Source organism: Hesperophylax consimilis, chromosome 6 (assembly GCF_061612785.1).
Source record: "Hesperophylax consimilis isolate HC1 chromosome 6, BYU_Hcon_1.0, whole genome shotgun sequence".
NCBI classification, from domain to species: domain Eukaryota; kingdom Metazoa; phylum Arthropoda; class Insecta; order Trichoptera; family Limnephilidae; genus Hesperophylax; species Hesperophylax consimilis.
This window is the reverse complement of record NC_142841.1, coordinates 39,500,202-39,572,290: the sequence shown is the minus strand read 5'-3', so window position 1 is coordinate 39,572,290 and position 72,089 is coordinate 39,500,202. Positions and strand designations below refer to the sequence as shown.

At 32.6% G+C, this 72,089-nt stretch overlaps 4 protein-coding genes across 4 annotated transcripts; 3 read left to right on the top strand and 1 right to left on the bottom strand.

Annotated features, from left to right (window-relative positions):
• Positions 1-12,591: 12,591 nt before the first annotated feature.
• On the bottom strand, positions 12,592-20,742 carry LOC149423343 (vitellin-degrading protease-like). The gene is made up of 4 exons (XM_089632728.1): positions 20,697-20,742; positions 20,180-20,348; positions 19,275-19,539; positions 12,592-13,425 (listed from the first exon to the last, which is right to left on the bottom strand). Exons 1-4 carry the CDS (start codon positions 20,740-20,742, stop codon positions 13,117-13,119), a joined length of 789 nt encoding a protein of 262 aa, XP_089488854.1. The 3' UTR covers positions 12,592-13,116.
• Positions 20,743-54,075: 33,333 nt separating this feature from the next.
• LOC149423342 (trypsin-1-like) lies at positions 54,076-55,319 on the top strand. Its single transcript, XM_089632960.1, has 4 exons — positions 54,076-54,134; positions 54,237-54,411; positions 54,485-54,740; positions 54,907-55,319. Exons 1-4 carry the CDS (start codon positions 54,089-54,091, stop codon positions 55,198-55,200), a joined length of 771 nt encoding a protein of 256 aa, XP_089489086.1. The 5' UTR covers positions 54,076-54,088; the 3' UTR covers positions 55,201-55,319.
• A 3,594-nt stretch (positions 55,320-58,913) lies between these two features.
• On the top strand, positions 58,914-60,201 carry LOC149423341 (trypsin-1-like). Its single transcript, XM_089632959.1, has 4 exons — positions 58,914-58,988; positions 59,116-59,290; positions 59,364-59,619; positions 59,786-60,201. Exons 1-4 carry the CDS (start codon positions 58,922-58,924, stop codon positions 60,077-60,079), a joined length of 792 nt encoding a protein of 263 aa, XP_089489085.1. The 5' UTR covers positions 58,914-58,921; the 3' UTR covers positions 60,080-60,201.
• Positions 60,202-67,488: 7,287 nt separating this feature from the next.
• Positions 67,489-68,872, top strand: LOC149423340 (trypsin-1-like). Its single transcript, XM_089632958.1, has 4 exons — positions 67,489-67,547; positions 67,680-67,854; positions 68,035-68,290; positions 68,455-68,872. The coding sequence occupies exons 1-4, from the start codon at positions 67,502-67,504 to the stop codon at positions 68,746-68,748; spliced, it is 771 nt and encodes a 256-aa protein (XP_089489084.1). The 5' UTR covers positions 67,489-67,501; the 3' UTR covers positions 68,749-68,872.
• The last annotated feature ends 3,217 nt before the right edge of the window (positions 68,873-72,089 follow it).

Below are 72,089 nucleotides of genomic sequence, written 5' to 3'. Positions count from 1 at the left end.
TGAGGGTCGGGCCCCTGTACTATCGAGCGGCCCGGACAGCGGTAACCGGTTGTAAAGGGTCTCCTTCAACCAGCATCTCCCAACCGGCCCGCCTCGCAGAAGGTGGGCCGACGCACCCGCCACCAAGACCTGGACAAACCTTAACCCATGAACCCGGGCACCCCTGCTAAGTCACCAAACGTAGCGAACCATTTGGAGTGACCTGTGGCCGAGGTGTTGGTCATCCAATAAATGGATCTCAGGGCGACGGTACCCATTCCCGCCTACCAAATTAAAAATTATTGAAAGGAAGGAGAGAATTTTCTGCAAAGGAAAGGTGTACTATGGATAAGTAGGACTCTGGGGGGTCAAGGTGTCCAGGAGTAACGGACGTGTGAATCCATCTCTCTCACTGCGGTGCAACGAGAGGGGTAGAGAGAGTCTCAAATGGTCTTCTTCGACTAACCTCTCCCGATCCGACCACAACGCAGTAGGTGGGAAAACGCATCCGCCGCTAAGATCTAGACAAACCTCACCCCACGAACACGAGCACCCCTGCTATGTCGCCAAACATAGTAAACCAGTTGGGGTGACCTATGGCAAGGGTATTGGTTATCTGATAAAGTTTTTAGATATTTCAGTTGTTAGTAATACACAACATCCTTTATGAATGAAACTCTCAATACAAATGATTATTTTTAAATAAGTCAAACGTACATTCAGATTACTCCAGCCTAGGGAATGCAATCCCGCAAGAAAATGTCAATCCAGGTATTTGCGGGACTGAACAATCTTAGTCCCGCTGGATCCAGGTATTTGCGGGATCCAGCAGAGTGGACTTAGTCTAATCAATCGTATAATAAAGACCTAATACCTCGATCTACCAACCTTGTTTTTAGAGTTTTAAATTTATACCTATAATAAAACAAGTTTTTTGGGACATTTTAAATGATTTATTAATAAGTATACCTTTAGTTAGACATAGGTAAAGTTTAAGTCATAAATTGGCAAAGAATAAGATAAGACATAAATTTACATAACATACCCGCCTCGGAACAGACTTTGTCTAGTGAGGTGGGTAAAAGAAATCTATGTACACAAATGAAAATAAAATAAACGCCCGGATTGGCGGCACTGAAACTGAAATTGAACTGAAACTTAAATTTAAATAATAACGTTCACACGATACACAATATTCTTGTACAGTGAGTATCATAAGTTAAATTAAACATTATTTTGGAAATAGCTTCGTAAAAAAGTTAAAGTATTAATTGTGTCATCTGATAAACGGTTTCTGATATTGGACACAAGTTATCCAGCGGCTGAAAAAGCTCGTTCAGCTTCCACGCTGGTTGGCACAATAGTCATTAGCGCATTGTAAGTGAATTGAAGATATGTGCCTTTTAATCCACCGGACTCGAAGTAATTCAGAGTAAGTGAGGGTGAATCTGTAGTTGCTCTCTTTCAGCTTTAAAAGATCTTGAATAACCATCATTTTTAGTGTCTTGTCGTAATTCATAACCATTAATTTTATTGAATTAGACGATGTTGGTAAGCTAAAACGCCCGGCTTTAAAAAGATCTCGTAAATCCGACAAGGTACAAAAAACTCGGAATGGTAAACCATCTTTAGACACCATTTGTGATACCCTCTTTTCGACGGTATTGTTTTCGCTTGAAAAATGGTCAGTGATTTTATTTGTTGATGGTTGAGGTTCACAATGAGCCGATGTGGAAGAACTGGACGTCGATGCAGTTGTAGAAGCTTCTCTGTAATCCCGCCAGTCCAGCGGGATCCCGCAAAATTTTCGACCGAGATTAGTCCCGCAAAATTTCTGCGGGATCTCGGTATTTCGGGATCCCGGTATACCGGGATTGCATTCCCTACTCCAGCCTGATGTGACAGCAAGGGTTTCATTTAGGACGAACTGGTTCTGAATGGAAAGGCCAACCGAATGAATTTTTACTCCATCTAACGCCAAAGGAGTAACCAATATGAACATCGTATAATATAATTATACGATGTATACATATGTATATAATACATCGTAGTCTACATCCCAAGGGTCATAGCATTCATGGTCAACTTTTTTGCTTACTGCAACCAGCTGGCCATCAACGTTACCCAAATCGGAGTTCTTGTTTGTTCCAACGCAAATTCTCCAATCTTCCGCAACTCTGAGAAGTTGAAAGTTCAATTATTTTGGCGATTTGATTATCAGTTCAGTAAAGATGTCGTCATTTAGGACACTCCCTACCTATTGAGTTTTTTTTTTTATTTAGAAAAAGTATTTTCTCACTTTATTTATTTAAAATACATAACATCATACATTTTAATATATGGCATGTTATTTAGGATTTCTACACCAATGAGGAAAACTAAGTCTTGAGTTTGGTGTAGGAATAAAAAGTAATATCATATAGTGTTTGGCAATACAGAATGTGGTAACATTATCAAATATTAATATGGTTCGAAATAAAGTTACTGCATTTTGTTAATGATGTCACGTGAGTATTTTCTTGAAGAATACAAATTTTGTTATTTTTTTAATTCTTCGAGAAGACTTTTAAAATATTTTATCCCTTCGTGTGTATAAATAATGTGCATTTATTGTGTAGAAAATAGAGAAATTTGAATGTTATATTTTGATGAATTTAGTTTTAATTGTTTCATTTTATTATATTTGAATTCTTGTAATATTGGGTCTTTTTTTATACTCGTATGTCTTCAATTTTTTGCATTTGGAAATTTTTTAACAATGTTGTCGAAGCGAATGTAGGTTGTATTTAAAAATTAGTCTTCGTACCACTTTTACATGGTTTAAAATTTATTCATATGCACCTCCCCATCCAATAATTCCATATTGAATACTGACTGGACTAGCGCGAATTATACATTTTTTTATGTACTTACTTAATAATATTTCCTAATCCAATAAACATATAAATACATTTTCTAATGCGCTTAACAAGTTCACATATGTGTTTGTTCCATTTCAAATGTTGGTCCATAATTACACCGAGGTACTTAATTTCAGTAGTTTGGTTTAAAATGGTATATGAGCTATTACAGATAGTTTTGTTACATTTCTTACTGTGTAGGTATAATTAATTATTAGTAAGTTTTGAGTTTATTTATTGAGAAGGGAATATAAAGACTTTTTTAATATTAATTGAGAGAAGGGTTGTATCAAACCAGTATTTTAGGATTTGCAAGTCATTATTTGCATTTTTTTCTATACAATATTTAACTTCTGACCCTTAACTATGATGAGAGTATCCTTCGTGTAAGAAATAATACTTCCACTGAGGTTTTTTTTTTAAATATCGTTAAAATATAAGATGAAAAGTAATGGACCCAATGCAAAATCACTTGTAAGGGGTAGACTAAAAGTTTTGTTTATTGTTTGATATTGTTTTCTTTTGTGAAGATAACTTTTAGTAAATTTAATGCTCTATCACTAATTGTTGTGTTAGTTTGACATGAGATATGCTGTCAAAAGATTTTGGAAATAAGCGAATATTCCAATACACTTCAAAGACTTGTCTAAAGCATTTGGTATTGTATTAGATATTTTATCAATGGCGTCATTTATGCTTCTATTCTCAATGAATCCAAATTGGTTTTCGTGAATTAGGTGATTAGACTTTGTGAACTAATATGAGCTATCCTTTTTTTTTAATTTAGTATATTTTTTGCAATATTCGGTAAAAAAAAATTGTTTTTTTCTAATTTCTTCCGGATTGCCGGTTTTAAATGTCGGTATAATTACAGATTGTTTGTACATGGATAGAAACATCCCGCTTTGAAAACTTCTAGTGATTATATGAGTTAAATGTTTTGATGCTAGCGATTTACATACAATTATGTTATACCTATACATTTCAGTGTTAGTAACGTAAATCCGGGGAAATCAGGGGCAGAAATTCCTTTCATACATGCGATAATTTTTTTGATTTTTTCTGGTGCTGTTGTTTGAAATAGTTCTTTTTTGTGCTTATTATTTATAATATTTTATATCATCAGCACATTTTGGAGTACCGCAGGTCGTCTTTTAAGTCCTTTTCAAAAGTTAATTATCGGTTTTGGAAAGGCTCTTTGATAAAATGAGTTAATACACAAAAAAACAGTAGAAACGCCAGAATTAAATTTTAATATTTTTTGCATCGATTATTTGCACCTTTGACTACTTCCTTCGCAAGTGTGCTCACGCGCAGTATTATAATTATTTATTAATTTGGATGCATATTAAAAATATAGCTTATTCAAGTTGATACCAATTAATAAGCTTTTAAAAATTATTATTATTTGATACGAAGATTATACGGTTGATTAATTATATGTTTTGAAAACATTCGATTACTTGGACGATAATTTTATTTTTATATGAAGTGATAAGCAGTTTTTATATTACATAGTATTCATATGTGGATTACATAATGTTACATAATATTTATATACGATATGGATTTAACGAACGCGTGAGACAAGGTTGACTGTTTTCTATAATGTTCCACAGTCTGCCAATAATTATTTCGATATTTCGTCAATTCGAGTGGAGACCAAATAGTCAAATTATACTATACATGACTTCTTACTAAAGAAGTGTACAGAGTTATAAAGCATTCTAATAACTTAAAGTCACTTGCACGTCTGCATATGAAACCAAGGGTTTTTATAAGTTTATTTGTTATTTCATTTGCGTGTAGAATAACACCCTGACCCAGTCCGTGGTTTTGATTTTACATTATATAAAGAGTATTCATAAATTAAACTACTTTAATTTTACAAAAACGAATGACATGACACTTTTGAATATTGAGAAATAAAGAGTTGATGATGCACCAATGTTACAGTCTATCTAAATTCAATTGTTATATTATGTTATTTCTTATATCATTGATGTCGCTATTCCTAATTCCTGTAATATTCAAAAATCTGTTAATGAAAAAATAAGAAAATACACAGATTTAGGAAATGAGATAATAAGAATTTGGCATTTTCAGACTATAAAAATATTACCATTCGTTATTTCGGCTACTGGCATTATACCTAGCTCTCTTATTAAAAATTAAGGCGTATTAGATCTATCAAAAAAATTTATATTAAAAAATGCAAAAATCAGTCATTTTAAATACATGTAGGATGGCGAAAGATTTTTCAATTATTTTTGCTGAGGGATCAGTAGGATTTATAGGCCCTGTTAGGAGTTCTACCGAGGCAAACCATCTGATATGAAAATATCTGGAGTCGGTGAATTATTTTCCCATTTGATCTCTGGTGATTTGCCGTGTTGTTTTTTGTATTATTTTGTATTTATTATGCTTATATAATGCACTTGCATAATGTTGATTGACTATATGATCATTTGTGGAAGGGTTTAGTTTTTCCTATGGGGAAGATTTAACCCGGCCATAAAATCGGAAAAAATTACAACCAATTTGTCAAAAGCTCTGGAAAAATCAGTGAATATCAAAGTCAAGTCAAGGGAATATAATTTTCATGAATAAGTAAGTTCGTTAAAGTAGATCTACCTGTGATAAAGCCGAATAATTTTGTAATATACACTCGTTATTGTACTCCTGAACAGCTTACCTTTAGCATTGCATACATGTTTCGTTAGTTGTATATTAAATATTTGGATTGATTTGTATATCGTCATTTTTTAACAAAATTGGCGGGATAAGGGTGGCTTTCGTCCGGAAAAATGCGCTTAGTTGCATTCCGCATGCTATTGTCTACACAATTGAATTAATTTTATCATAGAGTAAGTAATTCAATAATATGTTACTTACTCGATGACGCAGTGTCCAGCGCTGACCACAGCTTTGGCACTTACGATGGATCCACCACAGATAACCCAACCGTCAAGAATAGGAGTGGCCTGGACCTAGATTCTCGACGAAGTCATTCCACTCTAACAACGAGTGGTTCGACCCACTCTATGTACCTTCGACGAGACTTAGGAATAAGAATATCGAGCAATGTATGTTCTTTTGACGATGATTTTGAGAATCGATACCCTGGTAGGACACCTCCTCGATGGTGGCGTTCTCACCGCCCACGTGGGGGAAAAAGATAGCCAGGCAAACCACCTAGATTTAAAAATTGTGAAAAAAACTTTGTTGAATTATTGTTGAAGGCTAAAGAATGAGTATATATATATTATATATATATGTTTTCGATTCATATTTGTATTCAAATATACAAAAATATATTTATGAAAATGTATTTTAAAAGTGTTTGAGTGTAGAAGTTTCTATATTAGTATTTTTACAGGTCTGAAACATTATGTATTTTCTATCAATCAGCATTTATAAATATTCCATATTACTATAACTCCGCCCACTCTTACCCCTCCCCACTTCTTCCACTGTTCAATTGTAATTTATATTTAATTTTTGACTTTAGTATATACTTGCTCGTGATGAGGTGAACATTGTTCATGAAACATTTAGAGATTATATACATATATTAAATTGACGTAAAAAAAGGTATTTGTGTTTTAATATAATAAACAACGACATCACAAAGCGATAGATAAGCTTTCAAAAAAAATTTTCTTCGAAAAATTTATAAATATTCAATTAATTAATTAAATAATACCTTGTGTAGGTTCAAATAACACTCAATGTTATTATCTGCATGATTTTATGTAACTAGTAGGAAATTTATTCGAACTCACATTATATATTTACTTTTTCAAGTAGTTGACGTACTTTCAAGTTAGACTTTTTATATTATAAGAAGCACCTACTAAGTACTTCACACAATTATTATAATCGGTCATACAGATTAGAAAATGTCATTTGATTTTGAAATGCACTCATAACCTTAATTTATATACGAGGGCTTTTTAGAAAGTACCCGCCGTTTGACTTTAAACAAAAAAAACCGCCAAATACAAATATTGTATTGCGTGCCTCTTAAAACTACAGTTTTTCACTATTTGTTGCCATTTAAATTCAAGTGCTTCTCATAAATTACTTATCGTTAATGAATATTTTAAATATTATAACTTTAGAAAACGGACTATTTATTTATTTATTTATTTGGAAAAGTTGACAGCAAATCTGTAATTATATAATGATACAATAATAATATTATTAATTATGCCAATTATGAACTTTCCACTGATGAATAGTTAATGGTGTTACAATGGTGTACAATGGCATAGAGATGTTCTCTTAAATTAATTTCTTGTTTAGTTAGGAAATATTAAAAATATTAAAATAAAGGAGGGTGGGGGGGAGGAGGGGGAAATATAGGATAAGGATTAAGAGGCAAAGGACGGGAATATATAGGAATTGAACTAGTTTGAGTTTTGTTGATTATTGAGTTTTTGTTTTATGTCGCGTAAAGTCGAGTTAAATATGTCAATATGGTTATAATTTAAGTTAAAAAAGTGTGTGGATCTGTAGATAAATGAGTTTTGTTTGGAATTTGTCTTACAATGAGGGAGATTAAAAGTAAGCGACTGTCTGCTGTTGCGATTGGGAACATGGAATAATAGGCGTTGAAGAAGATCAGGACTATCGATTAAATTGTGTGTAATTTTGAATAACATTACCAAATCTGCTACATTTCTTCGGAAAGTTAACGTCTGTATATTGAAGAACTTTGCAGAGTCTTCATTACTGATATGAGATCGAAAAGAGCGGAAATTAAGGTACCTTAAAAATCTATTTTGAACACTTTCAATTCTATTTTTATGTATTGCATAGCCTGGGTTCCACACTTGTGATGCGTATTCAAGGATACTACGAGCGTATGAGAAATACAGTGTTTTGAAAGTAGCAATGTCTTTGAATTGTTTACAGGAACGGATTATGAAACCCAGCATAGAAGATGCGTTAGTGACTACGTGGTCAATATGTTTATTGAAATTCAGTTTACTATCAAGTATAACCCCAAGGTCCTTAATTTCTGATTTGGTAGATAAAGGTTGATGATTAATTGAGTATTCGTGTATAAATATGTTTTTGTTTCTAGTAAAGCGTACGATGAAGCATTTGGATATATTTAATTCCAGACAATGGGCATTAACATACGCGTTTAAACGTTGTAAATCCTTTTGCAGCTTGTGACAGTCTTCGATTGATTTTATAGGTGAGAAGATTTTCATGTCATCTGCATATAGGATGGTCTGCGAGTGTAAAAAGCAGTGACCAATATCATTGATATAGATATTAAATAGTAACGGTCCTAACAGGCTGCCTTGAGGAACTCCCGATGTTACAGCAACAGAGTCGGATTTAAATCCAGCAACCACTACTATTTGACTACGGTTGGAGATATAAGAAGAGAGCCAACGATAAAGATTGCCGTGAATACCAATCTTTAAAAGCTTGTTCAACAAGGTTGAATGATCGACCTTGTCAAACGCCTTACTATAGTCGGTATAGACAGTGTCCACTTGTATTCTGTTATCCAAATTATCCTGCAGGTACTCTGTGAAGGTTAAAAGATTTGTGGTTGTAGATTTACCACTAATGAAACCGTGTTGGGTCGTATTCAGGCTGGGCTTAAGAGCAGAATATAGTTGGTCATAGACTATTTTTTCAAAAATTTTGTTAAATATACAAAGTTTGGAGATTGGCCTGTAGTTTTTAACGTCTGTTTTTTTGCCATTTTTGAAAATAGGAGACACATAAGCAGATTTCCATATAACAGGGACAGTGCAATCGGTTAGGGAACGATTGAAAATTAAAGAAAGGGGTAAGGCTAGATTGTGTGCACATTGTTTGATAAAGATTGAAGGTATTTCGTCAGGACCGGCACCTTTGCGAATATCAATTTCCTTAAGGTATTTTAAGACGATTTCTCGTGTCACCTCAATATTGCTTATATTGGATGTATGGTTCCCGACGTCAGTTGGATCAAGGGTAAGTGGATCGGAGGGTTTACTGAAAACTGAACTGAAATATTTTGAAAATAAATTTGCAATTTCCGTTCCATTATTGGCTTTCAGCTCTCCAAAATACATACATTTTGGGACACCTTGGGATGCGTTAGAAGATTTGACGTGGCTCCAGAAGTTTTTAGGGTTTGAGGAAATATTGTTTTCAATATTACTCAAGAAACGGGCTTTGCTTTCCCGACATAAGTCTTTGTGCCGTTTACGAAGCAGGGAAAATGCGTCATAGTCAGCCTGGTTCTTGAGTTTTTTATATTTGCTAAAGTATTTTGATTTTTCCTTAGTTACCTTAATAAGGGCAGCACTGTACCAAGGAGGATATTTCGAGTTCCACGAAAGTTTATGAGGAATATGAAGATTTATGAGGTATTTCAAAAACGTATAGAAACCGTCAAGCGCTGGTTCTATTTGAGAGGTAGAAAAAATGGAAGCCCAGTCAGCTTGTTCAAGGGCGAAATTAATTGAATCGTAGTCTCCACGATTATATAGAAAAACTTTTCTTTTCGCATTTGTCAATGAAGGAGTTTCCTGAAATGGCACACTAATGGATAGAGCTTTATGATGTTCATCTTCGGGAACTAGCGGGTCGTCATTAGATTCGACGGAGATTAGTAGATTTGACAGAATCAGATCTAGGATATGGCCGCTTGAGTTTAGTTCCCCGTTATATTGAGAGAGGTTCAGAAAATGCATACAGTCTACGAAGTAATTACTAACGTGAGTAGAGTAATTACTAGCTGCATAGTGAGCAGATGGCGTAGTTTGGATCCATGAAATTTCAGGAAGATTAAAGTCACCTAAGATAATAAAAGAATCATTGGGGTTATTTGATACTACGTCTGATAACATGTTCAGGAAATTTTCGATTAAATATTGATGTTGAGTCCCTCCGGGGATGTACACGCAACATATATGGACCAAACTGTGAGGTGTAGTATTGGTGCGAATGGTGACCCAAATGTCTTCAGCATAAGAAGTCCATTCTGGTCTGGCGACGCTGATCAGCTCCTGTTTAATAGCTATCACTACACCACCGCCAAGACGCTGACCGGTGGAAGCGTAATCGCGGTCTCTACGATATACATAGTATCGAGGATCGAAAAGTTCTTCGTCTTTGATACCTTTGGTGAGCCATGATTCTGTGAGGGCAATTAAATCGTAATCGTTTGAAAAGGTATTTTGAAGGATCGTCGTAGTCTTGGTACGAAGACCTCTACAGTTCTGGTGATATATTGCTAAAGACATGGGGAGTATTCGAATAAATATTAGTGAGTAGGCGGTAAGTTATACATATAAATGATAACTTCAATAAGTGAGTTTGGTTATAGTGGTCATGCAGTTTTACAAAGTAAGTACATCTAACACAATAATTTCTTGGTATGGGTGCATAAAGTAGTTTAAAATAATAATGGTATAAAAATCTTGTAATATGAATCTCTGACTCGGCTAGTGATAATATTATTCTGATGTTGATATAATTAGATGGAGGTAGATATCCATATTTGAGGTTAAGAGCGGTTAATAATACTATTCAGTTTATATTTGAGTGAAATATTTGTTGACAAATGAGTATACGGTAATTTGCTTACCACGGTGGAGAATATAATTAGTGTGTGTGAGACCGCGATTGTCCGTCGAGTAGGTCTGATTGTCGGGAGTGCAGGGGGTCGCCAACATGCGGTAAAATGTATTCCAGGTTGGTTCTTGAGAAGTGTTGACTGATTTAGAAAAGAATTAGAAAGTTTGTGGGAGAGGGTGAAATGGTAGAGGGAGGGTGAGTGTAATAGGAGTGGATAAAAGGAGGGGGGAAATGTATGGGGAGACACATGAGTATATGAAAAATCCATTTTACGACGCGAAGAAAATGCAGATCTACTCAGGCTATTTTCTTTAGGTCCTCTTCCTTGAAAATTGGTATGGGAGGCGAAGTGGGATTTTTTCTCACAAATATCCTGGTGTTTTTTATCCACGTGAACTGGAATCCCTTCTCCTTGGCAATACCCTTGGCCCGAAAAAGGAGGTTTTTGTTAGAACTAGTCAGATGGTCGTTGACATAGATTTTTCTATCGTAACCAGGGTAATTCAGGTCCTTCGTGCTTATTCCTTTCCTTCGTCGAATTTCGGTGATGAATTCATTTTTACGCGAGCGGGTGGTAAATTTAACAATTATTGGTTTGATTAATTTGGAATGAAGTGGGTCTTTCGCCGAAACTCTGGTGGCGAACTCAATTTCGTTAGTTTTAAAGTTGTGTAAGCCAAGTTTGTTTGCCATCTCTGATAGAATGTTTGGAATGTTTTCATTGTTATCTTGAGGTATTCCTTTTATTTCGACATTCTGTAGTCTCATCCATTGCTCCCTTTTGTTGGAATCTTCTTGTATTTGTTTGATGGTCGATTTAAGGGAGGAAACTTCTTGTTCCAAAAAGTCTACTTTGCTCATTGACTGTTCGAAAGCTTGGAATCTATTGGAAAAGTCATCCAATTTTGAGTTGTTGAAGTCCACAGATTTTTTCAGTTCTGACATGTCTTCCTTGACTTGCTTATTAAGTGTTTTGAGAGAGGCAAGTTCAGAAGATATTTTTTTTATTTCTACCATTACATCTTCTATTGGGTTGGTTGACGTAGCGGATGATTGGAGTGAAGTTTTGCATGCAGTGCAGCGCCAGCTTCTTCTTTTCTCGTTATTAGCCTTTCTGAATGTAGTTTCAGATGTTCCTCCGCATTCGTAATGAAACTGCTTACTGCAGGAGTAACACGTGATGCCGTCGGTAATAGTTAGTTGGCACTTAGAACAGTTCATGTTGAAAAGGTTGGGCACCTCTGGATTGTCGGGCACCGGCGATGAAGTGGATATATAGCTGAGTATGTATGTCTGTCAGAGCACGCACGGCACTGCACTGCCTCTAGTAGGTAGTATTAAATATGGCTACGCGGAACTGCACCTTACTGGACTTTATAATATTGGTTTCACAGCAAATTAACATCAACACTGTAGAGATTATATAAGAGTCAATTTTATGTGAGTTCACTGAAAAATTTTGCGAGGTTCAATGATACAATTTGATGTTTTAACTGTAGGAAAGCAATTATTTTAAGAGAGCGAAAAATGACGTGTGTGTGACACTGTAATCTGTTATATAAAATGACCTACCCTTTTTATTAAAATTAAACTGCAAGATTTGTTCAAACGAGGGTGGATGAACACTAAGAGGTGCCTAAATAGTGTTAAGTTTTTCAGAATTCACACCTAACACACACCTAATTGATAAATATCACTATTTTAATAAATCCTCGGGTATAGATGTGCTGCACAGAAACGGGATAGGTTGACGTTTGAACAATCTAGAAGCTTTGGAAATAAAAAAGAATAAATAACCACCTACTTTCACCCCTACCTCCCCCCCGCGACACACCAAAGTTCTATCTTAACCATAAATACACAGTAACTCTATTATTGATTGAATATTGTTGTTGTTGTTGTTGCTGTCGATGTTATGTTTTTATATAACCCTGATGAAGGTTCAGAGTGAACCGAAACCGGTTGGATTTATATATTGAAAATATATACAATAAAGAGGTAAAAAACAAAGTTATTTAATTATAATTACGCCAACAAAGTGTTTGATACAAGTGAAAATTAAAATTAATTAGGTAGGTAGATACAAAATAAACATCTATGGATATGTCCGTTTTTTTATTATTTTCATAGCTGTATTTTTTGTTGTTCTTCTAATGTATCTAGTTTCAGTTTTATAAATTTAATTAACTATCTATTATTATTTATCACATGATTCATATTAAATTTATAACTACTGCAAGTATCGTACTATGTTCCTTATTTGACAATAGCGCAGTACTTTTAGTACATTTCACCAGGGTTTATTTATTTATCTCTTCAGGAACTGACAGATCTTTTTATTTGTATGGTGGAAAAGAGTCGCCAGAGGTGATATTATGATTCTGAAGTTAGGTTAGGTTAGGTTATTTACCCTGTCCACCGATCAGACTGTCCACAGAAGGTTAAAAAGTTTAGCTTTTTAGTTGAGGATTATGGTTAAGGTGTAAATCTTTCTTTAAGGAGTAATAAATCCAACTTATTACGGATTGAAGATATTTATTACAAGAAAGGTTTTTTTTAATAATATATATAAGCAATTTAACTATGGATGTATTTAAATGGCAAGACGAGTTTATTGAAAACCTGTTTTACTTCAATACATTTAAACTTGCATATTCCATTTGATCCAATCGCTCAGAGCTGGAACGCTGGCGTAAATTCCCGGGTAGTCGGCTCGGGCGCATCCTATGCCCCAGGAGGTGATTCCGACCAAAACGGAGCCGGCAGTTAAAGGACCTCCGGTATCGCCTTGGCAAGCGCCCTTCCCACCCTCACCCACTAGTCCTGCGCAGATCGACCTGCTGTTGATGTATAACATCATTGCGTCGTAGCACTCTTGGCAAACACTTCGGCTGACGGTCGGGATAGTGACCTTCTGCAGGATTGCAGGCCTTCCTCCAGCTCCTCCTTGCTGGAAATAAAGATCTTCAAATAAGTTTCTCACAAGAATGTGTAAATGAATTTGAGATATCAAAGTTAGAAATCACACCGACAGAAGCTGTCACTCATTTGAGCGCAATGTTAGTTTGTTAAAATAAGTATTTTTAATCGATGAACTATTTAAGAATAAAATATATCAGAACCACGATGCATTTAAATGATTTTACGGATACTCAGTTTATAGGCTCTATCGAAATGGTCGATAACTACCCCACATAAAATTAGCTTTTAATTAGCTATTAAAAAATGAATGATGCGGTTAAGGATTAAGCTTACCTAATGATATTAGTTATCGTTATCATTAGTTATCGTTAGTTCGTCATCGTTAGTTCGTCAGTTGATACATAGGCTGCGTTATTTCTCACTCTGCATATTTCAGTTTGTTTATACATTTTTATTACAAGTTAAGTACGAAAAGTTGAGTTCGCGGATAGTGTTTTGCGAGGGCTTCCGCCCCATAATATTTTTTTTTCCGGTTCTTTACCGACAAGCTATAAAAAAAAACAATTTAAAAAACAAGTCTCACAAGTGAAACACGCACGTCAAACGTCAAACGCTATCTTGTACACTATTATATTAAAAAAAAACACTATTTTGTGCAGTGTAAAAGAACTAAACCATCCTATCCGCTCTTACCGTTTAACGGTGTATAAATAACATTATTTAAGTGCAATATTGTGTTATAAAAAAATATATTTACAAATGCCACAATAATTAATTTGAAATAGCGTAATTATTACAAGTTCGCTAAAACCAACACCGAAGAATATAAGAGCAAAATTCGCCACTCCGTATAAGAGGCCCATAGCAACGTGGGTTAATGCACCATATCCGATACTGTACTCGCCAGCGCCCGGGGTACGATCCTTACACCGGCGAATCTTTTTTTTTTTTAAATAAACTTACCATCAGCTTGCCCGCCAACAGGCGTCGGTATCAGTTATCAAAGGTGCTGCGGAGTTTGCCAACCAACAGGCGCTAAAAATTAAACATCCCGTATCAATAAATTATTTTATATAAATATGTCTTGTAAACACTGTAAGAGTGAAATACTCTCCGGTGATGGCATTAAATGCTCTACATGTCTGCTTAACTACCATTTCTTCTGTGTGAACATGAAAGAAACTAACTTTAGGAAGATGGGTGTTAAGCGTGATACCTGGACCTGTATTGACTGCAAAGATGATCTGAAAGTCAACCAATCTTCGAGCGGGAACAGAGTGTCTACTGCTTCTCCTGCGTGCGGTATGAAGTCGCCTCAGAACCCGGATGTCGAGCAGATAATGCTTATAGTTCGACGATGTATTGCATCAGAGTTCGAATCTTTTCACGACAAACTCAACATTCTACCGGAGTTAAAAAAGTCCGTAAACTTCATCTCCGCTGAATACGAGGACCTAAAAAAAATGTTCTCGGAATCACTAGCCACCATCAAAAGCTTACAGGCCGAAAATACGAGGCTTCACACAGAAATGCGTAATCTTAACACGCGCGTATCCCAAATTGAACAGATGGCCAGAGAAACCAATGTAGAGATTCAGTGTGTTCCTGAAAATAGATCTGAGAACTTAGTATCCATCATCAAACAACTTGGAAGCGTAATTTCCCGTCCCATTGCTGAATCTGAAATACTTCACTTACATCGGGTCCCCAAGGTCCATCCTGAATCCAGCCGACCCAAGTCAATAATAGTGAAGCTTCCAAGCGTGAGGGTAAAGAATGAAGTGCTGGCTGCAGTTGCCAACTTCAATAAAAAAAACAAGACGAACAAACTAAATTCTACACACATAGGCATCGATGGCACGAAATCACCAATTTACGTCAGTGAACATCTCTCTCCCGCAAATAAGGCCCTGTATGCAGCTACTAGGATGAAAGCCAAAGAAACACATCATAAATTCGTATGGATCCGAAATGGACGGATCTTTGTACGAAAAAATGAAAACTCTGCTCACGTACTGTTGATCCGCGATCATGACTCCTTGGTTTCTCTCACCTAAATTTCCCAATTTAATTTATCTGTAGAATGTATAATCTATCAAAATCTTAACAAAACAAAATGGAACTGAATTTTTTTTATCAAAACGTTAGAGGAGTCAAAACTAAAACAAATGACATAAAAAATGAAATTTCAATCAACAATTACGATATAATCTGCTTCACTGAAACATGGTTAAATTCATCAATATTTAGTAATGAATTGTTTGACGAGCGTTACCTAGTTTTTCGAAGAGATCGCGAATCCACTAGTTCAGCATCCAGAGAAGGCGGTGGAGTTTTAGCAGCAGTCGATAAAAAATTAATAACAACACGCAAATCATCTTGGGAAAGTGATGGAGAAGATTTATGGTTATCGATAAAACCGCACGAATATTCTAACTCACTTATCTACATTTGTGTATTATATATTCCTCCCAATTTATCTGTTGATGATTACTGTAATAGAATCAAGAATATTCAGGATATTTATCTACAACATAGTAATCCGAAATTTAAATTTATAATTATCGGCGACTTTAATTTACCTGAGATTAAATGGACACCTGACATAGCATATAACAACAAAACACTAGCTCCGTCCAACTACACTAGTCATAAAGCTCACTGTGTTGTCAACTTGGCCTCAATGTGTAACCTTCACCAATTCAATTATATTCTTAATGGAAATTCTAATATTCTTGACCTACTTTTTTGTGATGAAACTAATATTAATCTGTCTAGAACAACAGGGTTATCAAAAGTCGACAATCATCATCCCCCTTTCGAAATGATTTTAAAATTTGAAAAACTGAAATACTTAAAAGATAATCATTGCCCTATTAAATACAATTTTAAGAAAGGAAATTATGAAGCTTGTCGTCTAGATCTGTCAAATGTTAATTGGATCTCACTTTTCAGTAACTCGAATGTCAACAATAAGGTACAATTATTCTACGATACTTTGTGGGATATTATTGATAAACATATCCCGAAAAAAAAAACACAAATAAGAAATCACTACCCCAAATGGTTTAGTCAGTCTCTTATTAAGCTCCTCAAAGAGAAAAATAAAGTAAGACTGCGGGCCAATAAATATAAAAACCCGCTAGACTATGCTGAGTTTGGTATTCTAAGAAAAAGATCGAAAAAAATGCAAAAAGAATGCTATTTATCATATATAAATTCTGTTGAACAAGGCATAAAAGTAAATGTAAAAGCTTTCTGGGCATACTCAAAATCGTTGCGTACTACCAATTGCATTCCTAAATTAATGCACCTGGATTCTATATCTGCAGATAATGGACAACACATTGCCAATCTTTTCTCTAATTATTTCGCATCCGTTTATACTCAATCTAATCCCTTGTTATATACTGCCATGCCAAAAGTTTCGCAAAACAACCAATTTAATCTTGGAAAAATCAATGTTAGCAAGGAAACCATTAAATCTTGTTTAGAAAAAATCGATACATCCAAAGGCCCAGGACCTGATAAAATACCTCCCTTGTTTGTAAGATGTTGTTCCAGCGCGTTGATTAACCCACTTCTTTTAATATATAATGAATCATTATCTTCAGGAACTTTCCCAGACTTCTGGAAAAATGCACATATTGTTCCAATACATAAATCTGGTGATAAATCTTTTGTGAAAAATTACCGACCAATCAGCATTTTATCTTGTTTTGCGAAAGTCTTTGAATCTATAATATATATTTCTGTATTTTCACATTTTAAACCGCAATTATGCATCAATCAACATGGGTTTGTTCCCAGCAGATCTACAAATTCAAATCTTCTTGACTTTTGTGATTATGTTTGTAATGCTTTCAATGAAAGAACTCAAGTAGATGCCATTTACACAGATTTTCAAAAGGCATTTGATAAAGTTAACCATTCTATTCTACTACAGAAGCTTGATCGAATAGGTATTCACGGTGATCTTTTTAGATGGCTTAAGTCTTACTTAGAAAATAGAACACAATTAGTACTTATTAATGGGTACGAATCACCTCCCATAATTGTAACATCAGGCGTACCCCAGGGGTCCAATCTTGGCCCACTGCTTTTCTTAATCTTTATTAACGACCTTGGCCCCATGTTACGCTGTGATTTTGTTCTATTTGCCGATGATCTCAAGATTTACCGCAAAATTTCCACTGATTCTGATCATGTTAAGCTTCAAGAAGACCTTTGCACACTAAATAGCTGGTGCATTCAAAACGATATGTTTTTAAATATTGAAAAATGTTACATTATTACTTTTACTCGTAACAGAAAACGAAAGGATTTTGCATATTCCATTAATAATGTACGATTAAATGCAGTCACCACTATAAGAGATCTAGGAATCACTCTTGATTCAAAGTTTATGTTTGATGTACACATAAATGATATTATAAGTAAATCAATGAAAATGATTGGATTCATTCATAGAATATCGAAACCATTTAAATATCCCCAATCCATTATAACATTATACAACTCGTTGGTCAGAAGCAAATTGGAATATGGGAGTGTTATCTGGAACCCACATTATATAAAATATTCTAAAAGTATTGAATGTGTGCAAAAAAAATTCCTAAGACTGTTATCATATAAACTTGGATTAAATGCCTCACTCAAATCTTATGAAGAACGTCTACTAAACTTCAAATTTACGACATTGGAAAAAAGAAGACAATTTGCAGACTTAATATGTTTATATAAAATTATTCATGATAAACTTCTTACCACTAATTGTCTGAGCAATATTCATATTAAAGTCCCTAATAGACATAATTTAAGGAGCCAAAATATATTCCATATTGATATATTTTATAATAATATTGCATATTTCAATCCACTATCTAGAATGTGTCGTCTGTACAATACAGTTGAATGCGACCTTATAGATATATTCGCAAACAGTCTCGCATATTTTAAAAAACAAATCAACCATCTTCTACCATGATATGTTATGGAGAACAGTTAAGAGATATAATTGCTTTATTATTTTCTTTACTTTTCTTCCTTATCCTTTCTCTGTACATTTACTATATTTTATATTTTATTTTTTATATTCATGTTTTATATTTCTTTTTAATTATTATTATATTTGTATTTTTTTTTTCACCACTAGCATCTCCGCCTAATATCAACTAAACCTTGTTTACGCATGCTGTGAACATTTTTAATTGGGGTGTTAATATCTGTGCACATTCCCACCGAAATAATATAAATGTAATAATTGTTAACACTCTGTAAATGTTTCAAACAATAAATAAATAAATAAATAAATAAATAAATATTTAAAAAATAATAATAATCGAATTAAATTGTAAATAAGTACTATTCTAAAGATAACTCAAAACAATAACCGAAGAGTTCTGTGGCAAAAAAGAAATATATTTAGTAGGTATCCAAAACAAACATTTTCGGGGATATTTATTATTTGACGATCTTTTTTCTTCAAATAGGACTCCATCTAGGCAAAAATGGCATTATTGGATTTTCATAGTTTGCGTTATACTATTCCCATATGGTGACTGAAGAATGCTTTGAAAGAGTTGGTCCATATTATATCCGTAACACTGCAGAATCAAAGTAGGCATGATTTTGCGTTATTGCAGGTGACCTTCAGTTTCTGCCACTAGGAACAGTTTATCCATATTTCTGACATAACAATTTTTAGTGATGTGAATATAAATGGCATTGCGTAACATTTTTTTTGTTAATTAGTTTTAGTAAATTATTTCAAAATGATTTCATTCAGACCGAAGTCATTGTTTGATTTTGTGCTGGTGTGTTCTTTTTCATTTGTTTAAATGAGGAAATCATGTTGTTGTCAAGTTTAATATATACCTGTAGATCGCCCCATCCAGTAGCCATAACAAGGGTACCATCGGGGATGACCTGATCCTGAGTGGCAAGACCAATGGGACGTACTTTGATGCCATCTATCACCAGAGGAGTGGTCGTGAAGAACAAAGCTACATCAAAGTCAATGTCCCAATCATCGAAGTCTTCGTGCGCGATAATTTTGCTGACACCAACGAACTGGCCATCTTCATTGTTTGAGTGGTAGTTTTTGTTGGTTCCAACACGGATTCTCCATTCATTTGCTGGTCTGAAAAAATGTTTTCAAATAGTTAAAATACCTAATATTTTTCCGGAATTGTCCTCATCACGAATATTACCTCATTAACTTTCCATATTTTCGGAATAGAGAATTCATTAAGTTTAACGATTGTATAATATATTTTTTTAAACGATTTTTGTGGTTTTCGGAGTTTCTGAGTTACAACAAACGTTATCTTCGTACTTTATAGAAAACAATGTTATATTTCAAAACTCTTACCTGAACCATAACAAAAATACTCCCTCGTTGTGCAAACAGGTACCCAACAGAGTAACAGACAAAGCTATGTATAAGTTTTTATTAAGTTTAAATAGAAAATGATGTCACAAGTATCTACAATGAACAAATCAGATTTTTTTTAGTATTTATATATACACAAGCATGTTCCATAAAGAGCACCAGACGGCACAAATAAATCAATGCATAAATCAATTTCAGTAAAGGTGAAAATTATCAAGTTATTCAAAATTGTGACCTACTTTAGAATTTCTGCGCAAACGTGGCCTCTATGAGCATTAAATTGTTAGAGTAAATCTTTCTTAGTTTGCAATTATAGGAAAGGACTTAAACGGTGACCTTGCGGTACTCCGAAATGTGATGATGAAATCTTCACATTGTTATAACTTACGCAGTAGCGCACTGAGCTGCACTGACGATGACCTGGGAACTGATTATGGCGCCTCCGCAAACAATTTTGTCACGCAGGATAAGTCCTGCCTGATAGGGAGCGTCCTCGATGGCAGCATCTTCACCACCCACTATTTTCCCACCCCCATATTTCCTGGAAACCGCACCACCTATAAATATTTAAAAACTCAAGATCAATTGTAATATTGGATTTACATTCCAAGGTGTTATTCACTTCTCATAAATAGTGAACATTAAGGTCGGGGTGTTTCATAGAATTTCAAATATAACATTGTTATAAAATGACTTTAGTTTTTTTATTTCCATTTGTTAGGTCTCCTTTAATTGTTGTTTTTGGGTCCGTTACCCCTTCCAATCCAAGTGTGATCGGCTGTCACGTTTTAAGCTGAACACAATTTGATAGAAGACTGAATCGGGGACCTTTCAAAGTCGCTGATTGGCCATATGACAATGCTTTATTTGAATTTCTGTGAAACAAGTGGCCTGGTAATGCTCACCTTGAGCGAAAACCAAAAGGGAAGCAAGCAGAAAAACACTCAACATGTTTCAATTTTTTTAATACTGAACATTTCTCCAGATTGGATGTTATGTTTTAAACAGAATCTGCAGAAGATAACAAACTTTATGTTTTCATTAATGTGATAAAATTTGCCCTGTAAAATCGATAAGCAAAATTTCGAAAACAAGTTTTCATATCTACCGGTTTATCACGGATGCACTTTATTAATTACATTAGTAATTTGTCACATAATTATATTTATCTATTAAGAACATCCATACAGAGTGTTAAGAGACTTACTTCACATGTTTTTACCAGTTATTCTTGACGTTATTTAGAGTAAAAAAAATGTCAAACGAAATTTTTTGAATGCGGTGAAATTATTGATAGTTTTAATTTTTTTTCATGTTAAAGCATGAAAAATCAGTAGGCATTGGACAGTTATGATCGGGGTGATGGTTAAAATTTCATTTGTATTTTTTACTCAAAATAATGTCATGAATCATCGTTTGAAGTAAGTCCAGTACGTCTCCACTCTGTATAAGTAGGATTTCCACATACTTTTTCATATGACTGTCTTATCAGTGATATCCCGTGTCGAGAAAGCCTGTCTTACAATTAGTTAGTTAGTTTACAAATATATAAGTAAAGAAATCTTAAGTAAGGAGTCAAAAATCTTATGTGCACTTTGCTGTCCGGTAACGTTTTTTTTTTTAATAAAAAAATTATTATTCATATTTTCACCACATGTCACCACTGTTTTATCCTTTGTCAAAGTTTGAAAACCCATCTGGCAATATTTTGTTCGAATTCCGTTGAATAATGCACGTGTGTACCTATATTGGCGCACTTTTACAATCACAACGAAATGGCACGGCACCATTTGTCTCATTTTTAACTATTATTATTTAGTGTGTGCGAAAGAGCGAAGACGCTTTTCGACATACTTGCTTATAACAGCTTTTGAACACGAAAAGCGATGCCAATGACAGTGATGTAGTGTGGAAATTTTTAATTTGTTTGTATTTAATTGAAAAAAAAAATGCTACCGGACAGCAAAGTGCCCATAACATTTTTTACTCCAAATGTGCTAAGGAATAGGTGGTTAAAGTTTGTCGGGTTAGTGCCGATACACCCTGTATATATTTAATGTAAGTTTCGATGAATACTTTTTTTGATAAGTTGCAAGCAAAAATATTTAATAGAATTGTATAATGTTTATAATGGTATCGGTATATATTATAAATGCTCCAATGCATTATCTAAACCGCTTACAGTACTATTCAACCGCCTCTTGTTCCTTGGATATTTTCCAAGCCGTTGGAAATCGAGCTTCATTACACCTATCCTCAAAAAAGGAGACGACACTGACATAACCAATTATCGCCCCATTTGTATACAGTCAGTACTTTCTATGCTTTTTGAATCAATGGTCCTTGATGAAATCTATCCCAAATTAATAAAACTAATCGACCAAAAACAACACGGTTTTATCAAAGGTAGATCAACCGCAACTAACGTAACAATATTTCAAAACCTTATATTAGAATCTTTTGCAAAAAATAAACAAGTTGACTGCATATATACAGACTTTTCAAAAGCATTCGACAAAGTATCCCATAAACTACTAACCCGAAAACTATTTGCCCTAGGAGTAAGAGACAACATGCTAAAATGGTTTACTAGCTATTTAACTAATCGTAAACTATTTGTTAAAATAAAATCTTTGCTATCGAAAGCTTTCTGTGCGACCAGTGGCCTACCGCAAGGTAGTCACCTTGGTCCCGTTTTGTTTCTCATTTTCATTAACGATATAACAAATTGCTTCGACGATGTCGAGGTATTGCTCTTTGCTGATGACATCAAGCTATACAAAAAAATAACTGATGTAAATCATTGCCAAATACTACAATCAAATATTAATAAGTTTAAAGATTGGTGCGTACAAAATAATCTGTTTTTAAATGTAGACAAATGCAAAACCCTGACTTTCTGCAGAAATAAAAATCCTGTTTTATTTGAATATTCCATTAACAATACAGCTTTAGAAAGAGTCACGGAAATGAGAGATCTCGGAATTATTTTGGATGAAAAACTAAGTTTCGCCAATCATATCCACCAAATTGTAAACAAAGGCATGAAAACACTAGGCTTCGTATTAAGAACAACTAAAAACTTTAACTCCATACAAGCCATTAAACCGTTATACATATCTCTAGTTAGAAGCATAATTGAATATAACTCAGTAGTTTGGTCTCCCTCTTACAAAATTCACATTAATAACATTGAGCGAATACAAAAAAAAATTCTGCGTTTTATAAATTTTAAATTAAATATCCCACTAGAAGACTTACATCATTTCTTATTAAACACTCTAAAAATACACACATTGGAAGACAGGCGTAAAATAAACGATTTAACTTTTTTATTCAAGATTCTAAACTCTAAATTCGACTGTTGCGAACTTCTGCAACTCATAAACTTACGAATACCTACAATAACAACACGACAAAATACACTATTCCACTGCAACACACATAAGCGAAATTACATTGCGAACTCCCCAATACAACGGTTTCACACTATGGGAAACCAATACTTAGGTGATGTCGATATATTTAACATTAACTTTGCGAATTTTGTGGATTATGTAAAAGACCTTTTTCAATACTATTCCTAAATGGAAGTTATATTTTTGTAAACCAGTCAAATCGCTGTATTTTTTAATTTATGTTCTTGATATTTTTAATTTTGTTTCTCGCATATACTTATGTAATTTTATTTTTATTATTTCTTTCTTTTCTTTCTTATGTTTCAAAACTGTCATTAAATTTGTACCACCCACATGTCAAAGCCCTCTGGGCGTTAAATAAATAAATAAATAAATATTAATAAATGTGTCCGAAAGAAAAATGCAATTCACTTATGGTGATTCAGCTATATAATTTTTTTAATATAAGTAAAAGATATAAAGATAAATCCATGCATGCCTAAAACATGAGATGGTTTGAAAAATGAAACAATCAATCAAAATTGCCCATCACAAATTCCGATAATTCATCTGCCATGACTATGGACACTTCCAGACTGTTTGAAATGTTAGCTAAATGAATAGGAAACATTACAAGGCAGAACAACCCTAAAACAAACCACCATTCAATTTGGGAGATAGGTATGCGTACCGCCGCCTCAGGAACCATTTATTGGATAACGAACACCTCTGCCATAAGTCATCCCAAATGGTTCGCTACGTTAGCTGAATTAGCAGGGGTGCCCGGGTTCATGGGATGAGGTTTGTCTAGTGGCGGGTCGGATCGGAACAGACTGGTTGAGGGAGACCTTATGACCTATCCAGCCAGTCTATCTCTCGACCCATCGCCTTGCACGGCGGTGAGAGGGATTTATTCATATTTCCATCACTACTGGTTTGGACCTTCATCCCCAGATTCCTACCCACTCCTGATAACCTTTTCCTTCCTAGAACTTCCTTTCCATCCTTCCCCTAAAAAGACCTCCACACAGCACCCCGAAAGATGACTTAGGCCCTGAGGGAGTTTATAGCCTCAGAGCCTCACGTGTCGAACTATTGTAAAAAAACTCCTGATAATTAATCGTAAAATAATAACAAATTTTTGGTTGAGTTATTCACATTGAATCATATAAGGGTTTTAAAACTTTAAAATATCTGTAGTGATAGATGTTAAAGCCACGTGTTGAAAATACGGCAGAAAAATAATGAATTAATTGTATAATTATTATACTGTATAGAATCTTTGAATGATTACCTTCCACAGTGACAAGGAAAACTGCAAACAGTATTAGTCTCAGCATGATTCAATGCATATTACTAGTGGGAATTTCAACCGTTTTCATATTATATACTAATTTCTCAAGCAGTTTGATTTCATAGATTTGTTTTGCATTAATTTAGTTATTCCTTCAAAACACTTCTGATAATTATTATTATAATCGGTCATAGAGACAGAAAGATGAATCGATTATAAAATATTATCTGATTATGATAAATAACGTATGAATAATGTTTATTTATAAATATCATAATGATAATAAAATCTTGCAATCCATAATCAATGTATTTTAATCAAAAAAAAAATTCTCATGTTTAATCGGCGAAAAAACCCAACAATCTCAAAAAAGGTGTTATCGAATATACGTAGATATTTTTTTTACAAAATTGAAAGATTGTTTACTAATAAATTAATTATTCTTAATTACCTTTTACAATATTTGCCAAACGTAAAACCTTATTCTTCTTGATAAAGCTTTAATTAATAAAATCTTAATGATATATATATATTTTTTTTTATCAACAAGTTTCTATAAGTAGATACATAATTATTAAGTAAATAATAATGATAACAAATAAGTAACGTACATAATATTAAGTAAATATAGTATATATGGAATACAGGGTTTCCACACTGATTTATAAACTCAAAAGCTTTGAAAAAAATTATAAGATATCTAAAGAGATTATTGGATTTGGATCATAATAAAATCGGTTAAGTGGATAATAAAACTATTATCTAATAAAAATATAAATTCTTCGGTACCGAATTCAACGAATGAATCGATAGCTTAGTGTTAAAATATTTTATCTCTGTAAAGCATATATTCAATTATTTATTTATTTTCAGGAAATCGATAGTTTTTAATTTATCAGTTTGTACATTTTACTAAGCGTATTCCAGTGTAATTGAAGGTACCATAGTAGTACAAGATTTCTCTTATACATATTATTATTATTATTTTTTTTTTTTTTTTTTTTTTATTATTTGTTAATTATTTAACATTATAAATGATAACAATATGCAGTCTTATATATATAATTTTTTCGTTTTTTATTCTACTACTCCATAAGTTGAGCTCCAGGAGCTCGTGTTTATGGGAGGAGTATTTACCTTTAGTTCTAATGATTTTTTAAAGAATAATCAAACACTTTTGATATAAATACAAACATAATAATTAACATAGGTACACAAAGTGTTTTTTATAAAGATAATTAAAATAATATATCTTCTTACAGATTAAGTAAGCGTGAGGAAATTAAGGGTACAATATATCAGGTAAACTAATTAGAAAAATTGTTTTTTTAAAGACAATTAAATTAATATATATGTTTTTTTTTTACAAATTGAGTAAGTGTAAGAAAATTAGGGGTACAATATATCAGTATCCAATTTTAGGGATTTAATTAACTTTTTGAATTGTTCATAATTCACAGTTTCGGTTACACTAATTTTATTTTTGGACAATAATATATTGTACCATCTCACACCTAAATATGTATATATAAAATAACATAGGATATAACAGCATTAAGTTCACTACAGAATTATATAAAACTACCTTGACTATACGATGTACATAAATCAAATTCAATTCATAATAAAAAATTATAAATGTAAACAATATTTAGAAAACTGAAATTGAAGGATTGGTTAAATATAGAAAAAACTTCCATATTAAAGTATTTGTATCTGATATAAATACAATATGTTGGCATGGACTTTTGTGTAGCTTAAAGATAAATATTATTGGTAAGAAGATACAATATCTTGAAAATAAAAACATTTCCTTGAGGATTTACGATAAATTTTAACATAGTTATACTTTGGGGAGGTAGGTTTAGGAAAAGCAATATTTGAACCAAAAAAAAAAAAAAATATACATATATATATTACAGACATATGAATATATAGACTAGAAATTAAAGGTGAGGGGTAAAATCAACTGTTGAAGAACGCAGGGGGTAAAGCTGACTGTGATTCGTCAATAAATCAATCTGACAATATATAGGCATCTCGCATTTTAATATCACCATTTAGTTCTTAAAAGTAAAATCTGCTTTTGAATGAATAGACATTTTTACATGGGAGCGCAAATTACTCGCCACGTTATGAACAAATTTGCGAAGTCCAAATTCGGCAAAAATTTTCTTCTATTTTCGGAGTCGAATATTTTGTTTACGTATTTAGTTAAGACACTTTTATAAGTGTTCATAATTTACTTCCCAGTAACAACGATGCGCACACTTGGGAATCGCTACATTTGAACAATGTTGGAGGGTTGTCACAACCGCTATGTTCCTATTAATAATAAAATATTGAAATCTTTAAGAAAGAAAAGTAAAACCACTAAAAAAACAAATGAAATTATATACACACAGTTTTTACCAGCAATTCCTAAGAGTATTTGGAGTAAAAAAATTTGGACATCATTTTGCCTTCTGATGACATTTTTTCAATTAAAAACAAAAAACATGATTTTCTATCACACATCACCACTCGGTATAACCTAGCGCATTACGTGATATGCCCTCCTTCTCGTTCCAGCAGTACCGTACATACGAAACAAGCGCGTACCTAACACGTGGTACCTAAAGCGCAAAAGGAAAAGGCACATCCCTGATTCTTATGCACACGGCTTTGTATTTTGCGTTCAGATGTATCTCGATGTGATAGTATATGGTCCTACAACTGATCCATATTATACGATGTGAATAAGCTTAAAATAATGCTTACATATGGAATGTAATACGACAATTGGGTTTAATCTCTTTTTCACATCTATTTTTACAAGTTTTCATATCACAAACCACAATTTTGCCGTGTTATTTCGTAAAATGCCTCGACCATAGCTCGACGCTAGTTCGAACAAGAATGATGACGTCACATTCTCAAGATTCACGGGAAGCCATACGCGAGCCCAGCCGGCTCCAATGGAACCGGTATGGGGAGTGGGGAATAATACGCTTTTAATCACTTAGGGCAGGTCTACTAATATTCATATGTCTATGATATATATGTACATTTTCCAGAATATTTAAAAAATGGATATACGTAATTTCCTTGTCTTGTTTAATTATTTCTCTCCTTTTCTTTTACATGTGTTTTTAATAATCCGTCTTTTTTTTACTTATGTGTGTCTGGATGTGGATCTGCACCTTTCTGAAAATTCATATCTAAGGTTTGTATATACGTACGTCCCTGTTTGTTACTTTTTTGTTTTCATTTGTCGTTTTAAAACCAAAATGAACAAATTTTAACTAATTTATCAATAGCTGAATGACATTATCATCACCGTTTCGACCCCAAAATAGGTTTTAAAATCACGTTTTGATAAAGAAAGACGGCTATCTTGTTTTTTGGATTACTCAAAGGATCTACCATTGAACCGGTGTTATTTCTTATTAAAAATGATTCAAATACTTTATTTCAAAAAGTTTGGAGATTGGTACAATCAACACATCATATTATGAAAATTCATTTTTACGTGCAAAATAAAATTAATTTAAAAAATGTGTAAAAATATACATAACTGTGAGTGTGTAATACTAATTAAAATAAAATAAACAATACTATTATGCATTTGACAGATGGGTTCATAAATTATTTGTATCGTGTATAACTTGTATTATAAATTTAAAAAATATAATTTTACGAAAATATTTTTTGTTTTCAAGTTTTTATCCCGTTAAACTACAATTAAGCTGCGCTGTCCGTATTTATTGTTATGTTTTGCAATAAGCATCCTCCACTTGTATTCTCTAGTACCCCACATAGATTTTTCATTTATAAATAAGTATTTTTCTAATTTCGCAATCGACTTCCATCATGTTATTAGATGTGTTATTAAATTTACTTCTAAAATCTTTTTTCAATATAATATCAGTTTCTTGTTTTCCAATCATCGCAGGATATTCTTTGTTCATTTTATTCAATAATATCTTGTAATAGGTAATTCTTATTACAGTCATTACCAATGCCCTTAAGTATTATGGAGGCCTCTTTTTTCTTAATTTCTATTGCATTTATGTCTGTAAGCTAGTTCCCAGTGATTTATTATTAGTATTCAATTTTCCCGCATCGTCTTTAGTTGAGCATCTTATTGGATTTTTTTTTTCTATAATTTATTAAGCCTGATCACTTTAACACCTTGCTACGTTTATTAATTTTCTGTTTAATTTTGTTTTTTATATTATCTTATGTGTACTCAGTATTGTTTTATATTTATTTTTAATGTAATATTTCGGTTTTCACTTTTTTTCGATATTCCATTGTTGGTACAATTTTCTTTTCTTTGGTTTCAATCAGCTGTTTGAATAAATGATCCATCCAATTTAGGATAGGATTTGTTTAAATAGCAATCAAGTGAATGTAATCTTTATTAAATTTACTAACTTTATGGTGAACATAGTTAATCAATTCATCTACTGCCTCTTTGACAGAATGCACGTTTTCATGAGGGTTAATTTTTTATTTGTTTTTGTACGTTGTTGCCCTCTATGACTTTTTAGATCAACAATTTTTTCAGGCCTCTTTGTTTCAATATCCTAAGTTTTTTGTAGAATTATCGCTATTGAGTATTTGATTGCCCTCTATGATTGAGAAGTCCAATTAGCCGTCCTGAGCACAATAGCTAAGATTATATTTATTGTTGTAGGTAGCTATTTAATTTTTATCTATTTTGAGGTTTCTTTTGAGTTGCAAAGTTCATTTCATTTCACACTATTTTACTGATCAATCTGAATTCCAACAACTACTTTATGCTCGCTTTCATTTGATGCCAAATTAATCCGAAAAGACCCGTTTAGACCACTACTGTAGAATTAAACTTCGGCACCCAATGAATCTGTAGTGATATAGTTTGGCGTATAAAAATTGAAGGAAGATTATTCATAAGTTTGTATTTGTATTCGAAGTAATTTAAATATAATATATTTAATCATCACGTGAAATAACAAGTACGTCCGAACATTGTTACAATTTTATTTTAAATAAGATGTACTTCACTCAATTGATCTCTGTATCTATTGGGTACATTATGATAGTATTATTATCATCCATGAGTAGCGAAATTACAACATTTATTTATTTATTACGATCGTAGCCATAGAAGAACATTTTTTAAAAATGAACCCCTTAAAGGAGGCTCTGAAGAAAATAATTTACCTCAGGGCCTATGTCATCTTTGGGGATGCTCTGTAGTGTATTTTTAAGCAAGGATGAATGGGAAGTTCTGGAAAGGAAAAGTTATGAAGGGTTGGTAGGAATCTAGGGTCAGTGTGAACAGGAGTGACGTATGAATCCATCTCTCTCTCTGCGGTGCAAGACAAAGGGTCGAAAGAGACCGGCTGGAGAGGTCGAGTGCTTTCCCTAAACCAATCCTTTCCGATCACGCCAACATCAACCAATGAACTCGAGCACCTCTACTAGGTCACCAAAGGTAGCGAAACACTTGGGGTGAACTATGACAGAGTGTTGATTATTCAATAAATGGTTCATGAGGTGGCGGTTCCCATTCCCGCCTTCCTAATTGAAATAATACATATCATGTAATAATAAGATAAAAGCTTTACAACATACCTTGGAGAAATTGGGACTATTGTGCGAAATTCACATAAAAAAATATTTTTCGGAATTAAAATTTTATTGCTTTAAATGGTTTTAGCCGCGTTTAGTCACCGGCTACAAGAGATCGGTAGATACTTTCAAAAATTTTCTAACGCCTTTCATATTTTTCCCCATAAAATGTGTCACCTGTATAATTTTTGGGTGTGCCATTGTTATACGGTTCAAAGCAGATGAATAGCAGAATCGCCGAATAGCCTAGTGAGACGGTATCTGAGAAACCTCAACTAACTGTACTTTTATTTTATTTTTACCTTCATCATATTATTTTTGTATTTTTCTGTTAATTTTATAATCTTAAAAAAAAAGTTAAAAATCAATGTACAAAATACACCATAATATGCATTATAGTTGTAATGTGTAAACTTCCTTAAAATATATTATTATATCATTATATTATTATTATTAATCTAAAAAAATGCAATATAATTTTGGGTAAAGAAATATAGTTTTCCCCGTATCGTAATAAATGTATATATATGTGAATGTATTATTTATTTATTTTATTTATTTATTTATTTATTAGATACAAATAATTACATACATATTAAGGAAGCTTTGGCTGTCCAACTAGGAAATTTTCCCGTTTTAGGACAGCCAAATTGCCTGGTTTAGTTAACATTTGTACACGCTGCTGTTATGAATTATATTTCCATACTTTACATTAATAGTTACGCTAGTAATATAGTCTATATACATATATATTTATCAAAGTAATCAAAATAACAACTTTTTCAGACAGATTTGTACACCCGAATATTAGTTTTTTTTATGAAAACACCTGATAAATTTTATCAAGGTACATGTAATAATATGCAATTAAGGAACACTGTATCAGGGTACATGATAACATATTGGATTAATTCAATTTATAGTTACAATATAAGAAAAATATTAGGTGGGTTTCTTCATTTGATCGCTGTTACTGTGCTGTGTATTAATTTACATAATCAAGGTACATATAATATAATATACATAATCAAGAAACATATAAACAAGGTACATGAAAACATATTGTATAAACATTATCAATCACAAAAATTATCATTCGCATTGTATAAATCAGATGCATGGTAGGAATTTTTTATATATGACAAAATTATATATGACACCAATCACTCCAGTGATAATTTGATTAGCAAATTTTCGAACAGATTCTAATACTTGCTGAAAACTAAATAACTTCTAAAAACCCGTGGCAACTAGTTTTTATCTGCGAGCGATTATTAATACTGATGTTGTGGTTTAAAACTTATTGAATTGAACATGAACTTTATTTGAAAAAAAATGATCCGTTAAACATTTTTCAATTCACAAAAATTATAAAGTAATAGTGTCTTACATACTTAATCTCATATAACTTGATTTAATTGAAAACATAAGCACCTACTAATTTATCATTGAAATAACAATCAATTTCAAGATTAGGTTTTCCCTGTTTTAATCCTTATCGACGAATTATGATAGCATCAAGAAAATCGTGTGATTCTAAATATTGCCACATAAATGAAAAGGAATACTTGAGATTGTAATATATTTTATTAATGTTATTTTAACATTACGCGAATTTATAAAATGGAAGGGAAAATGGAGTCCAAAATCATGGTGTTGAAAGAGAATACGAAAAAAGAATGCAAAATCAGTTCTGAATACTTGGATGAGTTTGTGTATTTGGGAAGTATGTTTACTAGAAATGGGAAGGCTGATTAAGACATTGAAAGAAAGGTAAATGCAGATAACTCCACTAATAAAGGACTGAACGTAGTTGGTGCTAACAAACAATTCTCCAAAGAAGAGAAGCTAGCAGTCCACACTAGCAGTGCTGGTACCTACCCTAATGTATGGCAGTGAGGCATGGAACTGGCAGAGGAATCATGAAAGCAGACTGAATGCTGTAAAATGAGATCCCTAAGGTGAATGTGTGGTAAAACCACGTATGATCGTGTAAGAAATATGGAGATTCGTAAATAATGCAAGACTGGTGTAAGCGTAATGAGTAAGATTTGGAAAGGGAAGCTTAGGTTGTTTGGGCATGTAGAGCAAATGAACAAAGAAAGGAATGAAATGAGAAAATATTACGTGAATGTGAATGGTGGAAGAAGTCGGGGGCGCCCGAGGAAATCATGGCACGATAAGTAAACCAAATACCCGAGTCGGGCCATGTCAAGAGTGAGAATAACAGATGTGCATATACCGGACGATGAATGAATGTGAATTTGACAAGGAGTATATGCCAAAACCGAGATGTTTTGAGGTTTTTCATCTCTGCCTGCCCCTTAGTTCGATGGATAGTTAGAAATATAGCATGATTTGTTGATTTCTCAAAAGTTTTCTCTTACTTTTCTTTGGAACGACTTATGTTAAGCATTTATAAAAAAAAAATTACATGTTTCTACTTAAGTTTGTGATTCAAGTGGCCATCATGGTTAGTTATATTCTAATATTGTATATATATAAAGCATATTTATTATTAAAGAATATTATGTAGTAGTTTATAATAATGTATTAATTATCCAATCTAGTTGTCTTTACATTGCCTACAATTATGTAACACTAGTTTGCAATTTGATCCAATCTCAGTTCTCTCAGCGATGTTTAGTATTAAATATAAAAGTTTCTGTTATTTTTTGCTTTACAATATTGTATTGTATGTACTACTTATAATTATTAAACTAAAACTATCTTTCCAACTAGTAACTCTACTATTCGTAGTCACACTACGCCTTTTTAGAATTTTAGTTTTGCAACTATTTGAAATTTTTCATTGTGAAAATTTGGCAATAACCTCCGATGGCAATATAAGAGGTGTGGGTTATAAAACTAGTTTTATTCAAAGACAGGTGTGCAAATAGTGCGTATGAACGTGAAATATGTTGTACGAGTATATGTGTATATCACGGGAAAAACACCTTATTTGCGAGTACAGTATCACCGATGGCCTTTGCGTGTACAGTACCAAAAAAGTCCTTTATCCACCAGAATTTTGGCCAAGTCAAGTGACGTAAAAAAATTATCGCAGTATACTGATATACGGCTGGATAGCGATGCTAATCAACTAAATCCAACATCACGCGTGCACTGCTTCACGATCAGCATCTGAAAGTTTTCCATTGTGAAGTGAGCGAGTAGTTGATATCCAAATAGCAGACCCACCTTGACCTTAATTTGATATGCGATGACCTGTCCAGGCCATATGGTACAGTCCTTGAAGTTTTTGTCTACATTTTTACTCTACCAACTAAACGCAAACTTATTGGCAATAGTAGCATTCGACGAAGCTTACCGAGTTGTATATTCTATTGACACCGCTTGCCAAAAAGAAAAAATAAAGAAAATCCAGGCCAGGCCACATTGCCTATTGGAGGGTTTAAGTAAGGTTGAAAGAACTAGATGATATCTATATTTTTATTTCTTCTAACAACTTTCAATCTTTTGCAGATATTATGATTGAATTACTTTTAAAAATGTATGTATGGCTGTGCATTGTTATAGCAGTTATGCTAATAAAATATGTGTTACAATTTATTCTTCGTGAACAATATTATGTGTTATTTCAAATGATCTTATGGTGTACTCGTATAGCTTCCGACTCGATGCTTATACGGTTGATAATTTTAGTAACGCCTAACGTCGAGCAAATCAACCAGTGGAAAGTAAAATAACTATCAGTTTAAATTGTAGATTCAAACTTCTAACAGGAGATCCCTAATAACTTATAAATTAGGCTCGCTAGAAATAATACTCACCGTAGCATCAACATCGGCGTTATGTCCAACGTTTAAATTTAACATTAGTAGGGTATTTACCTTTTTTTAGTATAGAGAAAAATAACAATAATTAACTTTCTTTAAATTTTAGTTTTATGTTGACGAATGTTATTCGAAAATGTTCTATAACCGTTTAAAATGTGCCATTTTTGATATGTCGCCGAAACGACATATTCGTTTTTCTTCGTGATTTCTGCGACGTTCAAGTCACTCCAGACAGATTCTTAACAGACATTGGCGTTTTTTCGTTTTTATGGCGTTGTAGCCAGTTGGAACCGTTTCGGAATGTGGGGTTTCAGATCGTTTTTGAATAAGTAATTATTAAAATCCAACGATGTTTTTTCGGAATTCCTTTAACGCCTAATATGATAAGCTACGTGTCTCAGCAATAAAAAAATAAATGACGTTTTTATGTACTAGTAGTGTACTTGAAGATAATACACTTATAATTAGAAGGCAACTGACTGATCTAACATGTTTACACAAAATAATTCACGGCCATCTTGATACTGCATTATGTCTAAGCAATATTGAAATGAATGTTCCCAAATCCCATTGTTTCAGACGCCATAGCACGTTTCACCTGAATACGTTTAAAAATAATATCGCCTATTTTCGCCCTCTGACCCAAATGAGTCGACTTTATAATAAGATTGTGCTGAAGTAGACATTTTCGTCGACAATTTATACGGATTCAGAAAAAATGTTCTGCTATCGCTAAAAAATATGTTGCGCTGATTATATAATGTTTCACTTATGTCTCTATTTTTGTCTTTTGTCTCTATTTCGGACTCATTTGTCTCTTACTTTTTGTAATATTTGTCATTTGAGTGAGCTTTTTTATTTTTGTTGTTTTATTATTTAGTTTTTGTTTATATGTACGAACATTACTCTATACTGTGTCTGAGTACATTTTTATAATTGTTGTACCTGTTTGTAAATAAAGTGAGTTTTTATAACTGGATTGTTCTAACATGTGTGAGATAGTTTGTTCTTATTAGTGTTAGGAGTACTGAGAGAGTAGTTTGAATGTTTGAAGAAGTCGGGAAGCAGATACGGAGTCAAATACAAGTCAATAAAGGAGAGTTTTTTTAATAGTAACAATGTAATATATAGTAGTGAATGGTGGAAGTTGGGGACGACCTGGAAAGTCGTGGCACGATCAAGTAAACTAAAAAACTATAAAAATGTAATCTTTTTAAATTCTTTAGAATAATATTACTTTCACCTCAAAAAAAGACCCAGTTTTCAGGAACGCTAGAATTCACAACAAAAAACTTTACTACGAATCATTAAAAACCTTGAGCAACGACGGGTACACGTAAGCTAGTAAAATAAATAAAATAAAATAATTTATTAACATTTCCACTGCATAATATTATTTATTTATAGTTGTAGCAAATTATGGAAAACAATATTTATTTATACAACAAAATTTAAATAATTCAAACCATCTGCGCAATAAATTATCTTGTTTTACACCCGTATTTTAAAATTGAGTAACTTAGATTTTCTTCGAGTCGTAATCATTTAAAATTTATGATCGTAATCCTCGGATAAACACACTTATCACCATGTTAGTTAAGCACCTTGAATAGTATCTATATTGTTTGTAAATTAAAACAGTGACAGCTCAGTGCCGATATCTAAAGAATTTATTTATTTTCATTACATTTTAAGATAGTTGATGCAATACTCCTGCTATCTTTCAAATACTTGGGAAAATCCAATTCATGGATGTGATTTGTGTAAAAATAAAAGCAACAAAATAATTTGATTTTAATCAAAGTAATTATTAAAATGTTATCGACACTAAAGATGAGTTGTTTTATAGAATTCGAACAAAACATTCATTTTCGGGTTTCATAAATTTCCTATTCAAGTTCTGTTATTATATCAATATAGGCCAGTTACATGAAATGACTGAAATAATACTAGAACTTTAAAAGATGTTTCACAGAACTTGAAAATTAACTTACAATTTATCAAATTTAAAAGTAGATATTTAAGTTTTGTAGAGTTTACATTCAAGTTCTGTTATTATTTCAGTTTTTTTAAACAACTGGGCAATAATGATATAATAACAAAACTTGAATAGAATTTCCACGGAAATTGAAAATAAAGATTTGATGAATTGTTCAAATTCTGCGAAAAAAACCATAATTAAATTTTTAAGATTTTTGAAACATGAGTATGTGTTAGGACCGCTATCAAATTAATTAGTATTTTTATTTTATTTTCTGTCTCTTGTCAATGACAGAATTTAAAAAAAGGTTTTGACATTAGTACTGGGGGTTCCAAAATATGCTAAAAACTTGGTGAAAGAGCCCTAAACCATGTTTTACGTAAAATATTAAGTAAACCATCAGAAAATAATTCCATTTACTACGCTAAAGAAAAATTTCATCTTAAAAACGGCCAAAATATATACTTTTTTTGTACTGATGCAGTATTGCTGGCTGACTGTAAATTGAGATCCCTGAGGCATGTGCGTGGTAAAACCATGAATGATCGAGCGAGCAGTGCATGGCTGATGTAAGTGACACCCGAGGAAGACACGATCAAGTAAGTCAGTTACAGAGTCAGAATAACAGAAGATATGTGAGACGATGTATGAATGTGCATGAGGCAAGGAGTGTGTACCATTACCTAGTTGTTTGGCGGTCTTTCCGCTTTGCCGTATGTTGTTTCTCTTAAATTGCACAAATCAGTGACCAAAATAATTTCATCAATATTTACTACTACTTGACAGTAAGTTAACAGATAATGATAGATAATTATTTGGGATTTTCCATCAAACGCAGTGTAGACAGAAAGGGTTTCGAGTTATCAAAATATTATTTAAAATAAAATATTTAATCCTATAATCCTAAAAAAAAAATTATGGTATGTACCCGCGCATGCTTTGCATACTACTATGAAAGACGAATGCAAACAAATACTTCTCTCGGGATATAAGTTGGAAGAAAGAAATTGTTATAGGCCCACATCGTAACAACATTCTAATAAATGTCATAATTAGGATATGATATCAGTGAAAAATATTATGGCATTAAAAAATATATGTTAAAAAAAGCTGATTGTGAATACATAATAATCATATATTATGTATAAAAATATATAAGTTATATTTAGAGATGGCAAAATTTAGCATTAATTTTCAGATTTTTTAGCATTAACAATGGGAAATTTAGCGTTTTATAGCATTTTGAGGCATAATTTAGCGTTTTGTAGCAAAATAGAAAAAAATGTATTTCCTGAATGTTTTTAGCGCATATTTTAAGTATTTTTGGTAAAATACATGTTTAACCTTCATTTGCAAGTATTTCTATGTGAAAGATTATAAATAATTAATTTTAATATTAAATTAATAAGGAAGGAAACTCTAAGTACGGGTCGAACACAAACACAACAAATGCAGATTGCGATTAACATCAATAGGCGTCATTTATTTCGCACAATTTGTGTAATGTCAAAAAGCAATTTTAGCCTACAATACAAAAATATTAAATATTTACACATAAAATAGTAACAAAATTATAAAAAATCGTAATGTAAATATCGATTTTTTGAAATTCTCACATATTATTTTAATACCCGGTATTTTCGGGAAATTCGCGCCTATTTCGCTAAATAGAATAATTTAGCTGAAATACGGCCAAAATCACGTTTTTCGCGTTAATTCGCGAAATAGAAATCACTGGAAACACTTTCAAATGCCTTGAAACGCAAAGAAAACTTATAAATGCCCTATTTTCGAAACATAAATATTTTTTCGCTTTTTTAGTTAAAACGAAATTTTGCCATCTCTAGTTATATTGTATAGATATTTACACGTAGAATTTATAAATCGTAATTTGAAAATGAAAAAAAAAACACAATGGTTGATACGAATGAATCAGCTTAGTCATTACAACCAGTCTACGTGAGTAATATGTCTATGGTCTACAATATCCACACCAAGGTTGCCAATTCGTGGAAAATTTCGGAGAATTTCCAAGGTTGTTCAAGAATTAGGATTGCGGGGAGAACCTTTTCTGATGAAAATACGGGGATTCTGGGCATTTATTTACTATGAAACCATATAGAATAATAATATATGCAATAATTGTGAGAACGTGTTATATTTCTATATAAGAGAAAATCCGAAAATGACTAGATAAAAAAAATGCTGATATCAATAGAATTTTGTTCCATTTTGGAGGTATTTATGGGAAATTTGAAAATCTCTTCATCCCTTATGGGTATTTTAGAACAAATGCATTGGTAACCCTGATTCACATTCATATTAGAACCGATAAAAATATTTTTTAATAGAGGCTTTTAAATCATCATCATCATCATCACTTTTGGCTCTACAACCCCTGGTGGGTCTTGGCCTCCTCAAGAGTCTTCCTCCACTCATCTCGGTCCCGCGCCAGCTCTCTCCAGTTTCGAAGCTCCAAGGCAGACAAATCTTTGAGGACGTTGTCGCTCCATCTTAACCTTGGCCTTCCCAGGCTCCTTCTCCCTATCGGTCTTGAGCTCAGCAGGGACTTTGGTTCTTGATGCTCGGTCATTCTCTCCACATGACCTAGCCACCGAAGTCTTCCCAGTCTTATGAATTTTGTGACGTTTAGCTCCTTAAACAGAGTATAGAGCTCATTGTTAAAACGTCTGCGCCAAAATCCATTTTCTAGAACCGGTCCGAAGATGCGCCTCAAAATTTTCCTTTCAAAAACGTCCAGTGCTCGCTCATTCTTCTTAGTTAGAACCCACGTCTCGGCTGCGTACGTAAGCACTGGTCTAATTAGTGTTTTGTACACTAATACCTTGGTGATTTTAATTAATTTAAATACCTGTACATTATTTATCAGGTGCGGTCATAGATGTATTTCAGGATTTTGGTTCAATATAATAAATTGATAACGAGATGCTAACATCATACCTAGTGTTCTTCAATGTTAAAAGCGGGTAAATTTAAGATTTTAAAACGTTTCAACTCCCAAAAAAACATAGAATTTTTGAGACTAGTGACTGATGACGTCACAGGTCACGTCCATAGATTTTAGTGGTTTTCGTAAGAACCGAAAAATTAACTATATTAACTATATTAAAGAAGCAGAAGTAAATTATAAAATTAACTATATATATATATTTTTTTTTATTTAAAGAAAGCAAGACAAAAATATATAATACAGTAAATAATAAAATAAAATACAGAAAAAAACAGAAAAGTTCCAATAAACTATTTTTCAGTAGTTTGTCGATGGCAACTTTTCACATAAAAAATATCAAAAAAAGATAAAAACTTATTTTACTTAATGACAACAGTGATAACAATAAAAAATAACAATTTGTTTTAAAAATATAAAAAAACATATACACAACAGTGATAGTATCTACCTATAGTTTGTATAAGACTCTAATACAAACTATATATATATATATATATATATATATTTTTTTTTTTTTTTTTTTTTATATATACAATAATATTATTATTGGGTTTATAAAAACAGTTTATTTTTAAACAAGTTCTGCTGTGTAATTATTATTACGCGTGACAGCTGTTTCGCCCTCTAAAGGCATTATCAAACTGTGGGTAGCCCACTTACAGACGATACATTTATATTATTTCTAGGTAGGTATTTTAATTTCAATTACTGATTTCTTAATTGATTTCTGTGTAAAAATATTAGAAATTATTGATGGTTATCAATAATTTTATCTATCTACAGACTTGACGTTTCATCCTTGCTCATACTAATTTAAAGAAATAAACGCAAATAAAGCTATATTTAAGCAGTAAAAAAGTGCAGAATACATTGATTTCACGATCGTGTGTTGTTTGTGTGTTTTCAAACTTTAAAAAAGTGAATCTGTGCTCTATTTCATTGTTTGTGAAAAAAGGACAATAAGACACAACAATTTAGTGAATTAAACAATTAACAAACAGTGAAACATAACGAAATTTAAAGTTTATCCTAAATATCTAGAACCTATTAAGGTTTTTATTAAAAAACTGTGTTTTTTACTTTAAAAAAAAATATGAATCCACATCAATTCATGGATTCTGCGAAGGAGGCAATTGATGATTTATTGAATTGTGTTCAAGATAAAGTGTATAAATTTAATAAAGAACAAATTAACTTAATTACAACAAAAACAAGTGCTATATTTAACTGGATGGGACATCTAACTCTTCAGTTATCTGAAGCAAAGGGAAAAATAGTCGAATCAACATTTGGATACGGCAAAGTAGCTGAAAACCAAAATAAAACATTGGAAAGTGATTACAAATTAATAGTTTCATCGAACAATGCTGACGAATCTTCAGAAAATATACAAAATAAAATCAGGAAGAAAATTAACTTAAGTAAGATTGGTGCAAAAGTGATTGGTGTTAATGCGATATCTAAAAATAGAATACTTATAAAATGTTCGACAAAGTACGATGCGGAAAAAATGAGTAAAGCTATTGGAGACGAGTTCAAAGACATCAGCGCTACAGAAATTAAAAAGAAAAGACCAACTATAATACTTAAGGGCATTGCTAATGACTATAATAAGGATGATATTATACAAGATATAATCGAACAGAATGAAGATATCAAGGATGTGATGATAGATAAACCAGAAATTGAGATGACGTTAAAAAAGATCTTGAAAAACAAATATAATAACACGTCTAATTACATAATAGAAGTTAGTACTGAAATAAGAAGAAGGCTAGTATATACCGGTAAAATCTATGTGGGATACCAGAGAATACAAGTAGAGGATGCCCATCCTCTAGTGCAATGCTATCACTGCCTGGGCTTTGGACATACTTCTGTCAGGTGTCTTCATAAAGAAAAGGACAAACCATTGTGTACACACTGTGCTGGTGATCATTCATACAAAGATTGTGCTAACAAAGATAAAGAACCTAAATGTAAAAATTGTGATAAAAAAAATAAAAAAATGAACTGGAATATTGACATCAGGCATTCTGCAAACGATAAAACGAAATGTATTGTGTATAAAAAAATGAGCTTTTTAGCAAAAGAAAAAATAGAATATTGACTAGAAATAAGATTAAACCTGTCTCAAAATAGATTTAGTGTTATTACATTTTATTACATAAATATCGTTATAAAAATTATAAAAAATCACAAATTAACTAACAAAAATAACATTATTATATTACATTATTTTTTTAATAGTAATATCATAACGTCACCTTCAAAAACATTTTTTTGTTTACTTAAACATGCATTTTTTCACTGTGTACTATATTTCACATTCATAATTATAAAAACAGCTTTTAAATTTTTTTTTAAATATGAAAAATATTCTGAAATAACACTAGATGTGAACATACAGTTTATTTTATATTTATTAAGCCTTTATCAAAAATTACTTGTACCAATTAGCTTCAAATACAATCACTTTTATTTTGTTAAATATTTAACATTAAATTCTTCAATTTATACTCAAAATATGTCTGTTAAACAAAACAAGAAAACAATTAATTACCATCACGAATTAAATGGCGCACAATAATTTTTCTTATATAGATAATGATAATGAAATAGAAAGTAGTACAGTAAATAATTTAGAAGATTGGATAAAAAAACAAAACATAAATTCGTCTGATAATCTTGTTTGTATTCAATTAAATATTAGATCTATACAAAAATATTGGGATGTATTGCATATATATTTAATTAATTGTTTGAAGCATATTGACATTCTGATGCTATGTGAAACATCTATTCAAACTGAAAGTATGTGTATTTACAATATTCCTGGATATAATGCATATAACTACTGCAGGACTGATAAGTCAGGAGGAGGAATTATATTGTATATAAGAAACAAATTTGAATTTAGACTAAAAACATTAAAATCAATACATTTTGAAAATATATCAGGAAAGCTCATACTCCAGGACAAAACTAAAGTCAATATAATAGCTATCTATAGACCTCCTAATTTCAGTAAATCTTCATTTCTGACGGAATTATCATCATATCTTGAGACAATTAATAGTAAGGAAAATATTATCTTACTTGGAGATATAAATCTTAATTTGCTTGATGAACAAGATAATATTGTAACTTCGTATGAAAACTTACTTACTAACCATTATTTAACTAAATGCATCAATGTAGTAACCAGAGAAGCTGTATCAAATGGACAAATTACTCGCACGTGTATTGACCATATATTTGCCAAATTTAGAGGCAAGAAAATAACAGCTTGCGTCTGTGAAAATAATATTGCCGATCATTTTATCACTGCTATTAATATAAAATGTCATAAACGTCAGGTAGACTTTGCAAATAAGTATATTCAAATCATCTCACAAAAGGATATTGATAGACATATCAGAGATTATAACTGGAGTAAACTTATAGAGGATAAGGATTGTATTTCATTATATGAAAAAATAAAATCTTTATTTAACAAATTTTACAAGAGTAGTTCTAAAACGATAGTGCAAAACCCGAAAACACGACCTTATGCAATAAATGAATGGGTAAGCAGTGAATTATTATGTCAAATAAATAAAAGGGATAAACAATATAAAAAATGGAAAAGTACACCAACAAACAAAACATATGAAACAGAATACAAAAAATCACGAAACCTTGTCAATAAAATTATAAATAAAGATAAAACTAACTACTACAATAATAAATTTAAAAACTGTTTTAATGATACAAAAAAAACCTGGGATGTGATAAATAATATTTTAGGACGTAAACCCAAAAACGATTGTGATGAAACAATAACACGATATATGTTAAAAGATAGAACTGAGGATTCTGTGTCAAATGATTTTGTGAATTACTTCTCGGATAGCATCAGCAACATGTTACATAAATGCAATCACAAAGCTACTAATATTGTACTGGAAGAACTGCCTCACAGTTTATTTATACCAAGAGCTACTATAACTGATATTGAAAACATTGTTAAAAAAATGAAAAACTCTAAAAGCACAGGTATTGACAATATAAGAATGTTTGATTTAAAAAGAAATATAAAAACTCTTGGGCCAATAATTACTCATTTAATCAATACGATAATAAAGCAAGCAAAAATTCCACAAGAATTTAAATGTAGCATTACTAGACCAATATTTAAAGGTGGAAAACACATTGAACTGGGAAATTATAGGCCTATTAGTATACTACCTGCGTTAGAAAAAATTCTCGAAAAATTTTTATCAAATAAATTAAATAATTACATTGAAAAATTCGCTATCATAGATCCAAATCAATATGGCTTTCAAAGAAAAAAAAATACTGAAAAATTACTGCAAGATTTTTCCAATTACATAAATAATCAATTAAATAATAAATTACATGTTATTGTGTTATTTATCGATAACTCTAAAGCTTTTGACACAATTAACTCTAAAAAACTGCTAGAAACCTTAGAAAAAATTGGAATAAGAGGAAATGTGTTAAATTTATTTAAAGATTATCTTAGAAATAGAAAAATATGTACCAAAATAAATAATACTTTTAGTAAAACAAAGAATGTATCTGCAGGAGTTCCACAAGGTTCCATATTGGGACCTACACTATATATAATTTATGTAACTATAATGAAAAAACTTTTCTCTTTTGTTAAACATTTTGTATTTGCAGATGATACGGCATTGGTCATATCACATAAAGATCTAAAAATTGCAATTGAACTCATGCAAATTGACTTTAATCAACTTTGTAAATGGTCACATGATGCAGGACTATTAATAAATGCTAAAAAAACCAAAGTTATGCATATAAGATCACCTAATGCCAGATTTCAATTTAATCCTAATATTATTTCTCATAGTTTTAATTGCATCCATAAAAATATCCCGACTAATTGTAAATGTGAAAGCTTAGAATTAGTTACAGAATATGTCTATCTTGGTGTTACAGTAGATTGCTTTTTCAAATGGGACAAACATATTAAAAAAACCTGTAAAAGACTCAGATCAATTGCTGGCAGAATGTACACATTAAATTTTTTCCTATCAATTGAAACACTTAAAATAATTTATATGTCAATGGCAGAATCTATTATAAGATATGGATTAACCATATGGGGAAATACTAGTATAACCAATCTGAAACAAGTCCAAGTTGTACAAAACGCAATTGTAAAATTACTAGTCGTCCCTAATATTTTTAAACAGAGACATAATACACCGTTGCTGTTTCAGAGTGCCAAAATTTTACCTGTTAAGGCTATACTATGGCAAAAAATCATAATTCAGTATATATTTACCCCGCAGCATAAAGAAAAATTAGAACATAAATACAGTACTAGATTCACGCGCAATGACGGGTTAATAGTTCCGAAATTTAATAATAAATACGGACAGAGAACGTTTGAATACAACATACCGAAGATATTTAATTTATTACCTGACACTATAAAGCAATGTAAATCTATGAATAAGGTTAAATATATGGTGAAAAATTGGCTATCGGAAAAAAAATATTTATTTTAATATGTATGAAATATTGTATGAAAAAATTGTTAATTCTGTAGATATAAGATGTAAATTATAACTTTAAAAAATGTATTTGAAACTAACTTTAAGCACCTGTTGACAAGCCAATTCAATCGGCTTAGCAGGAATTGTTTTTTGATATTATGTATTAACTATTTATTCAATAAAAAAAAAAAAAAAAAAAAAAAAATAAATAAAAAAAAAATTACCCTAGTAAAGTTTCCCCAATTAGTGTAATGTTTAAATTTGACTGAATGTCTTAATGTTAGTTATTCCCAAACGATGACTCATAGGGTTATTTTAATAGTATAATTAAGTACTTCAATGTGCACTCGTATTTGCACTAGGTTTGAAGATATCTAGTAGGGGTGAACGAATTATATTGGTTTGTTCATTAATTAGAACAGCTTTCGGATTATTAGAATTTTTGTTAATTTCTAACTGCTCTAAAAGATTCAGTTTACGGCCTTTATTTTGTACGTGTAACGGAGTTGGTTTATTATTATCATTAAGTGAGTGATTTTCATCTAGGAGATGTTTGGCAAATTCTTCAAAATTTCACCCTTTCATTTACTGATCTATCACAGTACTGCACCTTTCCAAATAATAATCATACATACCTAGACCTTGTTTTTAGCTCGATCTCTGTAATTGTATCAAATACTGACCAGTATCTCATCCCTGAATGTAAACATCATAAAAGCATTCTTGTTGACATTAACATATCTCTGGAAACTCCTATGGTGGACAACAAACGAACAGTCAATCTTTTTAGGAAAGCTAACTATGAAACAATAAATAACGTCCTTAGTAGTATTGATTGGGATGCAGAATTTTTAAACCTATCAACCAATACTGCTATTGACCGCTTTTATACAATTCTATATGAAATCATTCGATTAAACGTCCCGTCAAAGGAAGTTCATATTAATAATTCTTATCCCTATTGGTTTAGTCCAGCCCTAATAAAACTGACTAAGGAAAAATATAAAGTGTTTAAAATGTGGAAAAGGTGGTCCAATCCTTTAGACTACCATGAATTCTGTATCCTTAGATCAAGGCAAAAGAAATTGTCTAGAGAATGTCTTAAACAATTTATAACAAACGCTGAACTTAATATATCTCGTGACCCTAAAAACTTTTGGTCTTATGTTAAAGGAAAAAGAAATAATTCTGGTTTGCCTCATGTTATGAAACTGGGCGAAGTGACTGCTGAAAATCCTTTCGCAATATGTAACCTGTTCTCACAGCATTTCGTCTCCACCTTTAATTACAACACTATTTCCGATGTACACTCTACCAACTATCATTTTGACAATCAAGTTAATATCTCCTCGGTATCAGTTTCAAAACAAAAAATAGAAAAAATAATCGATACTATTTCTAGCTCACTGGGTGCGGGTAGTGATAAAATTCCGGCTTTCTTTATCAAAATGTGTAGAAAGGTAATCTCGAAGCCCCTATTATTGCTCTTTCAATCCTCATTGAAAGAAGGTATCTTTCCTGATCGTTGGAAGAGTGCTCTCATCACACCTGTTTTTAAGTCTGGGGCTAAAAATGATGTCCAGAACTATCGACCGATATCTAAATTACCAATCTTTAGTAAAATTTTTGAAAAAATTGTTCTTGAACAACTATATAACTGAATACTCGTGAACCAACATGGCTTTATGAAAAAAAGATCGGTTGTATCTAATCTTGCCATTTTCATTGAAAATATTACTAAATCAATGGATGATCAAATCCAAGTTGACGTAATCTATACAGACTTCTCAAAAGCGTTTGATAAAATTGACCACAGTCTTCTTTTGTCCAAATTACTAGCATTGGGAATTCATGGGGATTTATATAGATGGTTAGTCTCCTATCTTAATGGGCGCACTCAGGGAGTAACAATAAATGGCTTCATCTCTGAGATTGTAAATATACCCTCAGGTGTGCCCCAAGGATCTCACCTGGGACCGTTACTGTTTACAATTTTCATCAACGACATTATAAAATGCTTTAATTATGCAAATGTTCTACTTTTCGCTGATGATATGAAAATATTCCTGCCTATTAATTCTATAATTGACTGCTTTAAACTACAAGAAGATCTGTATAGGCTCAATGATTATTGTATCCGCAATCGTCTCAACATGAACACTTCTAAATGTTATGTAATTACCTTCACTAGAAATAAAATTAAGTTTGACCATAATTATCATATAGCTGGCCAACTACTCAAAAAAGTTACACAAATTCGTGATCTAGGTGTTATACTTGACAGTAAACTTACATTTGAGGCTCATATTGATATGATTGTTAAGAAAGCCCTTAGAATGCTAGGATTCTTATTCCGTATTGGAAAAGAATTTAATAATATCATAACACTTAAAATATTGTATTTTTCTTATGTTCGCAGTCATCTTGAATTCGCTTCTCCCATATGGAATCCTCAATATAATATTTACATAAATCGCATTGAAGCCATCCAAAGAAAATTTGTCCATCATTTAAATTTCAAACTAAATTCAAACCTTGACGTAAACAGCTCGATGGACCTTTATGGACTTAAGCCATTAAAAACTAGAAGAGACTCCGCAGATATAATATATCTCCATAAAATTATCAATGGCTTTATTGATTGTTCTCCCCTTCTGTCTGAAATTAATTTTAGAGTTCCAAGCGTTAGAACTAGAGAAAAATCACTTTTTCATCTCCATAAATGTTCTACTAATATAAGACAAAATGCGTTTATATTCAGAGCCTGTAGTATATTTAATAAGAATTTTAATAATATGGACATATTCTCAAGTAATTTAGGAACCTTTAAAAGATATGTAATAACTAACATTAAATAATTTTAAATATTCTACTTGAAGTTATCATGTTATTGCTTTGAATCCTTTCCAGTTACTTACCTTCCAATTTATACTCATGTGTTCAATTTAGTTGTAGGTATACATTTATTATATTGTTATTATTGCTATTGTGTAGTGTTATTGATTGCTGCTGTGTTGAAATTTTACAATACATTTTGTTTTGAATTTTAGTTGGTTATTAGTATATCAGTTAAATTTAAATTTTTGAAATTTAGCTGGTTATTAGTATATTATTTGTGTTCCTAGATCTGTTATTATTTTTTTATTTATTATTTACAATTTTGTATTTTTTGTAAATTTCTCAGGCCACGGTACAGAACCCTATAAATAATATTTTAATGTTTTAATATTTTTTATTATTATTATAATTTTAAGTGAAAATCTGTTATTGGATTTTATCTTTATTATTTAGTTTATTCTTATATATGTAAATAATCTGTTGATTTTCCCAAATAAATAAAATAAAAAAAAAAATAAAAAAAATTGAGATTGTATTTTATTATTATTTTTAAAAGATCTTATATGTTCTTTGAACCTAGTGTTAAAGGACCGGCCCGTTTGTACAACCTATGTTTTGGGGAGAATTTAGTATGTTGTTTGAAAAGAAAGTTAAGTTTTTTGGCGAGTATTGTCGTTGGGGCGTTTATAAAAGAAACAACGGGACGTATGGGGATATTATCCTTGTGAATTTTAGGTTGTCCGTATAATGCAGGAGCCCTTGGATTCATCACCATTGCACTTTTTCTAGCGTATTTATTTGGGAATATTAATTGGCAATTATTTATTAGGTTGCGCACGTTTACTGAAATTTTGTCCGTTGGGTCCTTTTTTAAGATTTCAAAGTCTTCTGGTTTTAGGAATGCTTCTACTTTATTTAAGTAATAAAAGTAAAAATTCTCCCGAACTTGTAAATAAAATAAAAAACATAAATCTACCGCACAATTGCCAGTTCATATCTTTAGACGTAGTAAGCCTCTTTAGCAATATACCTATTCAAGAATGCCTTAAAATCATTGAAGATATTTTAGACAAATCTAATATAAACCCAGTTACTAAAAAAAACTTATTCGATCTATTTAAAATTTGTGTGGAAACCAACTACTTTGAGTTTAACAATAAATTCTATCAACAAAACGACGGATTACCAATGGGATCGCCCCTCAGTCCACTTCTTGCAGAAATATTCATGGATTACATTGAAAAACAAATTTTAAATTCAATCTTTAGCAAACACATCATTTACTATGTTCGTTATGTTGACGACATTTTGGTCTGTTGGAAAGGCACCAACAGACAATTAGATCTTTTTATCACATTTGCTAACTCCATCAACCGTAAAATCTGCTTTACGGTTGAAAGAGAGTGTAATAAGAAAATTAATTTTTTAGACCTAACAATCGGTAGAGAAAATAATAAACATACGTTCGAAATTTTCCGTAAGCCTACGTTTACAGATACGACCATTAATTATAAATCTTTACATCCATGGTCACATAAATTATCTGCCTACCTCTCAATGGTGCATAGGCTTACTAACATCCCACTCGACAAGAAAGCATACGAGAAGGAAAAAAATACAATCCTAACTATTGCTAAAAATAATGGCTTCAAGGGTAGAGACATCGAAAAAATAATTAATAATAATAAACACAAAAATAACCTTAAATTAATTTACCCAGCGACTAATAATAAGACGAATAATAAATTCGGGTGTTTAGAATTCATCGGACAGACATCTAATAAAATTGCCAAAGTCCTCAAAAAATGTGGCTTAGATATTGCCTTCCGCACAAATAACAACTTAGGATCATCTCTTAAAAACTCAAAAAGTAAGGTACTCAAATTACAAAATAGTGGCATTTATAAACTCCAGTGTGACGAATGCAACGCTGTTTATGTTTATGTTATGCTGTTTATGACAAACGGGCCGGTCTTTTAACACTAGGTTCAAAGAACATATAAGATCTTTTAAAAATAATAATAAAATACAATCTCAATTTGCCAAACATCTCCTAGATGAAAATCACTCACTTAATGATAATAATAAACCAACTCCGTTACACGTACAAAATAAAGGCCGTAAACTGAATCTTTTAGAGCAGTTAGAAATTAACAAAAATTCTAATAATCCGAAAGCTATTCTAATTAATGAACAAACCAATATAATTCGTTCACCCCTACTAGATATCTTCAAACCTAGTGCAAATACGAGTGCACATTGAAGTACTTAATTATACTATTAAAATAACCCTATGAGTCATCACAGCAGAACTTGTTTAAAAATAAACTGTTTTTATAAACCCAATAATAATATTATTGTATATATAAAAAAATAAAAAAATAAAATGGAGTTCTACAAATTAAACTTAATAACAATAAACAAACTATTTCTTTCAGCGAGCCAATTTTTTTAACTTTATTAAAGAAGAATTATATTGAAGAAGCAGAAGTCTGGGATGCACGATTAAGTTAATCAGATACTCGAGTCAGGCCATGTCAAGAGTTAGAATAATATAATAATAAGAGTATGTATGAGACGATGTATGAATGTGAATGAGGCAAGAAGTGTGTGCCAAGACCGAATTGTTTGGCGGTCCGTCCTCTCTGCCTACCCCTGCGGGGAAACAGCGTGATGGTTAGTTAGTTAGTTAGTGTTCTCTTCCCAGTAAACATTATGACGGATTGCGAAAATATCATTATGTCAATTTCAATATCAATATTTGAATAAACACGTGTTCGGCCGTCCTAACAAAACATTCGCTTTTGACTGATACTTTGTTACAAACTTTGTCAATTCATTCCTTGAAGACCTACAGTCCCGTTTTTAACAGGGAATCGATTATTCGAGTATTATCGAGTATTTCATGTTAGAAAGTTTTCTCCGTGTAAAAATACACATGATAACCTAAATATTGTAAGATTATCTTTATATAATTTATTATCTGATGAGATAATGTTACAACGGATCGAAAATACTTTCAATTATTACTTCGGTCATAAATGGAAATCTCTATCAGTATTCAATAACAGTAAGATATTTATAAAGAAGTTATAAAAAAAAACCGTAGGGGTAATCTTTTTTTAAATCAACTCTAATTTTACGATAAAAACAGTAGCCTGCAAAATCTTTACGGATTATTGGGATATATATATGGGACAGGTGACAAAAGTAAAGATAATTAATTAATCTCGGCATTATATAATTATACTACCTTGGCGATGATAAGGTTGGCGACACTTTAAGAAATACGAATAATGGCTTGGCCTATTTCAGCATATCATTCGCCATACACTACCAATCTGAATGTATGGCGAGCGATGTGATGAAATAGGCTAAGCCACAAGAATATAGCGCGCTCATAGCGTGTTCTGTCACAAGTTTAAGGTGGGTAATTCAAACACCTAAGCACACAAAGTATCTTCGTGGTTTTGTCATTCCCAAAACCTAATCATTTTAAAAAGCACGTAATCTTAGATTATTACTCTGGTTCGTTATTTGCCCAAAAATAATAATTGGAAAATTTCGAGAAAAGTTTTCTATAAAATTCAACCCACAAATCACCAGTTCAGTTAGTAAATTACCTTAGTCATTATGGCAAGTATATAGGAGAAACAGGAAACAGTTTTTTAGTGATTTATTTCTGGGGTATTATGCCGTGTCGCGCTACCTCCTTATTTAGCTAACGTTTTGGACAGCATTACACTGTCCATCATCAGGGCAGATATGTAAAGATTGTGATACCTGATAGCTGATGAAAACAATAAAAAATATATTTCACATTCTAAGACTGCTCACTAACCGAGTAACCGACCCAAGCTGTCCAATCCCTACTTATTTTCTATGTATTTGTGGAAAAAAAACATCAAAAAGTAATCGGAGACCAAAATTTCGTTCACATTTCTTACTCCAAATAATGTCAGGAATTACTGGTTAAAGTAAGTCAAGTACGTCTCTTAACACTATGTATTTATTTTTGAGCTACTCCATCGATTTATATTTTTTTTCTATGAGCTATTCCATTGATATATTATATTTCTCCACCAGATATTCCATTGTATAATAATATGTTTGTCTATGAGATATTCTATTGATTTATTATTTTTCTCTGTCAGTTATTCTATTGATATATAGTAAGGCAAGGAGGGTGTATGTCCCCCATCCTGTTTAATGTATTCATGGACGACTTTTCAAGTCACCTGGACTACAGAGCGGGCTGTCGTATTAACAATGTATGCATAAATCATATAAGCTACGCGGACGACATGATCCTCATAGCTCCGTCAATCAAGTGATTAAGATTACTGCTAAATATTTGTGAAGAATATGGAAAACAGCACAATATGATGTACAACCCGAAGAAGACGGAATGTATTGCGTTCCACCACGGAAAAAATCCAGATACAACTAAGATGCTCCCCGTACATCTTAATGAGGCAAGAATAAATACATGTTTGAACGTAAAATACTTTGGGCACATTATTAATCAAGACATATCGGACAATGGCGATATCGAACGACAAAGGATAAGTCTAATATGATTTCCGCAGGTTTTGCAAATGCAGCAAAACTGTTAAAAATACTGTTCTACGCATTCTGTACCGGTTCGTGTGAGACATGGTGTCACTACCGAACTTGCTAGATGGAACGACTCCGAATGCAATATAATGACGCCTGTAGAATCATATTTGGATACTGAAGATACAGAACGCACTAACCTCCCCACATCCTGGAATAAAAATTATTATAAATGATTTTTCTCTATGAGCTATTCCATTGATACGAATATATTATATTTTTCTATGAGCCATTCCACTTAACGCTTGACGTAAATATATTTTTCAACTGTTAAAAAGGGTAATTTTTTTGTTTTATTTTTTTTAATTTAAGGTTTTCATGACAATTTATCTTACTTGACAGATTTTTTGTTTTCTTTTCATTGTTATCATACGGATAGGAAGTTTTCGCGATAATATGTATTTAAAAATGTTAAAAGGTCGGGTTTATTTCTGAATTTGTGAGAGAATTATCTAAGCTAGGTAATTTTAAGGCGGCGAAATACTTACAGATAATATATTTTTCTACGTGCTTCTTAAATCTTCCCATAGAGAGCGTTAATTTGATTGAATGTTAATGAATTGAAATTAATTTGATCGTTTGTTGAAGAGATCCAGAAGCAACCAGCATTGCATAAAGGGTTTAAGAGAGGAGGTAAGTACTCAGATGCAAATATCAAGATAAACTATAGGCGGTAGGTAATATGTGTAGCAATTGTTCCTGAATGGAGTCGACTTAGAAGTAAGGATTTTTTTTTTTTTTTTTATTAGTAAAAAAAAGATACATGATTTACATTACACAATATTGAATATAGTACAGTTATTAATTACATCATATATGTATTTGATGTACCCCATAAATAAGCAGGGCTTGTGTGTATGGGGGTGTTGTTATATTGGTTTATATTTGATATGATTCAGTTCAACTGTTCGGAATACTTTTTAAGGTGACTTTTGAATTCGTTTATATTTGTATTCATGTTTCTAATTTTTTCTGGTAGTGAGTTAAAAAATTTAACTCCGAAATATTCATGGTTGAACTGTCCTATTGTTTTTTTTACATTTAGGAGTAGGAAGTATGGACGTTTGTCTAAGATTTCTGTTATTTTTAAAGGGTGCAATTTTATTTTGAATATTGTTTTTATAAATTTGTAATGTTGCATGGTAGAAGTTTAATGCACTTAATTTTCTGACCTTAAATTGTTTGAATAAAGGTTCGGACGAATATGAATAGGGTTTTTTTAATATGGTTTTTATTATTAGTTTTTGTGATACGTAAATTGTTTGTGTTTAATTTTTATATGTACCGCCCCAGCCTATAATGCCGTATTGTATAATTGATTGACAGAAAGCGAAGTATGTGGTTCTAAGTAATTTTTCGTTTAAAATATCTCTTAAACATCTAAATATATATGATAGTTTCCTTATTCTGTTGTTTAGAATATTTATATGTGGGGACCATTTTAAACGTTGGTCTATTGTTATGCCTAGGTACTTAATATCGGTCTTGCTTTCTATGTTTGTACATAACATATTGCATTTGTGGTTTTCTGTATTTTTCACAGAGTGGATAATTATGTTTATTTCTTTAGGTGTTTCTTGTTTTTTAATGAAAAATGGTAAATAATAAGTTTTTTTAGAATTTAAAGTCAACAGGTTTTCATCAAACCATAATTTTAGTTCATTAATATCTGTATTTGCCATGTTATTTAATTCAGACCAGGTATTTGCTTTTAGTAGTAGGACTGTATCGTCAGCGTAAGAGACAATGTCTCCATATTTGGAAATATTGAATAAATCATTGACATATATAATAAATAACAATGGTCCCAAAACCGTGCCTTGGGGTATTGAAAAGTCGCTATATTTTGAATCGCTGACTTGATTGAGTAATTTTACTTGTTGAGGTCTTTTATGTAAATAACTAGTTATGCATGTTAAGACTTTTCCACTAATCCCTACTGATTTTAATTTACTTATTAATTTTTAATGTGATATGCTGTCGAAAGCTTTTTTAAGGTCTATAAATATGACAAGACATTTTTTATCAGAATCTAGGGCGGTATGTAAATAGTTGGTTATTTTTGCTATCGCGTCGTGAGTACTTGTATAAAACATATAAATACATATAAAACATAATTAATGAGATTAGATATGTAGGACTAAACTGAGAAACGATTATAGTGATAACGTATATTTGAATGACTTTAAGCATGTGTTGTTTGATAAATATTTTTAAACAGAGTATAAATAGTCCGGTTCGTCAGATATTAGGTATCATTACGAAGATGTTCCAATTCGTGGTACTTGCTACTCTCCTGGCTGTTGCCTCCGGTAAGTTATTTAAATATATTTTTTTAATTCTTGATTGAGATTAAGTACTAACGATATTTTAATTAACATGTCAGAAATCTTACGGACTTATTTAATTTTTAGCCGGCGTCCTCGGCCCAATCCGAGGAATCGGTTCCTCTCCCATTGTTGGAGGAACTGAGGCTTCCATCCAGGATGCCCCATGGCAAGTGGCTCTCCAGTACAATGGAGGACTTCGTTGCGGAGGATCCATCATCAGAGCCACCGTCATCCTGACTGCTGCTCATTGCACCCAGGGGTAAGCAAATAAATAAAATCTGAAATATTTTTATTTATTTAGAAACAATCATAACATTATTCGTTTCTTCCAGAACATCCGCCGGAGCATGGAACGTCCGTGCCGGATCTAGCCAGCATGCATCTGGTGGCACTTCCTACAAGGTATCCACGGTGGTTACCAGCACCTCGTACAACTCCAACACCCTCGACTACGACATCGCTGTCCTCAAGCTGTCTTCTGCCATCTCCATTGACAACCTGAACACCAGGATCATTCCCCTGCCAGTCAAGGACTTGGCCGTAGCCACTGGAGCCAGCGCTCTCGTCACCGGATGGGGAACTACTTCCGTAAGTTACTTTATTTGTAATACAACGGAAAACAAATATATCAACGAATTACTAGTAGACGGTTTACGAGACTTATTAGTATTTTTGTCATTTTTCGGTAAAAATTTCTGCTTACGCTGCCTGTGAATAAACTACGGTTATTATTCTGAACTTTTCTTGTCCACAGTCCGGAGGTTCTATTCCAGCCACCCTTCGCAAGGTGACCCTCCCCGTTGTTGCCCAGTCCACCTGCGTATCTGCCTACAGCGGATTCAACACCGTCACCGCCAGGATGATCTGTGGAGGACGGGTGGGAGTCGGTGGCGTTGATGCTTGCCAGGGAGATTCTGGTGGTCCATTCGTCGTCAACGGAGTTATCGTCGGAGTCACTTCCTGGGGAAATGGCTGCGCTCTCGCTGCTTACCCCGGAGTATGGGCTAGAGTACCAGCACTGGTTGACTGGATCAACGCACAGCTGTAAATACTAACTATTTTCGAAAATTCTATCTGACTTTAACCATAATTTGTAAATACTTGATTCCGTTCCTTCAATACCAATCCTGCTAAACAATGATCAATACACAATTTTTTACCTCAAAATGTATTTTTATTACTTATTTCGTTTGTGAACTATGCATATATAATATTATAATCCCTTCACCACACCGAGAAAAATGAGTGCTCTTCAAATTAATGGTAATCTGGTTAGTAATGGGATTGCAGACATTGACTAATTAACAATGATTGCACTCCTTAATAGATATACTCGTTTTAACAGGTTTCCTGATAAACTTTTAGAACTTTTTCCTGAACACGCTTTCAAATTTTTTCAGGAAACCTGTTAATTCATTCGTTAATGCCTGAAATCCTATTTTTAACCAAATTACCAACAATCTTAAGATATTCGTAATAATTTTATTTTTATAAATCAAACACGTTTCAACCACGAGTTTTTAGATCAAGCTTGATGTTTGATTTAATCAAAAATATAATATCTAACCTCAAAGTAATTGCTTCGTACGAAAAAATAAAAAAATAAAAAAAATATACTTATAAGTTATTTATAATAATTATGCATTGCGATATACAACAAAATTATTTCTCGCCTACTCGAATCTCCATTGGGATTGATAGCCCTCCAAAAACGACCTCCAGTTAGAATAAAATACTTTGGATTTGACACATTAATGTATTTCTCAATGATTGGAAAGTTTACTAGACAAAATCCCAAAGAAAGAATATCATTTCATTGGATCAGCCCAATCGGAATAGTTTACCTGTAAACCAAAAACTTGTTGATAGACTTTAAAAAATATCAATTTCATAGACACCAATTTGGCAAAATAATACTTAATTACGTACTTGAAAAAACTTTTCCTTAAAAAAACAATTTATTTAAAAAAACCGTACTAAACAGTCTTTCTTTAATTACGTTACATAATAATAGTGTTTGAATTGTTTATAATGTTTAGTTTTGTAAAAAAAACGTAACGAAATGTATATTTGATCAAGAAAACTTTGTTAAATAGTTAATTTATTTACCTCTGGATGAGTGATATAAGCGAAGACGAAATAAATGTGATTTTTTTTTATTAAGTTCTGCACGTGAAGGACGAAAATTTATAATTTTGGATGGGAACGCAACAATCGAATTATTATGGGGAACATCAACATGTTTATTTTCAAGCATAAGTACTGAAAACACAAATGACATGAGTCTGCATGCTTGATTTTCCGTCTCATTTAATTCCAACAACTTCATTCAGAATACGTGAAACCATTCTCCTGCTTCAAGCAGTGGTGGTTCGTGACTTCTGGGTGTACTGGAGTGCTAATATTACAAAAATGACACAATTAATGTTGTTGTAGCAGAAAACGATTTTATTTTTTTTTTCTAAATTCGGTTTTCGTATGAAGATTTTCAGGAAATTTCAGTTTGGCCGTGCGCCGCACGGATTTCCTGGTTTATTAACGAGTTATTTATTAACAGTACGGGCCGGGAGATTGGAATGACTTTTAAGGATGCTGATCTCTTCTAAAATTTTCAGGGATAGGTTGACCTGGCTATATATTAATTTGTATAAGGTAAGAAGATAATGTTGGATAATTCAAATTTCTGAAAGGGACTGAAATTTTTTGCAGATGGTAGGAAGATGTTTAGTTCGTGCCCTGACTGTAGTAGATGAATGTGTTGGGTCATTGAATAACGAGACTCTGGGGATAACATAATGACATTTAGAATTCAAACATATAAAAACAAATTTGTGAGCGATTGGTTGCCGCCTTAAAAAAAGTGGGATCAGAACATTCTACTTGAAAGGAATTAATGGGCGACGATTGCATCACTCCAGTTATTATTCGCAAACAATTGATTGAATTTTGTCTAATTTACCGAGTACATTTTTGATGCAGTACTAAAAAGTGGGCAGACATGGTCTAGATGGCTTTGAATAAGGGCATTGTAAAGCGATTTCACGAAAGTAGGGTTAGCACCCCACCATACTACAGTTAATGATCTGATGATGTTTAATTTTTTTCGCATTTAGTAACTAAATTATGAATACGGGAAGATTATTAGAGTTTCCCATCAATCCTAAAATTTTCCATAAAGAAAAAGATGTTGAACTGAAAGAGGATCAAAATCTTCGAATCATAGACCAAACTTCAGAAATAGTTTATGGAAGTCATTTTGAGATTTGAAAGAGATTTGGCTTTCCGAATTCTTACTACCTTGAAACATTCCTCATCCCACCAGGGAGTTGGAGGGAGTTTCTGCAGTTTATTTTGAATAAGCTAAGTAATATGGAAATAATGTAAGCAGCGTTGAACAATAGATTAGTTTGAAAATATATTAGGTCAATTAGAAACATAATAAGAGTTTGGATAAATAAAGAATTGTCTTGGAAGAGTTTTTCAGAAAGGATGAGAAAGTTCAATGAGGACAAATAATAATTGTTTGTGCACCTTTTTGTGGTATTTGACGGAAATGAACCATTGGGGTTTAAGAGTAGTGATTTTTACTGTTGCAGATCGTATCCAGCAGTCGGTTTAGATATAGGGGTTTTAAACGTGATCATAGTTGAACGACGAGACATTGATGTTAAGGAGGGGAGAGAGTTGGACAAAGAGTTGCTGGATAAAGTCTCAGCAAATGATTTTTTGACCATGAGGAATAATTTAGAAGCCTGCAAAAATGACATGTTCTGAGAGGCTAGAGAAAAATAAATATTTTTTTGATGCGTTTACTCTGGGCAAGAAGAGTTGATGGCAGAATGAGATTCAGAGCGGTTGAAACATTTACGTGGGGAGGAAGAAGGACATTGATCAACCAGGTTTTTTTCTTCACATTTAAAACATCAGATTGTGATCTGCATGCATCTTTGAAATTACCAAAACGGCAGCAATTAATACATTGAGTGGTGGGATAAGTGCACATTTCAACCGGTAATGAGTCGAAGAATAAGTATATGTGAGAGGGGAGAGATTGTCATTCAATGGCGATGACGACAGATTGGGGAGGTTTCCAGGAAATGTTGCCCTCAGAGAAGTGCTTATAATTTAGCCTCCTGGCTTTTAGGGGATTGCCAATATGTTGGGGGGTTGAGAGTGAAGATAGGTTTTCTGCGATTTGGACAGATCGGTCTACATATTTCTGACCAGGTCCATACGAGTGACATTAAAAGTGAAAATGTAAGCCTTGAATTTAGAAGTTGAAGATAAGTTGTTGGCGGCTAACCCCGTGCGGAATTCTACGGAGATTGGGAATCGATTCTCGGCTTTTACACCACCAGGCATAATAGAAAGGTTCTTGCTATTTGCTAGGAATTTACCAAATTCAAGCGGGTGCATGGTTTGACCTTGTTCAATTTTTTGAGCGTATACTATGTCCGTCCGAATGATATTCACACTGCCCAAGAGTGAGCCAAAACGAATTTCAAATATGTCCTTGGGAGGAGAGCCTAACGAGAACATACTTCTAGGTGATGGATTTTCACTTTAATGTCGATGATAAAATTTTGCCACATCAAACACGTTTCGGGTAAACACTTTTCAGGAAAAACCTAACAAATCCATTCATTAGATAAGATATGTAGGACTAAACTTAGAAACGATTATAGTGATAACATAAATTTGAATGATTCTTAGCATATATTGTTTGATAAGTAAAATTTAAACTGAGTATAAATAGTCCGGTTCAGCATATGTTAAGTATCATTACCAAGATGTTCCAACTCGTGGTACTTGCTACTCTCCTGGCTGTTGCCTCCGGTAAGTTATTTAAACATATTTTTTTAAAGTCTTGATTGAGATTATCAACATAAACTCAAACTATTCTAAGTACTTACGATATTTTTATTACCATGTCAGAAATCTAAAGGACTTATTTAATTTCTAGCCGGCGTCCTCGGCCCAATCCGAGGAATCGGTTCCTCTCCCATTGTTGGAGGAACTGAGGCTTCCATTCAGGATGCCCCATGGCAAGTGGCTCTCCAGTACAATGGAGGACTTCGTTGCGGAGGATCCATCATCAGAGCCACCGTCATCCTGACTGCTGCTCATTGCACCCAGGGGTAAGCAAATAAATAAAATCTGAAATATTTTTATTTATTTAGAAACAATCATAACATTATTCGTTTCTTCCAGAACATCCGCCGGAGCATGGAACGTCCGTGCCGGATCTAGCCAGCATGCATCTGGTGGCACTTCCTACAAGGTATCTACGGTGGTTACCAGCACCTCGTACAACTCCAACACCCTCGACTACGACATCGCTGTCCTCAAGCTGTCTTCTGCCATCTCCATTGACAACCTGAACACCAGGATCATTCCCCTGCCAGTCAAGGACTTGGCCGTCGCCACTGGAGCTAGCGCTCTGGTCACCGGATGGGGAACTACTTCCGTAAGTTACTTTATTTGTAATACAACGGAAAACAAATATATCAACGAATTACTAGTAGACGGTTTACGAGACTTATTAGTATTTTTGTCATTTTTCGGCATAACTTTCTACTTATACTGCCTGTGAATAAACTACGGTTATTATAATGAACTTTTCTTGTCCACAGTCCGGAGGCTCTATTCCAGCCACCCTTCGCAAGGTGACCCTCCCCGTTGTTGCCCAGTCCACCTGCGTATCCGCCTACAGCGGATTCAACACTGTCACCGCCAGGATGATCTGTGGAGGACGCGTGGGAGTCGGTGGCGTTGATGCTTGCCAGGGAGATTCTGGTGGTCCATTCGTCGTCAACGGAGTTATCGTCGGAGTCACTTCCTGGGGAAATGGCTGCGCTCTCGCTGCTTACCCCGGAGTATGGGCTAGAGTACCAGCACTGGTTGACTGGATCAATGCACAGCTGTAAATACTAACAACTATTTTCGAAAACTCTATCTGACTTTTAACATAATTTGTAAATACCTGATTCCGTTCCTCCAATAACAATCCTGCTAAACAATGATCATTAAACAAATCTTTCCGTGAAAACGTATTTTTATTACTTCTTTCTTAGGCTAACATACTAATGACTACATAATTTATTCTTTAGAATCTTCTAAAAGTAATCATTAACTCTCATCAGGTTATTAGTTGTCCAAGTATACATTGAATTTTACTGCAATAATTGTAAATTCACTTTGTGGCATCATTTTAATTTAAAAAATATAAACAATTTTGTTTTATATCACTATTGAATCAAAACAATCGTGATGTTTTGAAAACAAGTAAGGTAGTTTGGAAGTAGTAAGTAGTTTGGAAATTTATTTATATTCTTTAAATTTACACTATTATTATCCACTGCGAAAAACGTTAAATAATGTGTTTCCTAGCCCAATCTTTACTAGAAATGATTGCACTCCTATAGAAAGTTTTGTATTAGAAAAAAACTGGTTGGTTTTACACTACAATAATAAGTTAACTAAATGAAAAAAATACTACTCAAGTCTCATAGAAGTAATTCTATTTCACAGGGTCACTTATATCGGCATATTTTCTGACGAGTTCTGAAAAATTTCATCAATATGGCAAAATACAATCTTTTAAGCGTAATATCTTGTAAATCAATTAAAATGAATTAGTATAATTCTAACTTTGGATCATGAAGGTTTATTTCAGGACCTTGAAAGCTTATGGCGAATTAATAGTTCATACATGATTTTATATCGTCGGTTAACAGAAACAATTGAGTAACTAACATTTTTGCCAAATTGAGTGTTTAATAATCAAGTGTTCCTTACAATGCCATTTTTCATTGAAACAAAAAAGAAATGATGATTTATTTCAATATTTATATTATGTGCACTTTAAATACTTTTTTACTTTAATTCCAAAATCAGGCAAAGACCGATTCGTACCAGAAAACTATCGTCCAATTATTATCCTTCTTCTATGCATAAGAAAAGTGCTGGAAAAAATCACCAACCTAAGATTACAGCCAAAAATATAGAAAAGAAAAATCATTCCAGATTTCCAACATGGCTTTCGAGCGGACTAATTTTCTGTCTATTAGCTTCTCTGGGTAGTAGAACGCATTACCCAGGGCTTTAATATTAGTATCTTTTTCAAATTATAATTTATGTATCATTCCTACTGTAATATAACATTATACAAAAATCTGTGTTTAATACACAGATTTTTGTATAATGTTATATTACAGTAGGAATGATACATAAATTATAATTTGAAAAAGATACTTGTGAGGCTTTTCAAAATTCATACTCATACATCGTCTATTCTCGCGAGAGTGGATTGCGAGACCCGGGTTCTGACGAAAAAATAACCAGCCCGCTCTTTGGAAGCTCGTGATTGGGTTTTAGTGAATGGGTCATTCTCCAGGACTAGTATAGTGTCTAATTGAACTTGGAAAGTACGATCTACCAAAAAGTTTCAAAAGTTCTCGTATATATATATATACCTATGAGTTGTCTAACTCACCATTTTGGTATCCTTTGCCAGCTAGCACAAGATGAAAGATCAAAGTATTCTGACGCTGGCAAGATTCTACGCGATTATTTTTAGGTAGGTTATTTGGTAACCGGAACAGAAACGATTAGCACAGCCCTCAGACTGAAACAAGATATCATTGCGTTGTTGAATCTTAGAAAATTAGAACTGAGTAAATGAAAATCTAATACACGCTCATTTTTGGATCAGGTTTCGCAAGAACACCAGCAAGATAGTCATCCTTTCGATAACGCCGGAACTGATCAAATTTTGAAAATATTAGGCATTCAGTGGAGTCCGACGACTGATAATTTTACCTACAAGGTCGATCCACCTTCAACTGAGATATCCACAAAAGAACTATTTTATCAACAGTAGCTCGTTTATTCGATCCACTCGGGATCATTGAAATTTTGTGACATTTTTCGCAAAATTATAAATTAAACAATGTTTTTTATCTACTGTAACATCTATCAAGGATCTTGGGGTCACTCTAGACTGCAAACTTTCTTTCCGTGAGCACATTAACAACATTGTTAACAAATCACTTAAACTACTTGACTTCGTTCATAGAATAACCTCTGACTTTAAACATATAAGTACCCTTAAAACTCTTTACTGCTCGTTAGTTCGCCCTCACCTTGAATACGCTAGTGTTATTTGGTCTCCTTTCTATGCTGTCCACATCTGTCACATAGAATCCGTACAACATCGCTTCCTACGAGGAATCGCTTGGAGGTTGGGTCTTGAAAGAGGAGAGTACTCATATGATGAAGTTGAACAAACTTTAAACATTTCTTCTTTGGAGAAACGTAGAAGGGACACTGATCTGATTTGCATATTCAAGATTATCAATGGTATTACAGACTCACCTGCTTTGTTGCAACTTATCCAATTCAACATCCCTTCCCGTAGACTCCGAAATAATGAATTGCTGTTCGTCAATCAACATTCTACCAATTATGGATACCATTCTCCTTTGTCCAGAATGTCGAGACTTGTCAACTCACTGTCAAGTCAAAGCATTGAATTTTGTGGTATATGCCTAAATGACTTTCGACAGTCAATACGCAATGTCTAATTTCTAATGCCCTTTGAACCATCTTCATGCTTTGACTTATTATTATCTCCCATTCTTACTTTTATATTATTATTGTCATTGTTATTGTCTTCGCTCCTCATTTATATATGCTCTCCTTTCACTGTCATCTCTGTTTATAAAACTTATTCGTGTAATTAATATGTTGTTAATGGACTATTTGTCCGTAAATAAATAAATAAATAAATAAATAAAATGTCTATTACAGGAACTCTGGAAGTTAAGTGTTGATTGGAACGATCATAAACTACCACCACATATTCATAAAACATTATTACCTAAAATAAATATCTAAAATAAAAATACTTTTTCATTTTCAATATATATATATATATTTTTGACCACTGGGATCTATTTTTTCTATTGTTGTTATTTCGACGCCAATACTCGAATTTTCGTTTTGTTTCTTACTCGGATTCTAGACCGAAGGAGTCTTTTTTTGATTTGTCTTTTATAAGTTATTTATTATATTATATTATTATTTTTTCTTGTTGTTACCTCCATGGGGATTCTTAGTCATTTTGTATCATAATTGTCAATTCGTTCAAATTAGGAGGGCGGAAATGTTGGTACCTAGCGTTGTTGCGCCTTATCCCTTCCTTTTGATTTCCTTGATGAATATTATTGTTGTCCACCTACCTAATTCCTACCTTTCCCAATGCCGACTTAACGTGCAGGCAGTTCAGTTGAAAATCACAAATCGTCGTAAGTCATACGGATCCCCCCTGTTCGACCGTGTCGAAACCTGTAAAGCCATCCTGAGCTCGTGTGTGGTGGTAAAACGTGCATTGTATTGAACAGAAACGGTAAGTCGGCATTTCCGAATTTCCACTCCTCTTCTCTCCGCGTTGCGAGTGCCTAAATTCCATCGACCAACACCCTCCGCCTTACTGAAAAGCTTTATCAAATAGGAATAACACATAACAGAACAAAAAAAGTGCTTCTTAATGAATACAAATCTACAACAGGGTTCAAATCTTAGCCGCCTGTTTTATCTACTATTCATAAATGACTTTAGTTCAAAATCAAACTGTGATTATGCTTTTTTGCCGATGATCATAAAATTTTTCGTAAAATTAAGTCTGTTTCCGATCATCAACCGCTTCAAAATAACCTCGTCACACTCAATAACTTGTGTACTGTCAATGATATGTACTTGAAAAATGTTAGACTTTCAATTTTACTTAAAATAGAATTATAAAGCCATTTTCTAGTGTTATTTATAATTCTATTCTTAAAAAGTGTCTTCCACAAGAGATCTAGGAATCACTCTTGATTTTAAATTTGTATTTGATGTTCATATTAATGATATTAGGTTGATGCTAAAAGCCCCCTCCATACGAAAGAAGAAGAAGAAGACAGTGCCTTAATAAGAAGTAAACTTGAGTATGGAAGCAATATTTGGAATCCACATAACTGTAAATATGAAAACATTATAAAATCGGTTAAAAAAATTCTAAGACTGTTATCTTTTGACTGTTGACGTACACTTCAAATTAGAAGGCAACTGATTGATCTAACATGTTTAATAAAGAAAGAATAATAAAGAATAATTCACGGCCATCTTGATACTGCATTATTTCTTAGCAATATTGAAATAGATTTTTCACCTGTTTTTCCGGTACCCGTTTTCGTCGATAATTTAAAAGGATTCGGAAAAATAATTCTGCTATTGCTCAAAAACATTTTGCAGTTTTCATATTATCTATTACTTGCATCTCTATTTGTGTCTCTTGTGTCTCTTACTTTTTTGTACTATTTGTCAAGTGAGTTTTTATAAAAAAAATTGTTTTACATTTTAATCTTTATTTAGATGAATGAAAATTAACGAATTCTATATCTGAATAGATTTTTGTATTACCTGTTTGTGAAAACCCAGTATAAATAGATTAGTGAAACTCTACAATAAATTAATAAATAATAATAATCGAAATGTTTGCAGATTTCTGTCGAAGGTGTTATTTTTATGTAGTTATTGTATTTTTTGTTGATTTTGCAATGAGTTTTATGAAATATATTTATAAATATAAAGTTGGTGAATATTGATGCATTATCCCTTGAGGTGATTTCACACGAAAATGGCGCTATGTAAACTAGCCAAATATAATTATTATTATCTATTTGGAATTTCATATATTTTTTGGTTTTTGTCATGTTTATAGGAACCCTAAAATACAACCAACGTAAGAATTGTCGCTTCCTTATCAGGCAAGAGTTATGATGAGGTGTACAATGTACATGACCAATAATGGCCTTATAATATTTTGTTAAATATATAATATGTGCAATTTAACTCATATTCTTTATATTAAAATAAATATATTTTTTAAATGTTATGGACGCAGCTCGAATAATGATTTCAATTTGATATATTTTTATTATTATTTCATTATGTGAAAATGGGTTATGCCGTCTGTATGTGTTTTCCTCTTTTGATTGATTTATTTAATCAGGTACTATTTATTTGCAAGTTGAGAACAGCTCATCGCGTCGAACTGCTCTAATCAGGACGTACCTTGCATAATTGCCTTAACAAATTAATAAAGGTTTTTCCTGTTGTTTTGTCGTTGTTTTTAGCCTTCTTGAAAAAAATCAATTGTGATACACGAAAAAAGATTCTTATCTCAGAAATCAAAGTCAAATGAAAACCAAGATAATTTGGTACCAATCAAAATAGAAATACCTTTAACTTTGAACATATAAGTAGGTTTTACAAATATAAATACTATGTTGCAGTTACGACTTCATACATTTGTCCATCCCCATTCCGAGAATTCATCTTCCATATGTGTATCCCAAAAATAAATCACGATGATACGGTTAACACCATTTCAAGCAACGTTTCAATTCTGAATGAGATCCAGCTATTGATATCCGCTCTTTCGACTGGTACAATAACTTTCAGTTTTAGACCAACTTTCCTGGGATTCGATGCCAACTCGGCCACTGACCGGTCGTTTATTGTTTATTATTAGAATTTAAGAAATAATAACCTTTTTTAAACATTGAGAAAAAGATTATGATGGAGGACGTTTTTAAATTATTTTTTCATTAATTTTCATTTGCATTTTTTCAGGAAACACATGTTTGTGTTATTTTCCCCGCTATAATAATAATAATAATAAAATTTAAATTTAAATAAAAAATTTAGGCGTATTAGATCTATCAAAAAATTATATATAAAAATGCAAAAGTCGGTCATTTTGAATACGTTTTTTTTTTTTTTTTTTTTTTTTTTTTTAAAAGAAAGACAAACATTCCCAGGTTACGAATAACCCAACAATGTTTGAAAATCTCCTACTACCACCACAGAAAGCCGAAAATGTTGCTTGTGTTGTGATGGAGGACTTAGCCAGCCGAGGAATCGAACACGCGACGCTCGGGTGAGACCCAAGCGCTATGCCCACTCAACCACTGACCGGTCGTACGTATAGGATAACGAAAGATTTTTTAAATATTTATGTTGAGGGATCAGTAAGATTTATAGGCCCTGTTAGGAGTTAATAATAATAATAATAATAATAATAATTGGATGACTTGTATAGCGCCGTTTTTGTGCAAAATCACCTCAAGGGCGAGCCGAACCCTCTGATATGAAAATATCTGGAGTTGGTGAATTATTTTCCCATTTGATCTCTGGTGAGTTGACGTTTTGTTCTTGTATTGTTTTTTTATTTATTTTGCTTGTATAATGCACTTGCATAATGTTGATTGACTAGATGATCATTTGTGGAAAAGTGTGTGGAAGGCCTTAGTTTTTCATATGGGAAGATTTAACCCGGACATAAAATCGGAAAGTAATAATAATTGGATGACTTGTATAGCCCCGTTTTTGTGCAAAGTCACTTCAAGGATGCTAGGAAAGTACCAGTGTAATGGTGGGTGAAGTTTACAGATAGAATACATTCATAATATGAGTAATAATTCATACTAATTATTATTGTATTACAATGCATTTTGAATAATAAATACTGAATATAAGAAGTTAAATAAATAGAGAATTTATTTTTTATTTTTTATAGTGAATACCTCACAAGAGTCTCAACTGCTCCCGTCTGGAGCCAGTGAGACTATGGCATCCCCAATTGGGGGATGTTGTGAGGCTGAAGGTAAGTGGGGAAGGGAAAGAGGAAGGTGGGGAAGTACCTGGCTATTCAGATCTAGTCACTAAACACGGCTAAAGCGAGACATGTCTGAAGCAGTAAGAGTGGGGCGTTAAGGTTGAAGATAAGATATCTGCGATGGACAGATCGGTTGAGATATTTCTGACCAGGTCCATGCGAGTGAAATGAAAAGCCGCCTTGAATTTACAATTTGAAGATATGAACATGTTTTCAGTAAAGTTGTTGGCAACCAACAATGTGAGGAATTCTACGGAGATTCGAAATCGATCCTCAGCTTTTACACCTACAGGAGTAATAGAGAGGTTTTTGCTATTTGCTAGGAATTTAGGTTTTTTGAACTTATACTATGTCTGAGGAGAGCCTAACGTGAACATACTTCCAGAATTTTCACTATAATGTCGATGACAAAATTTTGTCACATCAAACACGTTTCGAATGAACACTTTTCAGGGAAAACCTAACAAATCTATTAATTAGATAAGATATCTAAGACCAAACATAGAAACGATTATAGTGATAACGTATATTTGAATGACTTTAATCCTAATATATTCTTAGATAAGTATTATTTAAACAAAGTATAAATAGTCCGGTTTGGCAGATATTAAGTATCATTACCAAGATGTTCCAATTCGTGGTACTTGCTACTCTCCTGGCTGTTGCCTCCGGTAAGTTATTTAAACATATTTTTTAAAATTCTTGATTGAGATAAATAACATAAACTCAAAATATGCAGTATAAGTACTTACGATATTTTTATTAACATTGTCAGAAATCTAAAGGACTTATTTAATTTCTAGCCGGCGTCCTCGGCCCAATCCGAGGAATCGGTTCCTCTCCCATTGTTGGAGGAACTGAGGCTTCCATCCAGGATGCCCCATGGCAAGTGGCTCTCCAGTACAATGGAGGACTTCGTTGCGGAGGATCCATCATCAGAGCCACCGTCATCCTGACTGCTGCTCATTGCACCCAGGGGTAAACAAATAAATCGAATCTTAAATAAAATTTTGATTCCATTTTTATTTCTTTTACCGAGAGTGGGTTAAGCAGTAGAAACTGAAGTAATAGTGATTGTATAGTTCAGTGATGCTTTTATTGTTTTTTTTTTTTTTTATTTTATTTAGAAACAATCATAACATTATTCGTTTCTTCCAGAACATCCGCCGGAGCATGGAACGTCCGTGCCGGATCTAGCCAGCATGCATCTGGTGGCACTTCCTACAAGGTATCTACTGTGGTTACCAGCTCCTCGTACAACTCCAACACCCTGGACTACGATATCGCTGTCCTCAAGCTGTCCTCTGCCATCTCCATCGACAACCTGAACACCAGGCTTATTCCCCTGCCAGTCAAGGATTTGGACGTCGCCGCTGGAGCCAGCGCTCTCGTCACCGGATGGGGAACTACTTCCGTAAGTTACTTTATTTGTAATACAACGGAAAAAATATATCAACGAAATACTAATAAACAGTTTACAAGACTTTTTAATATATTTTGTCATTTTTCGACATAACTTTCTACTTATACTGTGTGTGAACGAACCACTTTATGATAATCAACTTTTTTTGTCCACAGTCCGGAGGCTCTATTCCAGCCACCCTCCGCAAGGTGACCCTCCCCGTTGTTGCCCAGTCCACCTGCGTATCTGCCTACAGCGGATTCAACACCGTCACCGCCAGGATGATCTGTGGAGGACGCGTGGGAGTCGGTGGCGTTGATGCTTGCCAGGGAGATTCTGGTGGTCCATTCGTCGTCAACGGAGTTATCGTCGGAGTCACTTCCTGGGGAAATGGTTGCGCTCTCGCTGCTTACCCCGGAGTATGGGCTAGAGTACCAGCACTGGTTGACTGGATCAATGCACAGCTGTAAATACTAATAACCATTTTCGGAGACTCTATCTGACTTTAAACATGATCTGTAAATATATTATTCGTTTCCTCTAATTACAATCCTGCTAAACAATGTATAAATCTTTCTGTGAAAACCCTTTTTTATTACTTCATTCGTTCGTTAATATACTAATCCTACATAATATCATCTCGAGAATTGTAATCATCAACTATCGGGTTATTAGTTTTTAAAGTGGAATTTTAATAATTGCACATTTTCTTTGTGGCATCATTTTAATTTAATGAATTTAAACAACTTTTTATACATCACTGTTTAATCAAAACAATCGTTTCGAAACCAATGGTTTCTTCGTCAGGTTAAAGATTATGAACAAACAAACCATTGATTAAATGAGAGTGTAGTATAACACTATCATTTATTACCTGTTGCGGAATAGAAAATTTATTCCTCTCTTAACCTGTATAAAAACTCCTTTTTGTCCATATGTGTAATCGTCGTATTTATTTGGACTATCTTTATGTTAGGACGAATTTAATAATTCTTATTTCAAATTTTAATAAAATGAACACATTTTTTTTACACAAAGTTTTTCCCGCTAAACTACAACTAACCAGTTTGTCAACAACAACATTGAAAATGATAGAATTACAAGAAAAAGCTTCGTATTATAAAAAAAACATGTGTAGATTTAACGCTACAAGTAAAAAAAAAACAACGAACTAACCATCTCGCCGTTTCACCGTTTTGCTGGGGTAAGCAGAGAGGACGGACCGCCAAACAACTCGATATTGGCACATACTCCTTGCCTCATTCACATTCTTACATCGTCTCATACATTATCTTCTATTATTCTGACTCTTGAAATGGCCCGACTCAAGTATCTGATTCAATTGGTCGTGCTAGTAACATGTTAGAAAAAATAATTATGGAAAATTTACTAGTCAACATCCCTAAGAATTGACGACATTTCACAGTATTTCACAGAACCAACAACTTTTGGATGGGTCATGGAAAATGTCAATTTCAGAGGCGTCAATATAGTAAAGTAGAATCCTTTAATTATAATAATCATCCTGTGTTAATTAATATAGAAGTATAAGAACATTGTACAATGTTACCATTGGTTTATGAAGGTTGGGAATAACACAATTATTTTAGTAATATGACGAATTAAAAGTTCCAACACGATATTACGTGGTCAGTTAAAAGCAACAATTGGTTGACTTAGTTTTTTTTTCCTAACTGAGTTTTTAAGAATTGAGTGTTCTTTACAATATCTTTTATCGATGAAAAAAAGATGTAATGATTTATTTGAATAGTTAAAATTACATTTTATACAATACCAAAACCTTACAGCTAAAAATGTAGAAAAGAAAAATCTTTCCAGAAGTGTTTAAGAAAGTTAGTTACAACAGTACCGTATAAAATGGACACACCTACCTCAAAGCCATTCTAGTCAAAGACTATTAATATATCGAATCTCAATAAATTCCGTATCCCAATAAAAGTTCTACGGCTATATTCGGCCTGAAGAAAGACTTAACGGTCCACAAACATCATTTTGATGGGGGAAAGAAAGCTAGGGGAAAAATCTATAAAATACCTTTGAGTCAAAACTAAAACTGGAAACCATTAAAGATAATAAATAAATAAATTCGGAGTTTTTCATTACAAAACGGGTTTTAGGATTATTATTATTATATTTTTTTTTAATTTTGGCTTCCGACTTTATGTCCGGGTTAAATCTTCCCCACAGGAAAAACTAAACCCTTCCACACATTTTTCCACAAATGATCATCTAGTCAATCCACATTATGCAAGTGCATTATATAAGCATAATAAATATAAAATGATACAAATACAACACGTCAAATCACCAGAGATCAAATGGGAATATAGTTCACCGATTCCAGATTTTTTCATATCAGAGGGTTCGGCTCGGTAGAACTTCTAATTGGACCTATAAATCCTACAGATCCTTCAATATAAATATTTTAAAAATCTTTCGTTATCCTAAATGTATATTCCGTGCAGTTGACTACATCCACTATTTCTATGAATGTATCGACGATCTTACAATGATATATTATTCTAAAGACTTTTAAAATTGTTATTTATTTTTTTCATCATTTTTCTTTTGCTATATTTCTGTGAAGTTTTTATTTTTTGTTTTATACATTTAATTGTAAAAATGTAACTGTAAACTCACTATAATAAAATTTATAATGAAAGTACCCGCTAAAAAGCAGTTTTTCTGGAATTTTTACCTTATATTTGTAAAGTTTATAGTAAAAAAAATAAATAAAAAAGTATTGCCAAGTGCAATCTAGGTACCAGTGAGTATCTAAATAAGTGAGTTTCAATTAAATATAATTTTTGATCCAGTTGTTCTAGTTGGTATGTTGAAGGTGATTAGGTTCAGTAAATTAGGGCTGTCTATGGTTCCATGAACTATTTTAAACATTAAATTAATTTTTATTTTTCGGAATAACTTTATTGAGTAAAACCTCAAATTGTAATATTTAAATATTGAAGACAACCAGATGTGACCGTTTCCTTTTCTGATTTTTCTGTTTCAGATTTTCGTTTAGAAATCACTAATATTGTCTTCAATATTTAAATATTAAATTAATTATTTAAATTAAATTATTTTTAATGTCACGTTGGAAACAAGTCTTCTATTTAAAATTGGTCATTTAAAATAACAATATGATTATTTTTTTCAATACCATAAGTTATAATAAAGATTTTAAGATTGTCCTTTTTGTGTCCCCTGCAATAAATACGCTCTAATGTTTCTCTAATATTCTTATGACAGCACATGTTGTAATTAACTTATAATCAAGATAAGCATTTCCAATGTATTATTTCTGACGTGAATGTGAAAAACGAAAGTTTATTGATAAAATCATCTGCGTGTTGATTATTTATGTTTTAGTGAGAATGCCACTATTTATTTAATTATTTTATTTTTTTAAATAAATACAAATATTCCCGGGTTACGAATAGCCTGACAACACTTTAAAATCTCTTGCTATCACCGTAGTAAGCGGAAAATGTTGATTGAGATGGTATTGAATGCGAAACTATTTTTCAACATTATTTTAATAAAAGACGTTAAATATTTACTAACAATTAATATAGAAACTAAGTAGGGTCTGTTCTGATACCTACCCCCTAAGCGCAATATGCATTTTAAAGCCTACATCTTTGTTGGGGATGCTGTGTGGAGGGTCTTTTTAGGGGAGGAAGGAAGGAGAGGAAGTTTTAGCAGGAAATTTTGATCAGGGGTGGAAATCTAAGGGTCGGTATGTCCAGGAGTGAAGAACGTATAAATCCATTCATCCCGCTGCTGCGCA

Excerpts from the sequence above, each read along its gene's own strand:
- LOC149423343 (XM_089632728.1), bottom strand. The coding sequence starts at position 20,742 with ATGTTGAGTGTTTTTCTGCTTGCTTCCCTTTTGGTTTTCGCTCAAG. Across the intron at positions 20,349-20,696 it reads CCTTTTGGTTTTCGCTCAAG|GTGGTGCGGTTTCCAGGAAA; the intron begins GTGAGCATTACC and ends AAATATTTATAG. Across the intron at positions 19,540-20,179 it reads GCAGCTCAGTGCGCTACTGC|ACCAGCAAATGAATGGAGAA; the intron begins GTAAGTTATAAC and ends ACATTTTTTCAG.
- LOC149423340 (XM_089632958.1), top strand. The coding sequence starts at position 67,502 with ATGTTCCAATTCGTGGTACTTGCTACTCTCCTGGCTGTTGCCTCCG. Across the intron at positions 67,548-67,679 it reads TCTCCTGGCTGTTGCCTCCG|CCGGCGTCCTCGGCCCAATC; the intron begins GTAAGTTATTTA and ends TTTAATTTCTAG. Across the intron at positions 67,855-68,034 it reads GCTGCTCATTGCACCCAGGG|AACATCCGCCGGAGCATGGA; the intron begins GTAAACAAATAA and ends CGTTTCTTCCAG.
- LOC149423342 (XM_089632960.1), top strand. The coding sequence starts at position 54,089 with ATGTTCCAATTCGTGGTACTTGCTACTCTCCTGGCTGTTGCCTCCG. Across the intron at positions 54,135-54,236 it reads TCTCCTGGCTGTTGCCTCCG|CCGGCGTCCTCGGCCCAATC; the intron begins GTAAGTTATTTA and ends TTTAATTTTTAG. Across the intron at positions 54,412-54,484 it reads GCTGCTCATTGCACCCAGGG|AACATCCGCCGGAGCATGGA; the intron begins GTAAGCAAATAA and ends CGTTTCTTCCAG.
- LOC149423341 (XM_089632959.1), top strand. The coding sequence starts at position 58,922 with ATGTTAAGTATCATTACCAAGATGTTCCAACTCGTGGTACTTGCTACT. Across the intron at positions 58,989-59,115 it reads TCTCCTGGCTGTTGCCTCCG|CCGGCGTCCTCGGCCCAATC; the intron begins GTAAGTTATTTA and ends TTTAATTTCTAG. Across the intron at positions 59,291-59,363 it reads GCTGCTCATTGCACCCAGGG|AACATCCGCCGGAGCATGGA; the intron begins GTAAGCAAATAA and ends CGTTTCTTCCAG.